The 71,358-nt window shown below is 36.6% G+C and overlaps 5 protein-coding genes and 1 non-coding gene across 7 annotated transcripts in view; 2 read left to right on the forward strand and 4 right to left on the reverse strand.

Moving 5' to 3' along the window:
- Positions 1-2,476: 2,476 nt before the first annotated feature.
- On the forward strand, positions 2,477-11,184 carry LOC110783696 (DDT domain-containing protein PTM). The gene is made up of 10 exons (XM_021988039.2): positions 2,477-2,641; positions 2,787-3,946; positions 4,117-4,815; positions 5,353-6,562; positions 7,212-7,494; positions 7,605-7,729; positions 8,091-8,557; positions 8,653-8,681; positions 9,430-9,948; positions 10,032-11,184. The coding sequence occupies exons 2-10, from the start codon at positions 2,901-2,903 to the stop codon at positions 10,940-10,942; spliced, it is 5,289 nt and encodes a 1,762-aa protein (XP_021843731.2). The 5' UTR covers positions 2,477-2,641; positions 2,787-2,900; the 3' UTR covers positions 10,943-11,184.
- Positions 11,185-28,034: 16,850 nt separating this feature from the next.
- LOC110783697 (AP-2 complex subunit alpha-1-like) lies at positions 28,035-44,361 on the reverse strand. The gene is made up of 27 exons (XM_021988040.2): positions 43,882-44,361; positions 40,023-40,154; positions 39,496-39,621; positions 38,042-38,104; positions 37,865-37,962; positions 37,466-37,673; positions 36,914-36,985; positions 36,752-36,844; positions 36,276-36,377; positions 36,038-36,135; positions 35,066-35,147; positions 34,829-34,917; positions 33,845-33,950; positions 33,683-33,748; positions 32,358-32,464; positions 32,164-32,268; positions 31,960-32,080; positions 31,670-31,852; positions 31,305-31,547; positions 30,735-30,815; positions 30,401-30,565; positions 30,183-30,269; positions 29,962-30,087; positions 29,263-29,343; positions 29,096-29,167; positions 28,787-28,866; positions 28,035-28,714 (listed from the first exon to the last, which is right to left on the reverse strand). The coding sequence occupies exons 1-27, from the start codon at positions 44,011-44,013 to the stop codon at positions 28,570-28,572; spliced, it is 3,063 nt and encodes a 1,020-aa protein (XP_021843732.1). The 5' UTR covers positions 44,014-44,361; the 3' UTR covers positions 28,035-28,569.
- An 8,895-nt stretch (positions 44,362-53,256) lies between these two features.
- Positions 53,257-57,725, reverse strand: LOC110783698 (protein RETICULATA, chloroplastic). The gene is made up of 7 exons (XM_021988041.2): positions 56,832-57,725; positions 56,589-56,687; positions 55,706-55,926; positions 55,395-55,464; positions 54,840-54,919; positions 54,513-54,577; positions 53,257-53,934 (listed from the first exon to the last, which is right to left on the reverse strand). Exons 1-7 carry the CDS (start codon positions 57,354-57,356, stop codon positions 53,741-53,743), a joined length of 1,254 nt encoding a protein of 417 aa, XP_021843733.1. The 5' UTR covers positions 57,357-57,725; the 3' UTR covers positions 53,257-53,740.
- A 708-nt stretch (positions 57,726-58,433) lies between these two features.
- Positions 58,434-63,637, reverse strand: LOC110783699 (BTB/POZ domain-containing protein At3g44820). Of its 2 annotated transcripts, XM_056843158.1 has the most exons (5): positions 63,068-63,634; positions 62,864-62,968; positions 62,329-62,398; positions 59,768-60,976; positions 58,434-59,637 (listed from the first exon to the last, which is right to left on the reverse strand). In XM_056843158.1, exons 2-5 carry the CDS (start codon positions 62,911-62,913, stop codon positions 59,101-59,103), a joined length of 1,866 nt encoding a protein of 621 aa, XP_056699136.1. In that variant the 5' UTR covers positions 62,914-62,968; positions 63,068-63,634; the 3' UTR covers positions 58,434-59,100. The 2 variants fall into 2 exon arrangements, with proteins under 2 accessions (XP_056699136.1, XP_056699135.1); XM_056843157.1 differs by having other exon boundaries at positions 62,329-62,384; positions 62,864-63,637.
- Positions 63,638-66,481: 2,844 nt separating this feature from the next.
- TRNAR-UCU (transfer RNA arginine (anticodon UCU)) lies at positions 66,482-66,554 on the forward strand. Its single transcript has one exon. It is a non-coding gene; the product is annotated as a tRNA-Arg (tRNA).
- An 876-nt stretch (positions 66,555-67,430) lies between these two features.
- LOC110783700 (UDP-D-apiose/UDP-D-xylose synthase 2) overlaps positions 67,431-71,358 on the reverse strand; it is a 4,919-nt gene continuing 991 nt past the window's right edge. The window contains exons 3-9 of the mRNA XM_021988043.2: positions 71,188-71,295; positions 69,097-69,211; positions 68,863-68,996; positions 68,670-68,771; positions 68,484-68,576; positions 68,231-68,366; positions 67,431-68,043 (exon numbers count right to left, since the gene is read on the reverse strand). Coding sequence (XP_021843735.1) covers positions 67,931-68,043; positions 68,231-68,366; positions 68,484-68,576; positions 68,670-68,771; positions 68,863-68,996; positions 69,097-69,211; positions 71,188-71,295 — 801 coding nt within the window. The 3' untranslated portion in view covers positions 67,431-67,930. The remainder of the gene's footprint in view (positions 68,044-68,230; positions 68,367-68,483; positions 68,577-68,669; positions 68,772-68,862; positions 68,997-69,096; positions 69,212-71,187; positions 71,296-71,358) is intronic.

The following is a 71,358-nucleotide window of genomic DNA, read 5'->3' on the forward strand; positions in this document are numbered from 1 at the left end:
GTTTTCAATTAAAGAAGTTAGTTAGATAGGGTTCACATGGACCAAAAATTGGAGAAAACTGTTAAAAGGTGGTGAATTTAAAACATTTAATTTCATTAAATTATGGTGGTAAATATGAAATTACATTTTATAAGGTGATAAATACAAAAACCTGAAACTTAAAAGGTGATAAATATCAAAATATCCTAGTTTTTATTAATTAATTCTTAAAATGATTTAAGTTTAATTATGGATAATTATGATGTCAATAGTCGATTAATTGCCCGAAAAAAAAAGAATTAAAGTAGTAATTGAGAACTTTTTGTAATACCTCGAATTTTTAAACTTTGATTTATTAAAAATAAAAATATTCATTAACCTAATTTCATTTTTAAATATTTACCAACGATTAAATTTCGTAATTTTAAACATTTTGACGATATATTTTAAACAATATTATCACGAATTTATTTATATTAGTGACATTTCATAAGTAATTATTTTAAAAATTTGTTTTAATTAAGCATTTATATTTGTATCAATTCATAAATATAGCAATAAAAATTCAAAATTTGCCTAACTAGGTAAAATGACCAAAATGCCCCTAAGAGCAAAATTGTCATCTTCCCCCCATTTCCTTGTTCCCCATGTATGAGTAGACAATTAACAAGAATACTTTCACTCCTCTCTTCCCTTAAATCAGTCCATGTTCATTGTCTTGGTCTCCAAGTTTTTCACCCTTCTTCTTCACTCTACTTCCATGGTGACTTCATTGATGATGTCAATGGAGCTTTCATGGCACTATAAATAGAACAATAATCTGCTTCAATTCTTCGCACAACCAGACTCAATTTCAATTGAATTTCAATAACAACCAATTTCAAATCAGATTTTACCATTAAAAACCATTAATCATGCCTCCCTTGTTTCTATTTCGAGCCACCACCACTGACAATGACTACCACCCTCGAAACCACCATCACCATCACCACAACCACCCAACACCACCACAACCACCCAACACCACCGCATACCCCCCCACCGTCTCTCCTCCTCCTCCCTCACACTCCCCTCCTTTTCTCCCTTTCCTTCGCGCAAGCCGCAACTACGAGGCCAACACCGCCCAGCCGCGCCTCCCTACCCCAATCACCAGCCACCACTCAAGCCGTCATTGAGCCGCCGCACCCTCCTCCCAGAATCGACTAGAAAACACTCCCCTCAAACTCCCCTGTTTTCGCCCATGTTCACACTCCCCTTCCCTTCCCTCGATTGACGCGACGCCGCGCAACCACCATCACCGTCGCATTACCGGCGCGATTTCGCGTCTCTATGCCGCCCAAGCCCAGGCCCCGACCACCGCCTTCCTCTCTCCTCTCTTTCTTCCTTTTCGCGTCTCCCTGTCCCGTGCTCCAGTTTTGCTGGAAGCAAGTTCCAGTATTGGAACTTTGTTTCTTTATTGTTCAAAGCAAGCCCAACTTTTCTTTTTGACCCAACATCTCAAGTGAGTTTTTGTTATCTTGTCCATTTACTTACTAATCTTAATGTTTTATGAAAATAAATGGTTACTTAAACATTGCAATAAAATAGATTTTTAATGATGATTTAAAATACATATTTTGACAGAAGTTTGGAATGAATAATATTTCATTAATTATGAAATTATAAAAAATATATATATTGTTTTGAAATTATTGATTTTAAAGTATGTATCGTTTTGAATGATAATTCAATAATTTAATATTTTGAAAGAAATCGGATTCAGAGCTCAGGAGGAACGAATCAAGGAAAAGACTTAGCAAATCGCGGAATTGAGGTAACGTCTATTGCTGGTGCCCGCAATTCCCTTCTAAAAGTGATTATGAAATTATGGCATTATGATTGTATTTATGCATTAAATGTTTTGACTTGATTCATGAATTCCGGGAATGAAATATGATTTGATTGAATTATTTCTTATAATATAATGTTTATGAGATTTAATGAAAGAAATGATGTTTTATTTGATCTTATGATGTAAAAGAATTATGTTACTTCAACTGAAGTAAAAAGGCTAAGAAAGTAAAATTAAACGAAACATGATAAATGAAAGTGAAAGACCTGGTCCGTTTGGCAGTATACGTTCACATGTTACGATTCTCGGTCATGCATGTACCTATGGGGCACCCGCCCATTGAGCCAACGCTCTCATATTTTATGGACATCGACCAATCTTGAAAGACGTTCCACCATTTTATACTTGCCAACGACATAAATAGATAGTGATTGATAAATTTTCCAATGAAATATTGCAACAATGGAACAAACAAAAAGAAACTATGAAAAAAAGAACAAAAAAAGAACGAGGTGATAATCGTAAAATCCAGCTAAATCGAACCAGCAGATATTCCTGGCGTGAGCCGAAACCAGTAAATTCAGTCAGCCCGGGTCGAGTTAACAAAAATGAGTCCCCGAGTCAACCAGGAGGAAAGCAAAAAGTGTAGAGAGTCCAAATTCAAAGTCTCATCTTCAAAAAAAATAAAAATTAGGGCTCCTCAAAAATTTCCAGAGTCCTTCTCACTTCACACTTTCTCTTTCTAAAATCCCTCACTTTCTCTCTCTTCCCCGTGTTCCCAATCAATCCTTCAATGGCGGTTATCGAAATCTAGTCAACAACAACAACGAGGTATGCTTCCTTCTTTTTCTCTCTCCTTAAACCACGTTTTCTTCGTTATGCCACAACTGTTTTTCGTTTTTTTGCTTAATTCCCCCCTTTCTTGGTCTAATTTGGGCGTTATTTTGATTGAATTGAATCGTTTTTCGTATTTCAGGATCTGTTGGATCCGTATTAGAATTGGATTAAAAAGGATTTAATTTTGCGGGTTTTTATCCGAAACCCTAGGTTGTGTTAGGAATTGGTTCCTTTTAGGATTGACATTGTTGAAATGGAATCTTCGGGTGGTAAATCGAGGGGTCGGCCGAGAAAGAGGAGAAGGGGAGATGAGCAAAATGGGGAAAATGTTGATGGTGAAGGGGAGGTGCAGGATATGGTGAGAGATGATAATAACGATGATGATAATGAGGGTGAGGATGTGAAGAATGCTGGGAATTCTCGTAAACGAGGCCGTCCTCCGAAGAGAAGAGCTGTTGAGATAAGGGGAGATTCTGTGGTGGGACGTTATGTTTTGAAGGATTTTGAGGGTAGTGGTGTTTTCTTAGGGAAGATTGTTTCATATGATTCTGGATTGTATAGGGTTAATTATGAGGATGGGGATTGTGAGGATTTGGATAGCGATGAGTTGCGTGAGTACTTGATAGGAGAGGAGCGCCAGAAGTTTGTGGGGGATTTGTTGAGAAGGAAGCAGAAATTGGATGAGAACGTGGCTGATTTGTTGGAAAAGAAGCAGAAATCGGATGAGAATGTTTCCCCAAAAACTGTTGTGAAGTCGAAAAGTGAACGAAAAAAGAGAAATGTCAGGAAGGTAGTTGATGAAGTGGAGAAGGGCAATGTGGCAGAGCCGATTGATATTATGGACAAACAGGATTGTGGAAATATGCTCAATGACACAGAGAAAGTTGAGGTGCCGATATCAAGTGGGCGTTTTGACGAGGAAGTTGATGGGAGTGAAGTTGATGATGATGATGTTTCTGATTCTTCTAGTGATTCGTGTGAATATGGCCAGGGTTGGGAAACCAGGTCAGAGATTGAGATCCCTGCTATTCCCCCTCCCGAACTGCCTCAATCTTCCGGGTCAATTGGTGTGCCTGAGGAACATGTGCCACATCTTTTCTCAGTTTATGGGTTTCTTCGCTCGTTTAGTATTCGCCTGTTTTTGAGCCCCTTCACATTGGATGATCTCGTTGGTTGTCTCAATTGCACTGTTCAAAATACATTATTGGATGCAATTCATGTTGGTCTATTGCGGGCCTTGAGATGGCATCTTGAGGCACAAGCTACTGATGGATCAGAGCTTGCATCAAAATGCCTGAGGTAATGTATCTTGATCCTCATGTTGATCTATCATCCAGTTAACTTTACTATGCCCTGTTTTTATTTCCAAAACCAACAAGGTTACAGTATTTCATGGAAGTCTGTTTTGATAAATAATTTACATGCCCTAGTGCATTTTCTCACCTCTTTATATTAAATTCTTTCTGCAGGTGCATTGACTGGGGTTTGCTTGATATCTTGACTTGGCCAGTCTACTTGGTTCACTATCTGATGGTAATGGGACATTTGAATCGAAAAGAGTGGAAAAGGTTTTACATTGATGTCTTGCAGAAAGATTATTGTACCTTGTCTATCGGGACGAAGTTGATGGTTCTACAGATTTTGTGCGATGATGCTCTAGATGCTGCAGAAACAAGGTCAGAGATTGACAATCGGGAAGAATCTGAATTTGGAGTTGATTCCGATGGGATGTCTTCATTCTCTCTTGAGAATGGTCCTAGGAAGGTGTATCCTAGATCTGCCAAAACTTCTATTGCCAAAGAAAGGGAAAATCTGATTCTGGAGGCAAAAAATAATACTCCATTTGGATCAGATTCTTTGACCGTGAAGGGTAAGAATCAGGATACCAAGTCAGATAACATTGATGAGGATGAAAATGGGGATGAGTGCCGGCTTTGTGGAATGGACGGGGTGTTGCTTTGCTGTGATGGCTGCCCATCAGCTTACCACTCAAGATGTATAGGCGTGAACAAATTATCTATACCTACGGGAGACTGGTTTTGTCCTGAATGTAAAATCAGCAAACTTGGTCCACCTATTACTATGAAAACTTCATTGAGAGGAGCTGAAGTTTTTGGTGTTGATCCATATGCACAGCTGTTTTTGGGTACTTGCAATCACTTGTTGGTGTAGGTTTTTAGCTCTCTATAGCTCTTCATATCTCTATCCAATTTCCTTATTTTTTTTAAAAAAATCTTAACAATACTGAGGTTTTAATGGGTACTGATATAAAGTGAAAGCTGATGTGATTGAAACAATTACGAAGAATAGATAGATTTGAGTATGACTTGATTTGAGATGTGAGCTGTATAAATTTTTTAAAAATAAATATAACCAGTAGTAGCAACATATGATAGAGAAGATGCTAGCTAGTCTATATATTTGAAATATTTAAACTTTGTTTTTATTATGGAAATGAGAAAAATTCTAATTGATCAATGCTATCTTATCTGAATAAGGAAAGAGGAAGTTTCTGGATTTGCGGCGTTGTCCAATGAAGTTATTTTTATTGTAGCTGAACATATTAGGCATAATATATTCCCTTGCCTTCTTTTGGTTGCATCTTCAATATTTGCATACCCCCCCCCCCCCCCCCCACACACACACACCCCTCTTCACCACCAACACACAAAATGTTTCCTCTAATTGAAAAGTTCCTGTTGCAGGTTGAAGGTGTCCTTAAAGACATCGCCTTTTGTCAGATATTACAACTGTAATGATATTCCACAAGTTGTAACAGCCCTTTGTTCATCTGAGTACCATGCAGTTTCTTACTCGGGTATCTGTCAGGCAATATTGAAGTATTGGGAACTTCCGCAGGTTTTGTTACCCCCTCCTATAAGTTGTCAAACAGCTATGGTTTTGGAAAAGAAAGACGATGACTCCGTGTTGCTTTCTGCTGAGACTGGAAATCAGGTTCTTAACAAGGTTGAACCTGAAAACTATGCCAGTGGTGTAGGGGAAAGCTCTTTAAATTACGTGTCTGGACCAGGCAATGAAAAGAGTTCCTCTACACATGGTTATGATGATGTTTTGATAGGTGCTCCTGTACAAAATGATATAGCTGTACCAAGAATGAATGGAATGAATGAATCTTCAACTATGTCCAACAAACTTTCGAAGAATGCTGGTCTTTCTGGCTCATCACCGCAAGGGCTGGCTGATGGATCAAGTGTGATGGGAATTTCTTCATGCACCTCTGGGTACAAAAGCAGTAGTGCAGGGCAGAGGAACAGTGTCTGTTTGCCTGGAAATGTTTATCTGCCGGGAAAATATCGTAATGAAGCTGGAGTCAGAGCAGTTCAACAATGGAAGGATAATGGCAATTGCTTATACATTGGAACTTCGTTTAAGACTCATGGATACATAAATCATTATGTGCATGGAAACTTTGCAGCAACTGCTGCTGCTAATTTTGCGGGGCTTTCATCTGATGAGAATCGATTATCTGAGGTTCATGCCTCTGACCCCAGGAAAGTAATGTCTGCTAAAGTTACGCTGCAGGCAAAGGCTTTTTCATCTGCAACGTCTCGGTTTTTCTGGCCTAGTACTGAAAAGAAACTAGTAGAAATTCCAAGAGAGCGCTGTAGTTGGTGTCTTCACTGCAAAGCTCCTGTCAGTAGCAGGAAGGCTTGCTTACTAAATCAAGCTGCACTGAGTGCTACACGAGCAGCAATGAAGTTTTGCTCTGGTCTTAAGTTGGTGAAAAATGTAGAGGGTGGCCTTTATGGTATAACAGCATATACATTGTACTTGGAAGAAAGTATGCGTGGGTTAATTGTTGGGCCATTTCACAGTGCAAGTTATCAAAAACAATGGCGCAAGAAAGTAGAGCAGGCTTCTACTTGCAGGGAGATGAAGTCTCTTTTGCTTGAAGTAAGTTTGTCTTTTTCATTTGCATCATTTACTGTCTTTATCTTCCAATTTATTCAGAGCCCCATCTTTATTTTTAATTTAGTGAATCGAATCATGTTTATCATTTCTTCAATCTACACCTTTTTCCTCCCGTCAAACCCATTACCATATGTAGGCAATGAACGATCCACTTTTGCTAACTTGGATTCACTTTCCAAAGACTCCATGGCGTGGCATACCATGGTTTTAGGGATGAAGGAACAAAAATACATTAATGGTTGATCTTTTATATACAAGAATTCTATGAGAAGCTGCCAAAGTGTCAAAACTGGATTCGAATTAAGTGACAGATATAAATAAATCCAATACAGTATGTTTAGGCATCCATGATTCTCCATTTTTTTTATAGCTTTTAGCCTTTTACACATATTACAACCATTTGGGCATTTGGTGTTTTTTTCCTTAGACAGATTACTACCATTTAGTGTTTTCAGTTTCGAAGATTACAACCATTTGATATTTTTTGCTTCTGTGCTTGAATATTTCCCTAGATGTTGTCTTGTTTATTGTGTTTGAATATTTCCCTATACGCTGAGTACTCTGAGTATTCTTTTGTCCACATGTATCTACCATTATTCACAAGGCCTTATGCTCAATTTTTTAATTACAGCTTGAGGAAAACCTTTGCATCAATGCACTCTCATCAGAATGGACTAAGCTGGTAGATAGTTTGATGGACGAATTATCTGTTCCTCAGAGTGCATGTACAGCTGTGTCAAATCAGAAACGGGGCCCAGTGAAACGTAAGAAACATCTTGCTACAGCTGAAAGAATAGTGGAAGACTCTAATAACAGTTTGAATGATTTAAACTGGAGGAGTGGAAAGCTATCAAAGCTTGTATTCCAGAGAGCAACACTACCCTGTCCAGTCCTTAGGAAAGCAGCTCGTCAAGGTAATATTTTACCTTCCGTATAACATATGCTCATGAAATGCTCTTGGGGTTTTGTGATTTAAGGTTCAGACACACTTCTAATGTTATTTACATCTGTTGCCACTCTTTAGGCGGTTCAAAGAGGATTCCTGGAATATATTATGCTGAAGGTTCTGATGTTCCCAAGAGAAGCAGACAGTTTATATGGAGAGCAGCTGTTCAGATGTCTATGAATGCTTCGGGGCTTGCACTCCAGGTCACACATCAATAATGCTTTTTGAATATTATTCTTTGCCCTAAAAGTACTCACTCCATCTGAAAGTATTCAAACCCCTCCATTGTAAGGATGTAGCTTTATTTACCAAAATAACCCTTTGCTACCTGTGCTCCTCCACTCTCCTTCTTTGATTCATTTGTTCCAAATGGGGGGGGGGGTAAATCATGGGAAATCCAAGCATAAGACCCTTGTTATAGGGGGAATGTGATAATTTTTCCAAACATCCCCAACATAGCATGTATGCCTGGTACTTCCGGACAGAGAGGTTTATTGTCAGGTTATTTACAATTAATTTTATTTGTAGTTCCATAAGTTCAAACCAAATTACATTTATCTGCAGGTGAGATATTTGGATCATCATATTAGGTGGAGTGATCTTCTTCGTCCTGAGCAAAATCTTCAGGATGGGAGAGGTCCAGAGACAGAAGCTTTTACTTTTAGAAATGCTCGGATATGTGACAAGAAGGTTGTGGAAAGTAAGATTTTGTACGGAGTAGCTTTTGGACATCAAAAACATCTTTCTTCTCGCCTTATGAAGAGCATTATAGAGAAAGAAGAAACCGAAGACGGAAAGGAAAAATGTTGGTTTTCTGAAACACGCATCCCTTTGTATTTGATTAAAGAGTACGAGGAAAAAGCAGAGAGAACTTGTCTGCCACCATCTAAGAAACCTGATCGTTATTCCAAACATCAGAAGAGGCAATTGAAAGCTTATCGTAAGAGAGCAACATATGTCTATCTTACACGTAGGAGAGATCACTTGGAAGTGTGTTTCTGTGCAGCTTGTCAAAAAGATGTTTTACTTGGGTAACCTTCTCGCTTCTCTTACTTTTTTCCTTTTCGTTTAAAGGTTGTTTTTGACAGGTTCAAGAATGCTGATAGGTTATCTGTTGTGGTTTCAGGGTTTCTGTTATGTGCAGTGCTTGTGAAGGTATGCTTTGTGCTCATGGTTATCTCAAATGTGTCATTTTCCTTTGTTCCTTTGTATGGATTCAGCTTTGCAGGCAGCGTGTACTATATATTTTAAATGCATTGCCTTTTTAAGTATCACACCTTGGCATCTTCTTGTTGGTTTGTACTCTTATATTCCAAAATAAAATGAATGGCAATAGGCTGTGGATCTTTGATTTCCCCCCCTCCTAAATCCATGCCCCAACCACCATGCCACAAACATTTAATTACTTCATGATAAACAACGTTCGAGGAAGTCCGTGCATGAAAAGAACGCACGGACAAAAACAAGAATATTGCATCTTCCTCCATAAAGCATTTATTTGAACAAGTTCATGCAAAGATAAAATACATGTTTTCAATTACTAAAACATTATATAACACACTTTGATGTCTTTGAACTGCTAGTAAATGAGAAAACAGAAACCTGAGTTACAGTAATACTGGTCGAAATAGAAAATCATGTTGAAAAGTGCAAGGGCCGACCGTCCAAATGCTTCTATAAATTATTTTGTATCAGGAAGGTCTTATTTATCTTCAAATCTATTTGGTTTGGGTTTTAGTGCAGTGGTTTGTTTTCTCTTGCTTTTGCCACTTCCTTTTGATGGTATTCACTTCGCATAGATGTTAGTTAGAAAAGTTGAGCTCAGAGACAGCTAATCGGCTGTTGAACTAGAGATCAAACAGTTCTATTTTGAAATGCTTACAACTTTGTTATCTTTGTTCAGGTTTTTGTCACAAGGGATGTACCATAAGCTCAACTGTTTTAACAAATGATGATGATGTTTTCGTAACCACTTGCACGCAGTGCTCACATGGAAAACCTCTTACCGTAAACAACAACACTGTTGAGTCGCCAACAAGTCCTTTGGTGGTGCAGGGGCAGGAGTATCAGAACTCCGCCACAGCTGCTAAAAGTACAACGTTGAAATCTAATGGTCAACATCAGAACTCCATGACAATCTCCAAAAGTTCTAAGGTAAAAAGCAATGGCAAAGCATCGTCTGTTGGAACAGAGTGCCAGTCTGACAAGAAGCCTGCTTCATCTAATTCTGGAAAACGACAGTTGCATTGGGGTCTCATCTGGAAGAAAAAGGCTGCTGATGGCGATGGATCTGACTTTCGTTCAAAAAATATCCTCTTCAGGGGCACTTCAAATGGTGTGAATTCATTAAGCATAAAGTGTCAATTGTGCCAGAAGCCATATTCTCCGCATTTGATGTACATTCGTTGTGAATCATGCCTAAGTAAGCCCGTGAAGGGTATCTTTCCTCATCAGTTCCTTATTTAATGTAAAATGTTTATAATATATAATTTGCTGCATTTGCAGATTGGCACCATGCTGATGCTGTTGAACTCGACGAGTCAAGACTTCCCCTTCTGTTGGGATATAAATGCTGTCGTTGTCGCAGAATTAAGACACCAGTGTGCCCATATGCAGACAAGATAATGAAGCTGCGCATTAAAGGTCCGAAGGACGAGACAATGCCAGCGGATTCTGTTTCTGAAGCCATTTCGGAGCAAGCTGAATCATTACCTTCAACTCCAATGTCTCTGATGGAGGATGATGTCTTCATTCCGGTGGATGATCCGCTTCTTTTGTCTGTTTCAAAAGTAGAACAAATACAGGAGCCAGAAGCAGAAGTTCAGTTTGATTGGAGTACCCCTTTTGGGCCAGGCCCTCAAAAGCTTCCTGTTAGAAGGCATATAAAGAATGAGAGAGATGATGACGGGCTTATTTGGAACGATTATTCTGCTGTACAGTTACCTACATCGGATGACACAAAAAACATTGCCAATTTTCACTCGGAGTGGGATGTTCCAAATGGTGGTCTAGAAGATGGAATAGGATTGGACTATGATAACTTTAACTATGAGAACGAGAACACAGATTATGAACCGCAGACCTACTTCTCTTTTACAGAGTTGCTAGAGGCTGATGATGGTAATCAGTTTGAAGGAGTTGATGTGTCCGGAGATGCCTGGGAGGATTTGACTTGTGAATATTCTCAGAGTGGATTCCCAGAGCATTATGAAATGGCTTCCATTATTGATCACGTGCCAGCCACATCTATGGAACCTGCAATAGATGTTAGTTGTAATATTTGCTCTCAATCATCACCTGTTCCTGATCTTGCTTGCCAAATTTGTGGTTTACAGATTCACAGCCAATGCTCTCCTATTGAAGAGGTATCTCAGGGTGACAGTTGGAGGTGTGGCAACTGCAGGGGATGGTGTTAAATACAGTCTCCCAGAGATGCAGTTTTTTGATCCAGTTGTGTCTTTTCGGGGCACCAGAAAGCCAGACAGATAATAGATTTTCCCATGGAAGTATGTATGCAGTTGAAAATCTGTTCGATGCCTGGGTTTTGGGGGTTGATATGAATGCTTGTGCTCTGATTGATCACACACGGCACTGAAAACATGTCTTACTGGTTATAACTCAGCACCCGATTGATGAATATGGTCAAAGGGTATTAATACATAGATGTTTTCACTGCGTTACTTCAATGGGGGGGAAACATGGGCCTCTCTGGATTAAGCTGGGGTGGGGGTGGTAGGGGGGGGGGGGGGGGGGGGGGGGGGGGGGGGGAGAGAGAGAGAGAGAGAGAGTAGCACAAATGGTAAACTTTGATTTTTGGCTGTCCTGGATTTAGGTGTTTGGTGATGCCTAATGATAATGTTATACTCAAAAAAAAGATAAGCTTGTTTTTGGTGCGCTTATCTTGGTCGAGTTGCTTGTGTAAAGATGGAAAATCACAAGTATTTTTTTGGTAATGATATATCTTTTGATACCATTTTGGATTAAACATTGTTTGTGTGTTCCTGGTGGATGATCTTGCATAAGGTGGAGTATTACATTTATCGAGTCAATGTGCATATTCTTGGAATCCTGGACCTGGTTGGTTCATTGTGTTTTCTATATTCTTGTAATCTTGTTTGAGCAATGAGGATGACCCAATTCACTAGACTCTTGATTGGATTTGGAGTGTAGTCTTCCCTTGTTAATTGAAATTTATGAGACGGGCCTTCGACTACAACAATACAACATGGTCGAGTTAATTGAAATTACTTTTGTCTTCGGTTTAAGTGGTCCAGTGTGTTAAGTAAAACTGGACAATTACTTTATAGTTATACTACGAGTGTGCAGTTTTTGGATAAGACAATTTTGCTTTTCAAAATATGTTGTTTCTAGTATTTAATGTTTTTAAAAAAATTATTCCCGCATGTAGGAATGTCGAGCGTTTTTCGTAGATAATGCTTAAAGATATCATAATTCCCTAAATATGTTCTTTTTTTAATACAATATAATTTTCAATCTAATGTCCATGTTAGCAATAAATTCGATCTAATATTTTTTTATAAGTACAAAATCGTCAATTCAAACGGTTAACTAAGGTAAATCGCTAATTGAGTTGGCGGTTTAAAAACCGCTAACTCCATTCATGTCCCTTGCCGCTTGCGGGCTTGTAGCCACCTAATCTCGTGGTCATGTCTTCTACTCCCACTCTGGCACTTCCGTACAACCTCCCACCAGAAGCGGTGGTCGCAGACTCGCAGTATTAAGTGTTAGCACAATAAAATAATAATGTTGCTATAAAATATAGATAGAAAAAACTTATCTGTAAAACGCGAATAATCGGATGGATATATAATGAACAATTGCTACGCCGTGGGACACCACTGTCCTAAAAGACGATTCCGCACTACCTCCTGGTGCAGTAGAACAAAAGCGGTCGCCCTCCAGGATTAACACAACTCCGAATTTGTGTGCACTCACAAATCCGAATGGAGTCAGAATATTTGCCCAAAAACCGGAAGATAGTTTTAGAGAGGAAGCTTCAAGATATTGTGTTTTTCCAGTTTTGTGTATATGTATTTTTGTGTATGTATTCTGTCCCTTATGGATGAAAAAGAAACTTGATTAATATAATCATGAACTCTATGAATTCCAACGGTAAAAAACGGTTAAATAAATTAATTGAGAACAATGTGGTACCAAAAGGAATAGGTAGGCCCATAACCACCCGCGTATACCAAGGCCCGAGCTCAACCCGATCAACCTACACGCTCGAGTGAGTATGTTCACCATGACTCCCTACTACTTTCTTAAACAAGAAGTATTACTCATACCCCAACATATAAATAAATGAGTTGTTTGATATTCTACCAATGAGGGACATTTCTCACTTTATGTTTTCACTCTTTTCTTTTATTTTCTCAACAAGAATTTCCAACAATAAGTATGTAGATGGCTAATTTTGTTTTTTTTTCAATTTGTATAAATGAAATTGCTAACTAAATTATATCTATACGAAGTATATTATTTTTATTTGTTTGCCGATGTTAAAAATCCAGATTCTTATGAATTGTTTTCTGGGTTTTGCTAAAATTATGAGTAAAAGCTTGTAATTATGTTGGTTTTGTAAATATTTGTTAAAAGCTTAGTTGTTTTTTTTGGGGGGTTTGCTTGAATTTGATCAAGAACTCGTAATTATTGTTAAATTTGATCAAGAACTTGAAATTGTTATGGATTTTGCTTCTCCGCCATTTTCGTTGTTCTTATTGATTGGTTGGTGATGGTAATGGTAGATTGGTACTGTACTACTGTTGCAGACTTGCAGGGTTTCTCCCACCTGCAGTTGCATGAGTATTTCCTTTTATTATTTTGCCCGTTGCTTTCTTTCCCATAGAAGCGTGCTTTGCCTTTGTTTTCAGATTTTTTTTAATTTAAAAAAAAAAAAAGTTTCATAGAGAAACCGCCAATTCAATTGGAGGTTTTGATGTAATGCATTAAACCGCTAATTGAGTTAGCGGTTTTAGAAGAACCGGATGTTTTTTTCCTTTTTTTTTTTTTTTTTAAAAAAAAAAAACCCAATAACTTGGACGGTAGATTGAGAATTATATTGAAAACTAGTATACTCCGTAGTATTTAGTATCCGTGAAATTGCACGGTTTGAGAAGTTCAAATATTAATTTTGTATTAATTTGAAATCTAAATGATCTAAAAGTTCCTAACAAAAGTCATAATATACATATCATAAAAATTTAACAATATAAGGTCAAATTTTAAAAGTTAAAGCTCTAATAATTAAAATTCATCGCAATGTCCATCATACCTCATGCTCCATATCATAATTTATGCCACCGCTTAAATTTCAAGATTAATAATTAATTTATTACTATTCCATTCACAATATCATATACTCACACTATACTCATTCGTGAGTTTTTTTTTCGGGTTTATTCTATTTGACAAAATAAAGCCTCGTATATTATATAATTGATATAAGTGGAAAATTTAAAAAAAATTAAGGAATGTAGCGAGTTACTTTTTATTTTGGTTACATTGCGTTGCATGCAATATACTCGTTTTAGTGAATAAAACAACAATTTAGGAATGGAGCGAGTTATATATAACGTCTGTACATTTCTCTTACTTCATAGTTTACTCTTTTGTATATAATGAAGATTAAGTCGAGAAGACGATCAATGCTTTCATAAATGTCATAATAAAACACTAACTCTATAAAATAAGGGTCGTATCTAGGTTATAAAGCAATTTTTTCAATGGTTCCAGGCTTCCAACCTTCCAAGTTCCGAGAATTAATATAGAGGAATCATCAAATATTTTCGTTCATGAACCATGCTATATCTTTTTAATGTGTAGAGTAATACAATTTTATCCTATGTTTTGCTCATTTTGCATGTTTACATTCTTTAACATAATATTTTACTTTGTTTGCTTCACGTTTTAGTGATTTTTCCTTATGATGATTCATGCTAGTCGACCATAAATCTTCATTTGGGACTTGTTGTTGTTGTTGAAATGAATTATAGATATATCATTTTAATCCCCACTCGCCTAGCCAGGTACACATAACCCCCCCCCCCCCCCCCCCCCCCCCCCCGGTATAATTAAGGGCTCACCTTACTCACTTCACTACCCATATTATTAGCTAGCTGCTCGGTCAAGTAATCTATACTAATATATTAAAAGGCGTTTTGAAGAATGTATACGTGTCACGTAGATCTCTCCTTATTACGCCATGTCACCACTTATTAGCATCATGACACGTTATTACAACAAAAAACATCTAACAAGGATCGAACACCAAACCTCTTTGTTAAGAGTTACACTTCTTACCATCTTAACCAACTACAACTTATCTATTATCTTTCCATATAAACCTATATATTCGTTTTACAATAAAAAATACGTTGAATAAAAGTGAATTCCAAAAAATGAATGATTACATAATTCATAAATGTACAATTATTACTTTGAAGAAAAGGATCCGACTTTGTTTAGATTTTTGGATGTGGGGTTTAATCGGGAGGTTGTTGATCGGCCACTAATCTTATGTCACCACCGTGAAGGAAATAATGCCCTTGGTCCAAGTATGCATTCTATGTTAAGTCTAATAAGTGCGGTTCAGTATTAATTAACAAGTTAATAATTCAGTGAGATCAAGTGAGCTGAATGCCTAGCTAGAGGCCGCTTCAGTTCAAGTGGAATTAATGATATTAATCCACAGCTTACTCTTGACTGAACCCGTAGGGTCACACAAATAGTACGTAAACGGATCAAGTATTTAATGGCATTAAATACTCTATCTATGGATATTCGGAATCGACGGATCTTAGTTTCAGTGGGAGCTGAGATCGTCACAAGCAAGAAATGAATACTCCGGAAACGATGATATTGTCGGAAACGGAAATATGGATCGTATCGGAAATATAAATATTATCCAAATCGTAGATGTTGCCGGAAACGGAAACATGGTACGTATCGGAAAATATTATCGGAAATGGAAATATTGCCGGAATCGGAAATATTGCCGGAAACGGAAATATTGTCAGAATCGGAAATATTATCGGAACCGGAAAATAATTCCGGAAACGGAAATATTAAATATTTGTTCGAAACGGAAATTAATTCCGGAATCGGAAATATTAAGTATTGTTCGTATCGGAAATGAATTCCGGAACCGGAAATTTAATCGGAAGCGTATCGTACGAATAAGCATCGGACGAGGCCTGCCGGACGAGGGCCCAGCACGAAGCCAGGCCATCGCCCAGCAAGCCAAGCGCGCCACACGAACAGCCAAAAGGCCACGCCAGGCCCAGCGCAAGGCCAGGCCCAGCTGGCCATGGCAGCGCGCGCAGCAATGGGCTGCGAGTTGTGTTGCTGCTCGCGTGGGCTTGCGGCTCGCGTGGGCCGAGCGGCCGTGTGGGCTGTGCGCGGGCATGGCCTGCACGCTCGTGGGTCATGCTCGTGTAGAGTTTGTGTTCACATACGAAACCTAAATTGTATAGGATTTGTTTGATGATTAAATTCCTAATCCTAAAAGGATAAAATTAATTAGTTAGAGTCCTACTAGGATTCTAGTTTAACTAATTAGTATCCTAATAGGATTCCAGTTCCTTTTCCATACCTCTATAAATAAGGGCCTAGGGTCATTATTTGCAAGCACGATTGAAGTATTCAAAGGGTAAGTTTTTGAAAGAAAAATCAGCCATACACTTGCAAACACATAGCCGAAAATCCTAAGCACCTTAAGGGTGATTCTAGTTGGTCTAACTTGAGGCGGATCCGGACGTACTGTGGACTATCTACGGAGGGACGACATTTGGAGTCCTAAAGACTTGTTCTTGTTCGGTTCGGGCGCAGCTAGGGAAGGCACGCTACAACATGTATGCATCTATTCTATGCTAAATGATTATGTGTAAATAATATGCTTTCCTGGCTTTATGGTTTTTCCGCATGATTTATGAATTGTCATATGTATCATAACCTAACAGTGGTATCACGAGCCTCTTATTATTTTCATAATCTAAATTGCATAAACATGGTTAAATATTACAAATTTGCAAGAATTAAAAGGGGTGATTAATTTTCGTAATTGTTAATTAATTGCAAATTGCGTTTATTTAATTATACGTACGCAGTTTTTCGGCAGTTTCTTCGTTACTCATCCAAATCGAGTAATTTTTGTGTCAATTTCGCATGTAAAAGGCATTCTAAAATTTTGACAATTTTTTTTTTCGGCCGAACCCAGAATTCTCAAATTCGAAGCCTAACTATGACTTTTCGGAGCTTTTAGTGTTTCGAATGCAAAATTTCGTAAATTTAAGATGTTAAATCAAATATTTGCGATTCTTGTTGATAAATCTTGAATTTTTGATTGACCTACTGTATATGTTTAACAAGTTTGAATGCCTAGCCTTGTTAATTATGCAATCTAATTTGTTGAAAATTGGAATAATTTAGAATTAATTTGATTTTCATAATTAGTTATAATTTAATTAGATACCTATGATTAAAAACCACCATAAAAATTGTAAATTTATGTTAAATTTTAAATTTTTATGACCTAGATTTGAATCCATGTTAATCGGAAATCAATTAAATAATAAATTTTCGATTTTTCGCCCTAAAATTATGAAATTAATATTATTTATTAATTTGTCATTAATTTTGAATATAAATTTTTAATTTTTATGCGATTCGCTCATATAACTTGCACGCACAAAGCAATGGACGCTACGTGTTACCCTTAAGGGGTGTTGTATAGTGCGGGCATGCGACGACGAGCAAGGGAGCTCGTCGCCCATGCGGTACGAATGCAGCGTGCAAGGGCATGGTGCACGAGCACAAGGCAGCAGCCCTGCCTTGTGTCGTGGGCTGTGAGCAATGGGCGCATGGGCAAGGGAGAGAGCAAGGCACGAGCAGTCGCGTGTGGGCAGCAAGCGTGCTGCGCCACAGCGCGCACTGCCTCGCGCAAGCGCACGGAGCCTCGCGCGCAGCAAGCGCATGTGTGCGTGCGACGAGCGCTGCGCCCAGCGATGGCGTGCAGCGTGCTTGTTGCGACGTGCGACGAGTGCTGCGCCCAGCGATGGTCAGCAGCATGCTTGTTGCGACGAGCGTTGGCGCGCGCCTTGCGATGGGGAGCAGCAGCGATGCGACGCAGCGCATGGGCTGCGCGCACATGGCCAGCGATGGCTGTGTGCGTGTGGCCCATGGGCGTGCGTTGCGTGGTATTGTTGCGTTGCGATTAGATCGTTTTAAAAATTTTAATTTTGAAATTTTCAGTTTACGTAATTTTAATTAATTTTAAAATTAATAATTTAAATTAATTTCTTGGATTTTAATTTTGAATATTGTAATTATAATAAAATTTATTTATTCTAATTATTTTACTAAAATTAAAATCATGAATTAATTTAAATACAACTGAAATTAAATTAAATTTATGGATTCAATTATAAATTTATATGAGCTTTAAATTTTAATTAAATTTGTATGTTTCCGGTTAGACTAGAAATACATTTTTATGTTTAAAATTAGTAAAGCATATGAATTTATTGGTTTAAGTGGGAGCCCTTTTTAGTCATAAACTCTTGATTAGGTCTACAAATCCTTAAGGTTAAAACAACTTGATTAGAATTAATAAGGACTGAATAATTTGTAGATTATTGGTGCCCTTGATTAATTGCTGCAAATGTTTATGTGATGCATAATGTGTTTTACTAACCAGCTATGTGGGCCATTCATGATAATGAATGGGTGAATGCTATATATTGTATATGTACTGTTTTGCAGGTTATGAAGTGACTAGTATGACCCAAATAGGATAGAAAATATGGTGTGCGTACCATTAATTTGAATGTAATTGGTCTAAAGTACCAAAGTTGTTTTTAATTCAAATATGGTCTGCGTACCATCAAATAGTTGTAATTAGTTTTAATTATAGCTTATCCTATTTGAAGAAAATGGTGCCTCCCACGGAGATTTTCAAGACGGACTTGGAAGTTGAAGCTTCAAGATGAAGTCGGGCCATACTAGATCACATTTATCTTATGCATGTTTTAAGTTATTTATTGCTTTTAAATATGTCTTAAAATGCATGAGATCAAAGCTTGATTATGTTGCATGATTAAGGATTTTAGTTCACTTAAAATCTAACCAACATAGTAAGAGCCTTAAGTTCCAAACTTAAAAATTGAGTTAAAAGGTGCCATGCCAAAATATACACTTGCTTGGATATCCTTTACATCAATCTAGTAATAGTTTTCGCTCAGCGAGGTGTTACTTAAGGTACACAAATAATTGTGAGTACATGTTAGTTTTGGTGAAACTCAACGATATAAGTAAGGAGTCCTTTTATGTCGTGGCAAAATCGATAGGTTTACCTAATAAGTTCTTAGACGTACCTATCAACCAAGAATAGTTTCTAGACTATTAGCAAAAGGCTTTTGCTTACCTAAGATGTTTTAGGATTAAGTCGACAAACTGTGCTTAATTCTTCAATGATTTTAGGATCTTGGAATCATTTTATTCACACGTGCCGGAACAATAAATTCGAATAAAATGCTAATAACTTGTTTGAATTGCATGATTGCTTTAATTTCAAGTTATTATTCATGATAAATGTTTAGACTTTGCATGCTTCAATGTATGTTTTAATTATTGTTTATAATTAAATATCTTGCACTGCAGTAAATCCTTTTAGAAAGGTAACAGTAAATTTCCTCGATTGGTAGTGAATTCAAGAACGATTCACGGAAATGAGAGAAAATGAGCGATTTAAAATGTACGTTTCTTTTAGCGACTTTTATGGTTGTTTTCGAGTATCAAAGTCGAATGGCAAACCGATTGGTGCTTGTGAATTCAAAATACAATGTAGTTTATAGATCATAAAGCATTGAGTTTAAACACTCAGCTTTACCAATGGTTAACAACCTAATATCTTTGTCCATTTAATTCTCGAATGAGTCTAGTCCCTAGACATTCGAATAAGATTGATGCTTAGAGAACTTTAGAAGCTTCTGGTAAGATCATCTAGTTGAAACAGAATATTCAACATAAATAAAATGGTAAGAACTTTGTTGGAATGACATCGGACATGTCTAACAAAGTATAAAAGTCAACACTATAGAATTCAATTCTTAAGACTATAAGAAAGGGTACAAGAAATAGGAAAACAAGGAACAAATGAAAGGAATTTACGATTCCGTTTCTACCTATAAGTTTATGTTTAAAGAGAAGTGACCTAGCAATCAAACTTCCTTGGTATCATATACCGCTTGAGGTTCTTACTTCGGTAATAACTCAAACAATGGAAGCTAGGCTACACTAATGACCTACAAGTGGGAAATGAAGCATGGCAATGCTACATTAGTTGTAGGGTCATCTAGTTTGTTTTAAGTCCTTTCAAGGCTGGAACTTAATGGCTATTTTGTTCCATAATCAGCATACCTAAATTTCTGCTTCAAACACAGAAAGACTCACATTCAGAAGAACAAAAACAATGCTTGTTTGTTTGTTTATTTGAATAAAATGGTCATTTACGGGTTGAGTCAATATGCTTGATTAAAACAAACAACTCTTTAAAGAACTTTACTAGGTTCAAATCAACCCCTTGATTTGAGTTCCACTAATCTTTGGCATTGTTGCTTAGACCATATCAATAAGTTAACATTCAAAAGCTCTATTTTGATGGACTTTTGAAAGTTCATTGATTTCTAAATCAATTTAAGACAACTAGTCTTACTTGTTGAAAGTAACAAAAGATATGAACTATTGTTAGAACGCCTAGACAATAGAGTTCAAAGCTAAAGAAAGATGTTATGACTTTATTATTTCACATGGATTTGAGTGAATATAGGTTTATTTACTCAAATGTGATATAAGTTGAATCTGTTTGGTTGGTTCAAAGATTCAGAAGTATAAAATCCACTTGGCAAGAAATCATAAAGATCTAGGTTAGATCATGTTGATGATTACTTGAGACCAAATATGATCATCAATGATTGTGTGTTGTAATTTCACAATCTAGCTCCATAAGATATGGCATATCTACGTTGAATTGATCGAAGTCAATTAGTACTTGATTCGATCAATGATGGATCATAAAGACTTTTCCTATAATTTCTAAAACAAAATGCTCAACTACCACCAAACTAAACCAAATTCGTCAAAGCTATTGAAAAGTGATTTCAAAATATCTTTTCATAATATATCTAAAGAGTTCCTAAACTCAGTGGGAGCTTAGTGTTTGTTATTCAACAAACTAAGGCCCAAGTATAGATATATGTTTCATTGTGATTTATTCAAATGAGACACAAGGGTATTGTTTCTACCATGAATTTTTGAGAACATAATGTTTGTTTGCTCGAAATAATGTCCTTTTGGAGATTCGTTTCCAAAATGACAAGTGGGAGAAAATAGACCTCGAAAGACTTCGAGGCGAACAACAAACATAAACGGACATTCCGGAGGCACTTTGAAGTGCTTCAGAAAATCCGAACTTATTCTTTAAGGACTTTAGAAGTGGCTTTAAAGAATAGACTCTCTTAGAAACTTTACAAATGCTTCAAGGAGAACAGAATATTCAAAGGACTTTCAAGTGGCTGTTGATATTCTATTGTTTGATCGATGTTCTATACCCAAGTAGGCATAGAGTTCAAGTCACTGAAACTATGAGATTCTTCTATTAGATAGTGAAGAAACATGGAGTTCAGGTCACTGAAGCTATGCGATTCTTCTATTAGATAGTGAAGAAACCTACAACTTGCAGTCAAACTATTATCATGTAGATTAATGAGTTTGTGACCTGTAAGAAAGCTATGACGAAACCCAGATTCCCTAAAATGGTTAGAGGCCATATATAGACTCAAATGTTTTAAATGGTTAGAGGCCATAAAACATACTCAATGTTTTGATGACAAAATTGAAATTTTGTTGATTTGCAAGAATAGTTTCACACCTATTGGTTGCAAGTTTATTTTAAGGATAAAAACCATCAAACATGAAATTGTGTTAACACACAAAGCTAGATTAGTTGCTAAAGGTTACAAGCAAATTCATGGCATGGATTGTGTTGAAACCTCATGCATAATCGTAATGCTCAAGTCTATAATTCAAGCAATGATTGCATATTGGTACATATGACAATTGGATGACAAAACGTATTCCTCAATCAAATGTTGGAAGAAAACTATGTACATGGCATGTCATAGGATTTGTGGATCCAAATAAATGCTTGAAAAGGAATGCTAACTTATGAAATCTAAGTACAGATTTAAGCAAGCAATTGGGAATTGGAACTGTATTTTTAGTGAAGCTAATAAGCATTTTAGTTTCATAAAATGTACATGACTCTTATAGATATATAAGAAGTTTAGTGGGAGTACGTAAAACTTAATTGGTCCTATATGTATCATACACATATCTCTCTATTGTGAAATAACATTCAAATGCTAATGACTTAGATTTGAGATTATTCATTAATGATGGACCATGGCGAAACTTAGTACATACTGGGTATTAAGATCTATTTACAAAGATCTTATGATATTGTTTTGGATTAAGTAATGACATTTACTAAATCAAACACGAAAGACTCCATTGGAGATATTCGACCCATATGAATAAATCTAAGTAAAGAATGTTTGAACTATGTATAAGCATTTACTAAGTTAAAACACCAAAGGATCTAAGTGAGATTCTTAACCTATATTATATGTCAAAGAATTTAGCTGGATTCAGTATCTACTGAAATTGAATGAGCTAAAGTTACATGAATAGAATTCAATTGAGAATTATTCTGCAAAAGAATTTATCATGTATGATATAATATGAGGATCGCCAAAAATGTATCGTATGACTTTAGGCATGACGAACATATACCAATCTCTATTGATCTAAGTGAACATCAACTAGATTGAGATCAAGAACACTTATGGTACTTGAAAAGGTACATAGGAATAGTTCTTGATTCAAGGAAATAAAGATATTCTAAATATTGATGCTTCACGCATAAACACTGGCAAAGGATCAAGCAAGATCCCTTTGGAGTTAACCATTGGCAAGGACGAGCTATAGAGCATCGTGTTTTGAAAATGGCAACATGGATTGGGGACCATGAGTTGTTGCGTGGGAAATTAAATATTGAATTCTATGTTCTAAGATACAGCTGGAAAGTCTTCCACATATCTGTGAACTGCTTGGATAAGTAAATCCAAACAAAGCATCACTAGCAACCTAAACAGTTGAAGTAAAAGTACTTATTGCCTAAGAAGCAATAAAACAGAGTTGTTTATATTAATGAGTTCTTCATTGAACTTGGGTGGATCACATGTCTGCTAACTTGATGGTTCTTCATTGCAAAATGCGTAGAACCACTATCGAAGTAAGAAAGACTAGATCACATAATAAACAAACTCAAAAGATCTTATCATCATATCTCGAAGAACATTCGATGAAAAGGATATTAAGATTGGCAAAGCATGATAACTAAACCTATGCAACAAGTGAGAAACAACACTCACATTGTGGCACTGGAAATCAAGCATAGCTTTGAATTTCATGAACTGTTTTAAAGATGGGTTTGAGGCCCATGGTTGTAAAACACTGAGGTTGAAACATTTATCATATATGAAAAGTATTTTCATATTCCATTTAATCTTGGTTTAGTATTAAATGATGAGTCCCTTGAATTTGACGAAATATTCAAGATAGACTGTCAGGACCAGTCCTGTGACTAAGAAATGTCTATCAAGTGAACTTGAATGTCAAAGGTTGAGAATGGTCCCTGGTCGGAGTTTTCTATAAAATAGGACGCATAGAAAACGTTAGACGACTAGAATGCAAGATGACTAGTAGTTCTGTTTCTTGAACTATGTGGACATGGCAATGTCATAATCATTTGCATAGATACTTACTTTGGGAAGACTAGTATCGGACAGACCTATGAAACTTTACTGTAAGAGATGAAAATCTGTCATAAGTAAATTTGATTAAAATTATTAGACACTAAATCCTCAATACATGAGTGATTTGAGATTACTTGTTTGAGAACTGGTTGCTTTGACGTTGACCAACCGTCGCACCGTAAAAGGAGGCTATAAAGGCAACGCTCAGGTAATCACCTATCAAACGAAGTCTAATCTCAAGATCGCAAGATTGGGATTGTCCTCCCATAAATCGGGATGAGATGCTTAAAAGTTGTACAAGGCCACTCGGAGAGCTAGAAACTGTGAAATGCATGGCCGTGCTCGGATGAATCATAGGCTATTGTTATCTGTTTATTTGATCAGTTGAACTCTGAAACCGAGAAACACCTTTGGACATAATAAGGATGACAACTCTTACCTTATGTTCAAGAGCAAGCATCGAGCGACAAAGGAATTAGGAAATGCACACTTGTCCCTAAGGACAAGTGGGATACTGAAGGAAATAATGCCCTTGGTCCAAGTATGCATTCTATGTTAAGTCTAATAAGTGCGGTTCGGTATTAATTAACAAGTTAATAATTCAGTGAGATCAAGTGAGCTGAATGCCTAGCTAGAGGCCGCTTCAGTTCAAGTGAAATTAATGATATTAATCCACAGCTTACTCTTGACTGAACCCGTAGGGTCACACAAATAGTACGTAAACGGATCAAGTATTTAATGGCATTAAAACTCTATCTATGGATATTCGGAATCGACGGATCTTGGTTTCAGTGGGAGCTGAGATCGTCACAAGCAAGAAATGAATATTCCGGAAACGATGATATTGCCGGAAACGGAAATATGGATCGTATCGGAAATATAAATATTATCCAAATCGTAGATGTTGCCGGAAACGGAAACATGGTACGTATCGGAAAATATTATCGGAAATGGAAATATTGCCGGAATCGGAAATATTGTCGGAAACGGAAATATTGTCAGAATCGGAAATATTATCGGAATCGGAAAATAATTCCGGAAACGGAAATATTAAATATTTGTTCGAAACGGAAATTAATTCCGGAATCGGAAATATTAAATATTGTTCGTATCGGAAATGAATTCCGGAACCGGGAATTTAATCGGAAGCGTATCGTACGAATAAGCATCGGACGAGGCATGCCGGACGAGGGCCCAACACGAAGCCAGGCCATCGCCCAGCAAGCCAAGCGCGCCACACGAACAGCCAAGGCCACGCCAGGCCCAGCGCAAGGCCAGGCCCAGCTGGCCATGGCAGCGCGCGCAGCAATGGGCTGCGAGCTGTGCTGCTGCTCGCGTGGGCTTGCGACTCGCGTGGGCCGAGCGGCCGTGTGGGCTGTGCGCGGGCATGGCCTGCACGCTCGTGGGTCATGCTCGTGTAGAGTTTGTGTTCACATACGAAACCTAAATTGTATAGGATTTGTTTGATGATTAAATTCCTAATCCTAAAAGGATAAAATTAATTAGTTAGAGTCCTACTAGGATTCTAGTTTAACTAATTAGTATCCTAATAGGATTCCAGTTCCTTTTCCATACCTCTATAAATAAGGGCCTAGGGTCATTATTTGCAGGCACGATTGAAGTATTCAAAGGGTAAGTTTTTGAAAGAAAAATCAGCCATACACTTGCAAACACATAGCCGAAAATCCTAAGCACCTTAAGGGCGATTCTAGTTGGTCTAATTTGAGGCGGATCCGGACGTACTGTGGACTATCTACGGAGGGACGACATTTGGAGTCCTAAAAACTTGTTCTTGTTCGGTTCGGGCGCAGCTAGGGAAGGCACGCTACAACATGTATGCATCTATTCTATGCTAAATGATTATGTGTAAATAATATGCTTTCCTGGCTTTATGGTTTTTCCGCATGATTTATGAATTGTCATATGTATCATAACCTAACACACCGTAATTTGATGATGACACCATCTCTACGTGCACATATTTTATAAAAAAAACCCCGAATAAAAGTCAAAACCCGGGACAACTCCCGGGTTACATACTAGTTATCTTAATACAAAGCTTAATTACCTACCAACTTTAATTTTTAAAGTTTGTAAAAAGTAAAAATAAATTATACTCCGTATATATTTGCATGTATGAAGCTAGAGTCTTATTAGGTCTATAAGTACCCTCAGATGTCACAACACTCTAATGTTATGAAATATCTATTTTTAATACAATGAAAAATTGACACATTTAAATGTTAATATTATCAACCTCAATTTAACTAATTTCTTTTAAAAGATTTCAAATTAATTAATTAACTCCAAAATTCCGAGTTACCTTAAAGAGCTTGTTTCCTGAACGGTTCTCAATTATAAATTTATAATTATTTCTTACCTAATTAATCATGCTATAGCCATACGAAGTAGTTTACACGTTTATATAATAACTAAAATTTTGATACAATAATTTTTAAAATATTAGGCAATATTATTGTTGGAGAGACTACATAACTATGTTAAATTACTAAATGCCCAATCTTGCATTGACAACATTTAATTTAATAATTAATAGACAATTTAAAAAATAAATATTACTACATCACTTATTTTTATAACGCACTAACTACTACTGCTACTATTACGTACTGTTGCTGCCGCCGCCCGCTACTACCACCACTACTACTATCAATGCTGCTGCTGCTGCTACTGCTATTGCCGCCGCCGCCACTACTACTACTGCCGCTACTACTACTGCCGCAATAAGTAATTAATTAAATATAGAACCATTTGTCGTTTGACCATCTGTAATACATATATGTAAGACAATATGTAATCATGTAGGATCTTAATAGATTCGTATCGATATATATACTTTCTAAATATCATTATTTTTATAATTTTTACTTATGCATAATTCGAGAGATTAAAAGTCAAAGTTGTGTGTTGAAAAACGTTAAGTCAACATAGTGCAGTATTAATTTTGTTTGCATTTCCGATGTCTGTTCGCAGGTATTGCAACTCCGTTTAAGTTTTAATAAATTTCTTTCAATTTATAAGCGAAGTACAAAATATCAAGTTCTATATAAATCAAGTAAGTTACTCGTAATTCTAGTTTACTAATTATTGGTTAACTAATAGTTATACATAAAACAAAATATATTTCAGTTAATTAAATAAAGAAGTTAATCTCCGAAATTCATGTAATGACCAGAGACATCGTACGGGTCAACAATTAGTTTTTGTTTGAAACTGGTTGCACGGTCAGCATTGGACAACACATTGGGCAATTCCTTCTCTCCTTCTTCTCCTTTGGGCACTTAACTTTGCTTTCTTTGACCCTTTTGGCTTGGGCGATTTTGGTGGAGTCATGCATGCTTATTTTTCTCTTGTCAACAAAACAAAAGGCTCTCGAGGCCTTGAGTGATGATGACTGATGAGGTGGGGACTTGGCCTCTCGAAAGTAATCTTGTCATTCATAATTTGTCATTCTTTCTCTTTGAACATTTAATGACTGTAAGCAACTATCAACCGTCTTCCGCGCTTCAACGTCGTCGAAAACGGCCACACGCCACCTCTCCGCGCTTCAACGTCGCCGAAAACGGCCACACGCCAGCTCTTCCGCGGAGAGGAGAGGAGAGAGAGGCAGAGTGTTAGGAGAGAGATAGGCAGAGGGTTAGGAGAGAGAGGGAAGAGTTTAGGAGGGAGGCAGAGAAATGAATTACGGTTTGGAATATGAAAAGAAAATGAGTATATATTGCTGACGTCAGCGTGAGTACGTGACATTTTGAGTGCCATTAATGCGGTCTCACAGAAAAGACCGCCTTATACAAAAGTTTGTAATAAAATTAACGACCTTAAGCAACTAACAAGACTATAAAATTAATGACTGTAAGCAACTAACAAGACTATAAAATTGTGCCCATTAAACCTTAAACATTTAAACGTTACCCAAGAACCAAACCCAAAACAGTAGAATAATCCAGAAGACTAGTTACTCGTATAAACTTATAATACAAGCATGAAGGATTAGTAATTTACTCAAGTAGTAGGCGAGTTAGTGTAGTGCTTTTATGTTTCTGCTTGTTTTTGTCTTGACAGTTTACTCAAGTAGTTTGTATTCTTTGTTTCTTTCACCAACAAAAAATAATGAAGCATTAGTAATAACACAACAAAACCGTGAAGATGCACATTTTTCATGTTACGTTTTGGCAAGCTTGCGTTACTTTCTAAAACTCCGGGCTTCGCCGCTCTATCCGCGCATTGTTTTTGCAAAAGGTCTTGCGCGCACAAGGTGTACAATAAATTTATTGTACACCAAAATATTTTTTATGAAGTTTTTTGTAACTTTAACCTATTTTTCTGTAACTTTTATATTATAAAATTAAAAAGTTGATAGATAACATTTTAAAGGGTTAAATGATTAATTTATACATTATTAGTGATTTTGAAGAAATAAATTTTATTCAAATGAAAATTTTTATCATTAAAAAATAGATAACTTTTACATATATAAATGTAACTTTTAAGCATTTTGAGTCAACTTTTACTCCGGTGTACAATATTTATTGTACACCCATTATAAATAAGAATTTGTGTTGTCCTTGTCCAGGAGCTATTAATCTAACAATTGCAAAAATAGATACTCCGTAATATTATACCAACAATATTGCTAAATGTTAATTACTTAACTGTGCTGGTTACAACTTTATGCTTGCCGACATTAAAGAAATATATTTCACTCTAATTCTTACTATTTCAACTTACAACACCCTTTCTGACCCAAAAAATCGAGGGGCAAATAGAAAACTGCATGACGCTCTTTTACAAGCTAATTACTACAAATATTACAAGAACCAACCCCAATAATGCACCCTAAAATGGGAAAAAAAAAAAGAAAAAAAAAACTAAGAAGAAAGAAAACTCATCAAAGCACCTTGAAATTATGAAGAAAGAATCCTATCCTGAGCGCCCCTCTTCCCTTTTTTTTTTTTTTTTATGTATCCAATGATGTAGCTGACCACAAATTAGTTATTTCTCAATTCCGCCAGCCCAGGGGCATGATAGTGTTTAATATCACTTGTTTGCTCAATTAGATGAACCAAGGCTTGGCTGTAAATCAATTGTACATTATGTATATTACCAACACATCAACTGCATCCTTTTCACAGCAAGCCGGCAAGAATAGCTCCAGGATCTGTCAATGCTGCTACCGGGCTAGTAGGCTGTGCAGGTGCTGCTGCTGCTGCTGCTGCTCCTCCGGATGGTGCTGGGATGGCAACTAGCTGTTCCTTGACAAATTCTTTAAGCCTGTCAAAATAGCGCCAGTTAGTATCTGCCAGTTTAAGCTACATGTTAATAATCTCATGCCACAAAACATACTCGAAAGTCAGTGTGGGATCTCCAGTAGCAACTGTCATTCGCAGCTGAGTTCTGTCTGCAGGATCAGTTTCTATTCTCATCTGTATATCATTTACAAAGAGTTATTTGAGCTTCCAGAGCCAATTTCTTTAGTTGCCAAAAGCAGTAAACTCCAGTATTACAAATAAGCTAGCCTATACAACACATTTTTAGCAAACATATATACAGGAGGGGTAGAGGATGCAAATGTTTGTAACTAGCCTAGAAAAAGAGGTTTAAAGATCTGAAATAGAATCAAAGAATCATATAACAAGTATTTCGGAATCATACCAAGCACAACATGGCCCTTGTACTTTCTGAATAATATGTTGCGCTAGCCACCAAATTATTAGGATTTGGATCCTGGAAGACAAAGACAAAAATAAATATAATAACTCTCCATGATGAATAACTCTCCAGGAAAGAAAGAGGTCAGCTAAAAGAGTTTTGGAACTTACAAGTCCAGGACAAACCATCAAGTGATAGCTATTGAACAGATTTATCATCTCTATTAACGGCATAGGTCGAACACCTCTCACCTGCAAATATATTCACCACAGCGGTGTCAACATTAAATGCGAGAACATCTCGGCAACAAAAGGGAGAAGAGTATTAAAAAGAAGAATATCTAAATACCCCAACAAGTTACAACAGAAATTATTTCAGTGCATCAAAAATCATAGGCATTTGTGGGGGGAAGAGAGGGAGGGGAATGCAACAATGTCTACAATCTCATGAATCTTTCGCATATCAAGCACAAGGATAGTGGTGGATGTATCATAACATCCCAATAAGTTTCTATATTACACCCTCCACCCCTCTAAGTTTGCCCCAAAGGAAATCTTTTACTATATTACAACATTAACAGTAATTCTCGGTTAGCACTTCTACATAAATAATTTTGCACAGAATCTTCCCTTATTTATAGAACAGATGTCAGTGCAAAACATAGTTTTGAAGCACTCGTCAAGTCGAAGTCCAGGTATAATACTTTCTAAAAACCTCTTCCTAGAAACTCAACCTCATTACATAAAAATGCAAGTGTAGGTGCATAAACATTCTATAATACCTTACCCATTTAATTGAAGTTGACATCTACAGATAAAGAAATCCCAGATGAAAAAATAAAAATAAAAAAATTATGTTTGAAAGCACACCACTTCCTGGAGCTTCAATGGTGGTCCTGAAAGGGATCGCCATTGAGGGAAAAATTCTTCCGCAGAGACAGGTATTGGCTGCAGGAACTTGTTCAAGACAGCAGGAAGACGAAGCTTTACATTAACCTGTGGTTCAGATGGTGTGAATATTACAGTTTTTTATACAAACTACACATACTTCGAAACATATTGTACAGATATCAGTTATGTAGAATAATCACCATGGAGGTTGCAAACTTGTATGAGAAGTCAAGAACAGAAACATCCCTACTTGGACGGAGATTCACGATTTCAAGTGGGCATTGCACCTAGACAACATAGCAGCACAAAACACACACTTGTTTCTTATTATCACGAACTAAGTGTGGAATAATTATTGTGATAATAAAGACAAGTGAGGATAAATTCCTAAAGCAGGGAAAGAAATTCAAACTCTCACCTGAGCCCGCGGAGGAATAATCTCAGGCACTAGTGAAAGTTCCGTCTTCAGATGGGCAGGAGGCAAGATTACAGCTTGAACTGAATCAAGTGTAGCAGTGTTCTTGTTTCCCAGAAAAAGGACCATGCGACCATGATGGGCGCGCCAATCTGCTTTAGTTCCAATCTGTAGAAAAGAATGCGGGTCAGCAATATCTTGGGTCCTAAATGCCTAATTTATGAATTGTCTTTTCTTTCTATTTTTTAAACTTATATTTACATTACTATACAACATCAATAGTAGAGAGAGGAATGCTATGCGGGTACTAAATGGAACTTGAGAACACATTTCCAACCTGAATGTAAGGATCCTCGTATAGTACGCCACTATCCTTGAGGCACAAGTTCAAAAATCTTTCAGCAATACTTCCTATTGGCTGCATGAAGACATATTGGATCAGCAAATCAACTACTAAGGCTATAAAGTTACAGCAAGTATGTCATGTTGCTCGCTAATTTCCAACACTGCAGGCTAGAGAAATAAATCAAATGAAGTGTCAAAGTAACATTGCATAACCACATAAACATTTCATGATGCTGGGCAGATTATGGTTAGAACTTAGAAGTCTCATCCCTAATGGCCCTATACTACTCCTGTCCCAGGCCAAACATCGAGGAGGCTCCGAAGACTACTCTTAACTAACCTTTCCATACCAAAAGGAAAATAAGTGGAAGAAAAACAAGCAAGGAACATTTTGATAAATTGGAAATAGATTAAGAAAAAATATTGCTGATCTTCCTTGTGCTGACTTATTACGTAGCCGACAGTCTTATATGATGAAGAATGGTGCTAGCTGTCAACTAAGATAACGGTAATTCTTTTTTCACAATTCAGGTAATCTAAGCAGCATGCAGAGACTCAATACCTGCACAGTATTCGTTTGCTCATCTACTGGTGTAAGTGCCAAAGCGCCGACTTCAGTTGGAGGAGCTTCAGCTCCTGGTACCATTTCTGGCGCTGACTGCATGGACACACCTGGAGGGCCCTCAATAGCAAGAGGACCCAAAAGATCCCCAAGAAGATCAGGAGATGGAGAAGGCTGTTGGATATCCACCTCACTCAAAGTCCCATTTGATTCAGGTAATGCTCTTTGTGTACCTTGATGATCCTATTAGATTAATTAAATGTTTAACTGTGTTAATCAAATATAGCTAAACAGCTTAACATAAAGAAGTATTTGGAGACTAAAAAGAAAAGAACAAAGGAAGTTTTCACAGAAAATCATCTAACCGAATCAATGCTCATGCTAGGCACTTTGACAAGGGTAAGCGGCACAACTGGAGGGGATTCATTGACTGGCTGTAGATCAGCAACAACGAGAGCATTTGATGTTTGCTGCTGTGCCCGTAATTTGATGGCACTTTGCTCAGCCGCATCAACGTCAACATCTTCAGCTTTTCTTATTAGAGCAGACTATATGTACACAGATCAACATCAGCTTTTCTTATTGAACATTTACCCTAATAAAACATACTATGTGGTCATGTGGAGCCCCCCAAAAAAAAAAACCAAGCATGTACCTGTCGCTCAGGGAACTTTGGCATTTCGGACAGTATATCTACCAAAGAAGCTCCTTTCTTACTCAAAGTGAGATACTCTACAGCACGTTGCTGTATTTCTGCATCAATGCAACTCTCATATCTGAAATACAAAAGAAAAGTCACAAACTCCAAGATTTCCAGGAGAAATGAAGTACGCTGGAGTGTAATTATTGAACCACTCACTTGCGGAACACTGCCCAGATCAAATTCTGCAACTCTGCATCTTGAGGTTGAGCGTGCATCAAAATTTTTGCATATGTTGAAAGCAGTATAGGAATAGTGGAAGTTCTGAAAATACATTATCCTTTAGAATTCTGATACAAGGGGCACAGTGATGATAAAAAAAAGACATTCATGAAATGAGGTAGTTTTCTTACGATACAGTAGGAAGCTTTTCATGGATAAGGCTAAAAAGTTCCTTGGGACTGCAACCAGGCCTGCTGGCCAAAAGGTGGCCAAACTCTCCAAGTATATAAGCACTAACCTGATGCAAGAAGCCATAAGATATGTAAGAACAATAAGCTCCCTATGTATGCTCTGTTACAAGGAGTTGTTTGTGCTTTGAAAATGAAGGGGGTGGGTGAAAAAGCAGAAAGAGGAATAGAAAAGGAAATGTCATTTACTCCCTCCAGCCCTTGTTGTCATTCAAACTTCCGTTATACAAAGGTCCCAAAAATGCTCTTGTGGAGTTATGGCATTATGGGCACAAGTCTCAATTGATTCTCCTTAAGAATGTCAATTGCCCCACTATCCTGTTTTATAATTCAACAATCACATGCTATGATCTACCTACATCATACATTTGTACCAAACCCTATTGTGAAAAAAGGGACACAGGGAGTCTATCACCCAATAAGAATTTTTTTATACAGCAATCAAATGAAACTTGAAATCCAGCTAGGGATAGCTGATTTTAAAGATTTACTTTATCATTGAATGGATAGTAGATACATTCTGTGGAAAAAAAAACTGCACATTTAGACTTAATTCCTTTCACGTTGTAAAAATAAGTTTCAGGAGAAGAAAGTTCAGATAATGGCTACCCAATTTAAATAAGTTCAGAAAAGTTCTAATAAAGTCTGGTTAAGTTCCTTTAAGTATAGATAAACGAATTTCAGGTGAAAAGAACAAAGCCGTAGGAAAAACAAATGAAAGGGAAGTAACAGGTAAAGCCCAGAAATAAAATGTGTTCAGAGTAAGATCGTCTAGCATCAAAAATAAAATAAAAATAGCAGCGCATCCATAAATATGTTAATGATACTGAATACTTGCAAGGATCACAGTCATTAGTCAGGGGAGAAAAGGAGCTGTCTATGAAGATAAGTAAGCTTTAAATTAGAAAGGCGTATAAGAAGAGGCTACTCAAAGCCTTTCCCTGAAATGTGTATTAATCTTATACAGCAAGAACACATAGCTAGTTCAGAATCTTCAGAAGTCCAAAGCAAGTAAACAATCCAAAAAGACCCTAGTTCTACAAGAATATCAGAAGCTGAAGTCCGAATGAATGTGTAGAGCTATTTATAACTAGAATACTCCATCAGTTGAGAACTGAGAAAAATTGACTAGTAAGTTCCCCCACAATGCATTCTTTTCCAAACATGCTATCTATGTAACAAATATTCAAGGAACAAAAACCTTTTTTCCCGCTTCCCCTTTTCTTCTGTCTTTCTTTATGGAAGAAGTTGGCAGTCAGAAAACACACCTTAACCATTGTCTCGTGTATAGCAGGCTTGTCAAGATACTCCCGGGCCTTCACTGCTGCATAAGACTGAAAAATAAAACATCAACGAAAATAACCCCACTTCCACCAAAAATGATACCCAACCAAAAGCTGATAGCAAATGAAATGAAGTGCTATGCTCACTTGCAAGTCTTCATTGTTTGTAACAAATTGCACCACACGGAACCATATGTCATCACTAACAAAATCACCTGCTTTATCAATCAACTGAAGAATCACATCCACATACCTGCATGAATTTCAAAAGAAAAAAGAGGCTTTAAATTCAACGGTGTAGCCAGCCAGTCCTAAGGAATTGAAGAGAAACTCGGTTGGATGTGTATTGAATTATTAAAGAGGAAAACAGATAATATTAACCTATAGACACCACATAATGAACCTTGTATTCATAATACCTAAAATTGAGTTGAGTTTAGTCAGGGTATTAACCTATATACACCACATAATGAACCTTGTATACGTGCAATAAGAATGACAGACTGTTCAGCTTTGTCCCTGTTGTAGTTTTGTGGTTATATCGATGAAAAAAAATATGAGAAGGTTTCTTGAGTAAATTATCCAGCTCCAATCAGTAGGGTCTGTCAATGAATTTTTTTGCTTTAGATAGTAAAGGGTTAAAAGAAGTTTTATTGCCTGTCGAAATCAAAGGAAACATATTCTCACAGGAAAACTGAAAAAGAAAACAAAAGAAGCACTAAAACTAAAAGTTTATCGAGTTCTGCATGACATCTTCCAGAAACAATCCTTTGCTAAGTTGCTGAGACTTAACATAAGCCCAAGGAGGAATATAAAATTCTGATTTATGATAAACATATAGAGAAAAGGTACCTTCTGATAACTCATCGTGAGCAAGGAATAAGTTAAAAACTAATAACCAATGTAAACTAAGCTGTAAAAACAGCTACAAAATCTCTGAGCACAACCAGTGTACGACAACTCGACAAGACACACCCAGTGTTGCTCAAAATTTTTATCTGTTGGATGTCTATCTACAACCTCATTTTAGCTAAACTGCATCTTCGTCTTTAAGAAACCAATTCCCCCAATATCCATGCCATAAAATGCTTCGTAGCATATAAACAATGAAAGAACAAAGAGAGGCCTAACCATGACAAGTCAGGTGCAAACTTCTCTGCAAGTATGGCAGCTTTCAGAGCCAATTCTTCCCGCATTGCAAATTCCGCGGTACTGAGATACTGAAAAATATGAGATGTAAGAAGCTATAAAATAATGTTTGAGCATGTATTTTTGAACAAACTGGGCTTCAAGTTTAATGCTTGTTTACTAAATCAATATAACTCAGCCAACAAGAACATATATAAGGTATCAAAAAAAAATTCAAACCTGTAATAATTCCTCAACAATGTCCTTTGCATTTGAAACATCACACATTCCATAGAGCAAATCGAGAGCACGCCTCCGAATGCTGTCAGGATAAATAAAAATCTAATTAAGTGGCTTGTTTCAGTATAAAAAAATGGGAAACTTGTTCTCGTGATGGTATTTAACACTTCTTTTTCTTAAATAAGTTAACCCCTCTCACCCTCCCCCCCCAATCCCCGGTCCAAAGAGAAAAGTGAAGGTGAAGAAAGGAAAAACATATCTAAGAATCACAATAATGTACCATGGGTCAATCGCAATCATAGGCTTCACACCGGCATCATCATTATCATTATCATTACCCCATTGCCTCAAAGAGGCTCCCGCAAGAAGCGGGGTAAGGGAGGGTCGGACGTACGCAACCTTACCTCTGCAATTGCAGAGAGGTTGTTTCCAATTGACCCAAAAGCGATAACGGGACGACCATCTTCTACTTTACGGAAAGGAAGCGAAGAGGTTTTAAGAGCCATTTTGATTTAGTCCATTACATCCCACAGCCAAAAGAACAAATGAATCTTTGGCTCCATCGGAAATGGACATGCTTCACACCGACATCTTAACAAAAATTAAGTGCATAATAAATATTATCAAGGAACGCTTGATGATTTATAGAGAATCAGATATCAGAGTTTATACATTGGTCGGAGTTCTTTTTTTTCTAAATAATACTTGTTCATTGGCTACCAATATACTCCATACATGTTTTGCAGAATGCATAGCTTAGCAAAGTAAATCATTCAAACATCACTAAGTAAGATTGATGTCCTCCATCTGATATCATAAAGAAAATGATGCACTTAAATATGAGAGTAGTGAAAGCAGATGGTAACATTTAAAAGAAAGCAAACAAACAGCCACCCAATATTGCATACTTAAAAAAGACAAGGTAGTAAAGGGAGGACATGAGGTGGCTAAAAAAAGTCATTGAAGCTCAACCTGATATCAGGATCCTTCAGTGAGGTGATGATCTGAGCTTGATGCCTTTTTATAATGTCCTGAACGTCTGTAACCATCAACATTCGGGTCATATTTTCCTACAGCACAGCAGTTCCAAGAATATTGAAGTTATTATACAAGCACAATGAGCTCACTTGGAGCTTGAATGTAGCAACCCATATGAATTGGTTTCAGACAAAAAAGAAAAGAATGACATACTACAAGTCCCATGACTTACCAAACCAAGGTATCGTATATTTGGCTCACGAACAGCAATAAACTTCCCAAGTAGAGCAACACATTGCGACATCATTTCTTTTTCAGCATCGAGATGCATAACCTGTGATAGAGAAAAGTGTACAGTCAAACAGTGAAAAAAGAAGAATAAAAAATCCTCCAAATAAGCCAGCACTTTAATTTGTTACAAGCATAGATTCAAATTCGCAAAACATATTTTCTTCTTCACCTAGTAATTTAATTATAAAGTTGAAGCTTAACAGACATCAAAAGTTCATGTCGTGGAGTAAGCCATGCACTGATGCACATCCTCTTTGGCTGTCAATAGCAAACCTAATTTTTGTTGAGCATAAGTGCACAGAGGGCTTCTTAGTAATGGATTCAACTAAACGACAAACAAAGGTAATCTGAATGCGCTTTTCCGCAGCTTTGACTATAAACTACGAAGTATGAAGTATATAGTAAAAAGATGCTTACGAGAGCAAGGGCTTCAAAGAGAACAGCATGTGAAGCGTTGTTCTTGTTTACGTTTTTAACAACATCTGTACCCATTAATATCCGTTGCAAAACCTACAAAAGGAAGTATGTATCAGATCTATTATAAGGAGAAGAAATGGGCTCTCGGCAGTAGAAACTCACCTCAAACAATGATCTACGGGTGTTTGGATCCTCTATAGTAGGAAAATACTGAAGGGCTCTCATAGCCTTAACCTGCACCAAATTAACAGAACAAATTAGTTTATTCCACATAAAGAAAAACACTTCAATGGGGCCGAAAGAGACTGCCTCAGAAAATCCAAAAGAGAACCTCCCTCTAACCCACAAAATAATGGGGCTTAAGGAAAAGGGGCTCCCTTACTCCTGCAGAAAACCTAAAAAGGATCCCCCCCCCCCTCCCCCGACCTGCACCACCACAAAATCAAACACAAATAAACATTTAAAAGGCTGTTCTTGGTAAAATGTTACGATAGATCCAGTATTAAACAATCAGAGTAGGGGGCTCCTAGAGACCTTTAATGGAAGAGGTTGAAGAATAAGAAACAAGGCTGAAGGCCAGATAAATCAAGAGGGAAACAAAAGGGAAAGACGGGGAAGCAAGGGCGCAAAATAGAGGCCAGAGGAAGTGAGAAAACAACTCTTGTCTAACAAAGAAACCTTGTTTGTGTAGATCAAATGAATTAGAAGACAAACCTGAACCCAGGGAGATGGGATGCCGTAGTATGTGTACTCCTGTGGAACATCCTGGTTTCTAGCAAGTCTTTCCAAAATTTTGACACATTTGGGAACACAGCTCCAGTATGCATCGTGGTTGTTGGATACTAAAGCAACCAGCAGGCTAACAGCAGATGTTAGAACACCCAAATCCCGTTCATCTAAAAGTTGAGCCATTCGGTCTGACCTGATTATAAGAGAACAGAACCATCAATACAGGGAAAAAAATCTTAATTGAAACACCTTTCAATCTCCTTGCATCCCCAAATTCCTATTGGTAAGTTTTGGTAGCAAATTCTATATATTGCTATTCAAATCAATAAAGATGGAACAAAGGACAGAGAGATTGAGAAAGGGGTACCCAGGGAGGGGACATACCATCCATCTACGTTTACAACATCTGGATTTTTTCTATACAAGCGAAGAAGGCATAGAGCAGCTTTCTTTCTCACCAGGGGCCTGCAACTGCTTGACATCTTAAGAAAAAGCAACAGTCAAAACAATAATTCGGAACACCACCAACCTGAAAATGTAGAAATTTCAAATGCATTTTACCAGTAGCTTCTGCACATCAGGTGCTAACGATTCTGCAAATTCCCTCCCACCAATATTTCCAACCTGACAAACACCAGATATAAACACTGATGAAGCAAAAAAAAGGGACAACTCAGAGATTCAGCTATCTAATTTAACTTTATGTATTTCCTGGGATATCCAACCCCCTTTATAACCCAAATTCTGGATCCAATCCAGATTACAGATTTGAAAAAACTGGATATCCACATCAGAATTTCGTAATCACTGGCATGGACAAGTTCTATTATGAAGCTTACTACTTCCTCCATCCTAGAGCTAAGTTCGCATTCCCGCTCACCGTCCCAAAGATATTGTCCATGTTAACATTTTACAAACATTAAGGACTACAAATAATGTGTGTATCAACCAATAGTATACTCCCTCCTTCCCTAAATACTCGCCCCGTTTTGACCGGCACAGAGTTTTAGGCAATTTAATTGACTTATTAATAGTGGGGTATTTTTTAAATATAGTTAGTGGGAAATGTGCCAAATAAAGGGATGGTGGTAGAGGTGGGTTGAATTGTTTAATGATTTTTTAAGGAAGTAGGAATATATGTGGGTCCATGATAAGTGAGAGAAATGATATAATATTAGCAAAAGTATACCATTTATAGAAACGGGGCGAGTATTAAGGGACGACTTTATAAGGAAAGCGGGGCGAGTATTAAGGGACGTAGGAAGTATTAGCATATAGGGAGAATCTAGGAAATTGATTGGGAGGAAATACACATTTAGCAACCAAAGAAGATAACAAAATGGGACAAAACCAAATAGAAATGTGGGAGTGTGAAATATCTTTGGGATAGAGAGAGTACTTATTTTGGTAGGTTTCTCCCTTCTACTTTTTTTTTTCAAAAGTTACAACCCACACTCATGCAATTTTTTCTCCCTCCTTGATCTCCATACCTTCCTCTGATGTTAACTTACCTTTGGAAGTGACTGGTAATGTACTTGGAAAATTAATGTGGAACTACCAAAAACTCAGAGGAAGTACCATTTCATCACTAAGTAGGGCTATGAGAATAAGAATGATGCCTCCATTAAAGGGTGTGTTTCATGCCAAAATAATTCTAATGCCTCCATTCTAATTCTAATTTTGCATTACAATTTATAAAGCAAAATAATCTTGACATGCTACTTCCAATCTAATCTAACAATTTACTATTTATCAAACACCATTAATAGTAGATGGACATACCAAATACGAGTAGTAATTTGTTTGTCACTACTCGTATTAAACAATTACTTTAGGGCTTGAAACATGATCAGGGTGCAGATAAAGGCCCCCTAATTGCGTAGAAGATTAGAAGTGAAACACATTCACGAAAAGCATCTCTACAACATAATCCAAAATGGGACCCCAAACAAAACCAACTAATTGTAAAAATACGGTGGAAAAAAAACACTAAAAACGCAAGGTAAGCAACATACCAAAGTCAAGGCAAGACACTGGAAAGTTTCATTGCGCCCAATGATATCATTGCGTACGGTATTTATAGCTAGCCGCAAAAAATCATGATTCTCGTTGAGTAACGATGATGTCACTATATAACCAACCTGCAGAAAGAAAATAATACACTAAGACAGCAATCAAGAACCTAAGCGGTCATCGTTCAACAGTTTTGCATGGGAAGCATACATATAATGCGGGTAGCTTGAAAGTAAAATATAATGGGCATCAAAGAGCGAAGCTATACCCTACAAGGCTACAACTCTACAAGATCCTAAACAAGCTAATACTACACACTATAAATAATAACAACCAATTGAACGTGCTCCCTCCTTAATTCAAATCCTCTGATTATTATTCTGCCACTTCTAATAAAATGAAAAACTTTAGTTTCATAAATCCACACTGAATGGATACACTATATATACTGAACCTAGCGCATTTCCCTGTGCTGCACGAAGGAAGTAAACAGTACTCAAGAAGGAAAAGCAAGAGATGACAAGATTACCTGCTTTTCTGGATACTTCGGTGCAGATATCAGAGACACTGCTTCCATATGACCAAAATCAACATCATAACCAAGCATGTATATGTAAAGCATTTTCCAAACATATTTCTTCTTCTCATATGGAGATAAACCCTGTCAAAATAACAAATTATGAGATCAAAGAGCTACCTCACTAGAAAAAAAAGGGGGATAACTCAAATTTAGAAATGTCACGCTGGAGGCTAGAAGTTCAAATGAAGTATAAGTTAGTATTTGAAGTTCTGTTGGCACAAGAAGAGCAAAATAACAGTGCGGTTGATGAAACATTAACCCGCATTATCAAAGCAAGAAGGATAAAGTAGAGAACCCTCCTTCCCTCTCTGTCTCTCTCCCTCCAAACACCAAAAAAGCGGACATGGTAAACAGGGAAATAATAATCACTTTGACCCAAAATGTGCCGCCTAATTTGCAAAACACTTAACACACAGTTGATATGATGTGCTTGCCTTCTAATGATTGGAAGCAGCCAGAATTCAGGGGTGGAGCTACATTGTACATTACGGGATCAAGTGAACCCAATTGGCAATTGGTAATGACACAGATTTTAATTTGGATTTCATAATATTATATACTCCCTATGTTTTTTTTCTATGATGTAACCAGTTTCTTCTACTATAGCAAAACATTATACCATCTTACATTCTTACCCTCCTTACCACAGAAGATTTACACCTTTTCACACACTATCTCTTACTTTATTCATCTTTTTCCTTCATCCACCTACCTTTTTACCATATTTCTCTTACTTCGTCCACCTTTTTCTCACACCCACTCACCTCTCCTAGACACAAGAGTCTACATTACATGAGTACAACAAAAGAAAACGGGGGAACGCACTTTATATAATACCAGTTTCAAACTATGTTACATGAACACGTATACGAGTATGGATCAGAGCGTCCCCGGCAATTTGGAGGCCCTATGCTAAACACAGATATTAGGCCCCTATAAATTTTTACGGATAATTATTTAATGTAAAACATAGAATTAATATATTAATATTGTTTTGTTTATACAAAATAAGTTAAAATAATAATATGGTTTATTGTTTTATGTGGATTGGTTTGAGAAAATAAAGGAGAAAAAGAAAAGGGAATGGGCAAGGATTCGAACCCTGGTTGTCAGCTACGCACATTGTCTCCCTTACCAACTAAGACAAGATTCATATATTGTTTAATAGAGCAACTAAAAGTATATTGTATTAATTTTCTGGGGGACTTCGCCAACAATATATCTTTTGGGCCCAAAAATTATGTGGCCCGGAGCTGTAGGTCCGATTGGACCGCCCAATGGCCGGGCCTGCGTCCGATGAATTGTTCTAAAAAATTAGGATACGGGGCCACACCTTAAATTTGGACTAGGATACACGGATACAACATTTTTAATTTTTATACAAATTTTTAAAAAAAAATTGATGATATAATACAAGCTAACCAAGAGTTCCAAGGTGCAATACAATTAGACAAAAAACTATTGGACTCATACACAAAAATCACTGAAAAAAGAGTAGGGGTTGAACATAACAAAAGGAAGAGGAGGGACGCTAATTTGCAATTGGTGGCCTATAGCCCTGTAGGAAGTCAAAACTATAGGGTATGAATGTGAAAAGAATATGTTCCTAATGTAGCATTCCATTTCTCCTCCGTGACTTCACCCCCAAATCTCAACTTATTTTAACAAATGGTTGGCTCACAACCTCTAACTGGGGAGAACAGGAATATGAGAAATAAAGGAAATGAAGACATTATTTAGTCAACCAATTACAAAGCCTCAAGAATCCCCCCCCCCCCCCAACCACCACACACACACACACACAAAAAAAAAAAAACTATGGTGTTACAAGTACATTGTTTGAAGATAGGACAAAAAGGGAGAATGTCATGAAAACGTATCATTTTCCTTTTTATCTCTACCTATTACACTGGGTGGCCACCCAAAGACAGATGATCCTCTTAAGAACTAGAATCCTGTAATGATACTAGAGTACTGTCCATCAAATCTCCAAAGTCCACTTCAAAAGGGGGGAAGAACAAGAAATGCTAAGAAAGTCCATACGCCTATTTCTCTCATCAGTAGAAAAAAGATCGACTAAAGTCACTAAAGTACTAGATAACTCGGCCACTCCAGTACCTTCAGTATCACAAAAATGAAAAATCTTCCAACATTCCACAGTTCACATTCTCCCATTTAGAACTTAACCAGAAGAAATCAAAACGACCCATTAAACTTCTACAATTCTGTGTTTTGACAAATGCTGTCAGCAGGAGGGAGGAGATATATAGCCCTAATGTCCTAAGCTAGAACATACCCGACGAAGATGAATCTAGTGACTAAAAACTTACTTTTCGATATCACTAAACAGCTCCTTAACACCTCTCATAAAGTTGATGTGGATTAGCGGAACATGTGTCCTAACTAGTTTGTGATTAAGAAAATATTTAAAAACGAAAAACAATTAAGAAAGCACACCAAGTATGAAAGGAGACGATGAAATTTACGATGGGAACCCAAGTGCCGGGAGAAAATCCACTGATCCACTATGAAGAATATGATGATGATGATGATGAACAACAAAGATGGGAAGCTTTCAACAAGCCGTGAAAGCTTCCCCCTCAAACTCTCCCTCACAACGCTAAGTGTATGAGCTTACATGAGGCTACATCTTTGCTCCCTTTCTCATCTAAGCATTCAAGCATACTAGATTTTTCTAATACAAGGCATACATGAGAATATATATTGCTAGGGGAACAAGACAATCTAACAAGCATAAACTAGGCCATGTCGTCGAAAATAGCAAAAGCAAGAGAGCAGGGGCAGCCTCCGAGCAGCTGCGGGCACAGCCCAAGGCCCTGCTGGAGCAGCTGGCAGCAGCCAAAACTCCCACATTCCTGCTCGTTTTTCTGCGAGCACACCTCTCCTCTTCCTTGGGCGCAGCTTTAACACCTTATGCCTCCATTTGCCTTGCCCTTGAACCCATCTCCACACAACTACAAACCCAACAAATGTATCCCCTACACTTAAGTTCAATTTTCATGTCTCCAACCAAGTATTTGAAATATTGGGACATGTACTCTACCTCTGTTTGAAACTAATTGTCTTATTATATCAACACCTCTTAATTAATTATTGACCATAATTCACTAAGATATGCATTAAAAAGTTGTATCCTTCCCAAAGTCTCCCCACCACTCCATTTAACTGGGGGATGTTTGGAAATCTAACCATATTATATTTCTATCTTTAGCAATCGGAAATGTGACAATATTTTTTGGGACATTCCCAAAAAGTATGAGCAACTATTATTCCTAAATGCGGTAATATGTAATATACTCCGCAAATGTTACTCGGATTCACAGATTTCTTCATCCAAATATTAAACCAAGATGCTATAAGAGTTCAATTTTCAGGATCCAATCGTCACCTTTACCACTAATCACCTTGCTGGTCTCAATTTCGACTACCTGACTCGTGTACAGAAATATAATGGCATCAATGCTGTACATTTTAGTTTCCCCAAACATTTCCATTGTTCGGACATAAACACATTCAAACATCACTAGAAATAATCGAGGGCGGTAAGAAAAAGGACAAGTAACCAAGATCGACCAACAGTGCTAACTTCACTGCCGCCTCTACTACAATTGAAAACTCAGTGTAATACAACAAAAAATTCTGCAACCAAAATTCCCTTAAATTGAGCTCAAATTAACAGTACTCGGCACCAAATTGAACAACATTACATATTACAATGACTAACTTAACTCAATTCAATAAAAAAAATTGCCAAAACAGTAGTAATATTGCCAAACAAAACCCTAACCTTGTCATTTTTGAATTTGGTACGAATATTGCCAAGCTCCTTATCGATCCTAAGACGCTCTTGCTCTTTGTTCTGGCAATTTCGAACGTCGCTGATGAATACAGACAAACCTCTCATTCCTGAAAGCGCCATGGCTGCTCAGATCCAAGGAGGAGATAGAATCACAATGGAAGAAACCTAATCTGAGAATCGTCGCCGCCTTTTCTCCCCCCTCGGAAGTTACCGGAGTGGAGTGTGGTGGAGGAGAGAGAAAATGGATGATCTTGGGAGATGGAAATGCAATGGAGACGGAAGAAAATGAAGGTTTAAAGAGGAAGATGACAATGGAGGACTGTGATCTAGAGAGAGAGGAAGAAGGGAGGGAGAGGAGAGAGAAAATTTGGAAAAAAAAAAAAGGAAAAATGGGCCGTCGGACAGAGATGACAAGAGAAGAGTAGGAGGAGACTTTTTTCTTTTCTTAAAAAGATAAACTTGCTCCAAGAGACCCAATTGGCAATCATTTCGTTAATTCATTTTTAACCATGTCCAAATTATCAACTTTTCTAAATTATTTCTATTTTTTTTCAATTATCAACTTTTTCTTAGTCATTCGTTCAAATAATTATTTTGATGACAACTCTTCTCCCATATTTTGAGCATGTAAATATGGTAAAATATCGTCTGACAAATTACTCATATATTGTCACACGGTTCACACCAATATAGTATCATCAATCTCCTACACATTTGTCATGCGATTTATTTTATGCACTATGTGACAGTTAAGTTAGTGTAAAACGTCGGATAGGAAACTAACTTTTTTCACATTCGGGTTCTAAGTACAAGAAAATATCCCTAAATACATATATATGAGTATCACTTTAACCTATTTTCAAAGCTTGTGTTTTGAGAATCGGAGTTTGAATGGGGTAGTGAATCTAGTTGTTTTTACTAGTTAGCGAGCTTGACTTGCGAATATCATGATTCTTGTAGGTAGTCCCAACTCGGGAGGATTGTCAATAATTGTTTCACTTTTACTCTGTACATGTAATAAGCAAATTATGTATTTATTTCAACATTGGCATGATACAATAAATTTGGAACATGCTTATGGACCCGAACCTGGGTGATCTATCCATGACCATGATGAAACTTGGGTGAAACTAAGTGGAGGTCTGAACCGACTGATGTTGAAGAATCAACGGATGAGTTGTGGTTAGGGGTGAAATGACACTCGAACCTAGAGCTAGCTGGTTCTCCCCGAATGCGTTGAGGCGCAGCATACTATAGCAATTAACAAATATAATTACTGTTTAGAATTATGTGAAAATGCGCGCACATTGTGGTAGGGATGTCAATGGGGCGGGGCGGATGCGGATGTAGGTCCCTCCATCCCCATCCCCACCTAAAATTTTCATCCCCATCCCCGCCCCATCACCCATGGCGGGTACAAAATTCATCCCCATCCCCGCCCCAACGGGTGTAAGCTAAAATTCATCCCCGCCCCGCCACCCAACTGGGTATCCATCCCCGTCTTATCCCCGCTTCATACCCGCGCTAATACCCGCCTAATTTTTCTTATTTAGCAAACATTTGCCATATATACGGAGTAATTAAAGTTAACTATAGAAAAAAATACCTTATGACTAAAGTAACCTATATAATCGAAAAAAATACTCGTCATAACAAAAAAAAATCCAAACAAAAAACATAAAAATCTCACCTAAATTTATATTATCACCTAAAGATGCGAATAAATCCAAACTCACCCCATCACCCATGGCGGGTATAAAGCGGGGCGAGTGGGGATGGGGCGGAGCGGGCGGGGATGGGGCGGGTTCAACACAAAATCCACACCCGCACCATCACCCATGGCGGGTACAAATTTTATACCCATCCCCGCCCCATCACCCGCCAAATCTACCTCCATCTCCGCCTACTTGGGGCGGATGCGGGGCGGGTCTCCCACGAATTCCGCCCCACTGACATCCCTACATTGTGGTCACTCCTCCCCCTGTATCTTGCTAGTTAGAACATTTCAAAAGGGTTCACTAAGATCAGTGGTTAAAGGTTGGTAGGGTTAGAGAGAGAAAATGCACATTGCGGTTTTGTGAGTCGTTTCACTTTTTTTTTTATTTTGGTAAAGTGTAATACATCCAATTAAGTTAAAAATTGTAGAGGTTAATCCTCCCATTAATTGGGAGCGGCTCAAAGCTCGATTTATAAAGTCAATATAGTATTAGTATCAATTCATCTAAAGAGGTTGATTTAAGGTTGAAACTTTATTTATAACTTCTACCTAAAATTTTTGGCATTTGATTGCAACTGGTGATGAATGAAAAACCCCATTACGATCAAACATTAGGGATATTGGACTACCTTGTGAAAGTTCATACATTGTGTTGTCTCATCTCTATTTTATAAGGGAACTCTTGAGGTCATTACAGTAAATGTCTTTTTGGTGGCTCCCTATTGAATAGACTAGAATACCCCTATTATTCTAATCTTTATACTATAATGGAGCTTTCCTTCTACCATTTTGTAAAAATAAATGTTGTCTAATTAATGCATGTTTTAAAATATTTGCATTTGAACATTAATACATATTATATCCCAAAATAAATAGGTTTTTTTTGTGTGCGAATGAGCCACAAGGGCGGGAATGAGAATCGATCCCAGGATCACCTGGAATCGAGATGAAAGCTCTAACCAACTGAGCTATCCATCACTCTCAAAATAAATAGAATTTGAAATTGAACAACCCCCATTTCAAATGCCAATCATAATCCTCTATTTTTGGTAATACGGTGTTAAAATAGGTTATTGCATGTTTTATAGTTTTTCATTTTTTTTCCTTCACGAAAGATATTTAATTGAAAAGATTCACCTCGAATGCTGATCGTAAACCTTAAACTGTAGTAGATAATATCAATATTTTCTTTGAGTTGATTGAATTGTCATAACCTTAGAATAAACCACCTTATAATTATTTGAAACTGCCTTGATTTAATTACTTACATTAGTTTGATGGTGCTAGAGTAATATTATGCCCCATTTACAAGTATGTCTTTTGAAATCACATTCATCTCAAATCAACCATCGAGTAAGAATCTAGGTAATTGTTGTGATGAATTAATCTCATTCGCCTAACAACAACAACAACAACAAAAAACCCTATCTTATCAGTAAATCATTTTTGATAAAATATTGGGAGGGGTGTAAACCATGGGTTAAAAAAGAGAAGGTAGTCATTTTATGTTAATAGACAATGATTTTTAAATGTTAGCTTACATGAATTTCAAAACTCACGTACGCATCGCGTGCATAATAGATTAGTCTCTATCATATACAAGTGAAGAGGAGAGGGGCATTTCGGTAATCCCACTTTTGGCGTCCTCCATTTAAAAGACTAAAATACCCCCACAATTTCACAATTTAATTCAATTATAAATCTGATTATTTAGGGACTGCAGTACCAAATTAGGAAACCCAAAGAAATAAAAAGCCTAAAACTTCCTTATGGGCCATAACGTTGGAAGATCAATATATGACGGTTAAGGAAAGTCACACACAATCAAATCATGGTCAATCATAACTGTGATTCCATTGATTGGCAAAGTCAAAGAAAATTGATTTGCCTTGATTCCATTGATTGGCAAAGTGAACAAAAATTGATTTTCCTTATAAGCTTCTGTATATATTTTGTGATCTTTATTCTTAGCCTTATTTGTATAGATTGTAATCAATTAGTAGTTGTAATCACGCTATGTATCAGTATTTAAATACCTCTCCTTTCAATGAAATACTTAAGTTTCTCTAAATGGTATCAAGAGCTATTGATCTCTATTTTTTTCCCTTCTTCTATCTCTTGCCATCATTAATCAATCTGTTGTTCGAGCATATTTAAATAATATATGTTAACTTTGTTTGAGTCAAGTGATCAAATTAATTAAAGCTAGCTTCTCTATTTTATATGTTTAAGATTTTGATTTTTTTTGTCATGTAAAGGCATGAGTTACACAGCTACACTATTTAGATTGCAAGATTGACGTATTGTATGCCCCGACTGTTTTAAAATATGAACTTTGCGAATGATTTTTTAGTGCCTAATATTTGCTGCGATTAGTTGTAATAACACAACTACAAGTTTTTATATAATTTCGAACGATTCGCGTGCATATAAGACTAGCCCAAAGTATCTCGAGGAGAAAAACAAAAACAAAAGTTAACATAGTACTAATTTTATTTATAACAAGCGTATGATAAGGATTTTTCCAAAATAAGAAAAGGATTTTTTAGGAAAATAAAATGAGTATATATTTAAAATATTTTTTTTTCTAAAAAGAATATTAAAAATACGGAAATTTCATGAAATGCCCTCGAGTTTTGCCATAATTCACCAAACGCCCATCAAGTTTCAATAATTCATAAAATACCCCTCACAATTCGTACAAATACTCAACATACCCTTTCTAATAACGGGCCGTTAGTCCGCCGTTAGCCAAGTTTCCAATTCACCCAATTGCCCCTATTCTGAAACTTATTTCACCAAATGCCCCTATTATGAAACTTATTTCACCAAATGCTCCAAATTTAAATATAGCTATTTTGAATTTCCGACGGCTAGTTTTTGTGTTTGAAAACAGGTTCTTGGTCATGGTTGGCTATAAAACCCCTTTGCTGAATGGTTCTTGTATTTTAGATGTTATTTTACTTTACTTTGCTAATTTCATAAGATTTGTGTCATGAGTTTTCTTTCAAAATCATCTTCCACACCCAATGAGTCCACATATATTAGGGTACCTAACAAATTTTGTTATTGTGGTAGGAATGGAGGTTGAAGTGGTGTTCCACAAGCTCTTCTGGATAGCTGCTAATGCTTTTTGGGGTAGTTTTTTGAACATTTGTTTTGATCTTGCACATATTCATTGAGTAGAAAATAACATTAAATGTAGTTGGTGCAAAGATGTTTTGTAAGTGAAGCTAAAAACAGAAATGCTTCCCAGTTTGGTATTTTGTGCAGATTATTCAACATCAATTATTTATGAAATGTGAATTTGTTTCTCATTACTTGTGTTTACTTCATGATTACAAACAGTAAAATTACAAACATCAATATCCCCATTTGTATTACAACTTTGACTACTTTTTGTTGTTGTTTTAGCTTCTTCTTCATTTACTTCAATTCTTCTTGCATCTTACTGTTTCGCCTGTTTTCAATACTTTCTCCTTCGTCTAAGCTTCCCCCGCATTTTCCTTCGTGTTGTTGCCCCTTGTTTTCTTGCTCAACTACTCCCTTGCACCATCTCAGATTGTTTCAAGGATCACACTTGTAGTACAACCTTTGTGGATTGAGTGTTGTATCAGAGCTTCGAATGACAAATTTCCTACCACAATAACAAAATTTGGTAGGTACTCTAATATATGTGGACTCGATCATTGGGTATGGATGATGATTTTGAAAGAAAACTCATGACAAAAATCTTATGAAATTAGCAAAGCAAATCAAAATAACATCTAACTTACAAGAACCATTCAGCAAATGGGCTTTTATAGTCAACCGTGACCAACAGCTACATTTCAAACACAAAAACTAGTCGCTGAAACATCAAAATAGCTATATTTAAGTTTGGGGCATTTGGTGAAATAAGTTTCACAATAGGGGCATTTGGTGAAATAAGTTTCAGAATAGGGGCATTTGGGTGAATTGGAAACTTGGCTAACGGCAGACTAACGGTCCGTTATTAGTAAGGGTATGTTGGGTATTTGTACGAATTGTGAGGGGTATTTTATGAATTATTGAAACTTGATGGGCGTTTGGTGAATTATGGCAAAACTTGGGGGCATTTCATGAAATATCCGTTAAAAATAACATACTCCGTCACAAATTCTGGTATACTCTATGGTTCAAATATCGCCAAATTTAATTTATTTACCAGTTTGTCGGATGATTCATTTAAATTTACCAAATTGTCGTAGAAAAACCTTTGTTTATACCACATTTTCATCAACCATCACTTCTTTTTACCAATTTGGTCAATTGGTCCCATGGACATGGTTGTCCAAAATATTTTTTGGAAGAGAAAGAAGAAGCTAAACTTCCAGCTAAGTTTTTACAATTCTACCAAATATTTAAAATCTTCCAGCTAGGAAACCAATACACTACAAAGATTACAACAAAATCCATCATTAATAATTCTTTTATAAATAAAATATTTGAAGTTAGAAAAACAAACGCACACTAGTTAGCCTAGTCAATGGAGATTTGATTTTTTCAAGCGCCAAATTTGACCCGTATGGCTTTTTAATTGCAACAACAGTCTGGCTTCTAGAACCTACCTGATTCACCTAATAACTGGAGGGTGAAATTTTGTGACGTATCGTCTTAGTGCAAAGGATAAACGGGTTGTGGAATTTTGAACACCAACTCTAATCCATCCATTTAATTAAACTTGTCGTATCGTATCGTGTTGATTCATTTAATTAAATGAGTTAGGATATTTGGCACTAGTCTTTTTATTTATTTATTTATTTATTTATTTATTATTATTATTCATGTTCAAAACGTGCCGTGTTCGGTTCTTGTTCTTGTTCTGCTTAATAGAGTTTGATTCGCTCTAATTGTGTTCAAAGTATTACATTACTAGATTAGGTCCCATGCACGCACGGTTATTTGAAAATTATTAATTGACCATCTTTTTTAACTGAAATATGTATCCCTTAAATCTATTGCGTAATTAATAAATCTCGAACATACTCATTTTATCATATAATATACAATTTTCGTTCTATTACGTATTATATATTTTATATACTGTATTTAATATGATGATTTGATCAAATTAAATATTTGATATGCTTAATATGAACAAAATATTGAGTAAGAATGTTTTTTATTATTGATATGACTATCTGACTAAATATTACCCTATCAAAAAAAAAAAAAACTAAATATTACCAAAATTGTCTAATAATGTCATATTTAACAATCCTATAATTTTTTCTATTTGTAAACATTTATACAAAAGGAGAGAAAAAATAGAAGAAAGTAAAATTTTTTTTAGGAAAGGGTTTTTGGCGGGGAAAAAGCGCACCAGGAATTGACACGTGTCATTCCTAGTGTCTCTTTTAGTATATAGTAATATATAGATTATTTCTTATTTAGGCAGATTGAGTTAAATTCGTTTCGTGTAGATAATTTCAACACTAGCCTGTCATGTTTAATCACGTTGAGTTGTTTAATTAAGAGGTAGAGCTGATCGTGGGCGGGACAGCCCGCTAAGCCCGGTCCGCCGACAAGGATTTTAGAAAAAATAAAAATTTGGGCGGCCAACTCGTTAATGTTAACGGGGGACATGGGCAAGATAATATTTGCTGCGGGCAAGCCCGCCCTGCCCGTTTATTAAAAAAAGTAAATTCATTTTATAACTTTTTGAGTTTTTATTAAGTACTAGAAAAACATTGGATTGTTCATTTTCATTGTTAACTCATTTATTTAACAATATAACTTGATTATTTCTCATATGCTTACAAGAATATCCCACGGTGGTGATTTTTCACTTTGTTTTATAAGATGAAATTTGAAAATTTAGAGATAATATAAGCAAAACAAAATTTAAACCACAAATATAAAAAAAGTTAACTATATTTAGTAAAAAAAAAAAGTTAAAAATATTTTAAGGTCCGTTAGCCCGCGGGCAAGCCCGATCCGTTTAAAGACGGGCAGGGACAAGAAGTCAAGCCCGTCATAAAGGGCTTGGTTTTTCTATTATAGGCCCGTTGCTACCCGTTCAAGCTCGCAATGATCACCTCTATTAATTAAGCGGGTCATAAATCCTTGACATTGACTCGCTTTTTCGTGTTTGATTTGTGTGGTGTTGTCATATCATGATAGTTTTTGCCAACTCTAAGTATAGCAAGATTAGCGCTAGTATAAGCTAAGACTTCCACATCATCTTTTTATTAATTTTTATTTATTTTTAATTTCTCAGATTCTTGTTGAGATCCTTTCAGACGTACTTAATTTTTCCACTTCACCCCTTGTACTCATTCAAGACTCCTCAAACTTAAGAAAATAATAAAATAAAAAAGAAAAAATAATAATATTTAAGATTGAATTTACTGTTTAAACGTCTTAAGTAGAGTCTTGGAATCCCAAGGCTCGTGCTCAGACTTTTGTCATACTCTTCCACTTAAATGGGAGTTCTTAGGTTAATACTCAAAAAGACTATTGCTCAGACTATTGCTCAGACTAGCGCTAATCTTGCTCTAAGAGCAAGATTAGCGCTAGTATAAGCTAAGACTTCCACATCATCTTTTTATTAATCAGATTCTTGTCGAGACCCTCTCAGATTTACTTAATTTTTCCACTTCACCCCTCGTACTCATTCAAGACTCCTAAAAAAAAAAAAAAAAAGAAAAAAAAATAATAAGATTCAATTTGCAATTTAAACGTCTTAAGTAGAGTCTTGGAATTCCAAGACTCTTGCTCAGACTTTTGTCATACTCTTCCACTTAAATGGGAGATCTTAGGTTAATAATCAATAAGACTATTGCTCAGACTATCGCTCAGACCTGCGCTAATCTTGCTCTAAGGTGTTGGAGTAACCAAAACCCATACCTAGCGTTCATTCAAGAACCCATACCTAGCGTTCATTCAAGAAGGAAAAAAAAAAAGCAAATCAAATTCTAAAGTGTACCTCAAACCCACAAAGTATAGGTTTAGAAACAACGAGGGTAACCAATTGACTGTTGGTTTAGTGGTGATTGAGGCTGAACTTGGTAGGGAGGACCCGTGTTCGATCCCCCGCAACAATAATTGGGAGGGGATTAGAACCTATCCACTCAGAACTCGCCCCGAATCCGGAATAGCCCTAAAGGTGAACCGGGTGGTACAAAAAAAAAAAAAAAAAACAAAAAGGGTAGATGAGTAATAGTTAAAAATGGAAATAGAACCCTAAGAAGTTGATAGTTGATACATTTCAAAAGTACGAACTCAATATCCCTAATAGGCCTTAAATCTAATTTGCCATTTTCCATTTTCCGTCACTAGTCTAATTGCAGCATTTCTCTTACATTCTGGTTTGGCCAGGGTTGAGGGTTCTAGGCTCACGTTATTAAAAAGGTAACGTTCAACCATGCATGCCAATTGCCAAAGACGTCACTAGAGACCATTTTCTGGTATTTTCTGGTGCAGAACATGGATTGCAAGCTATATCTTCTGCCTTCCAAACTGAAAGATGATGAAGGTCTGCGTACGTACAGGAAACCCACAGGTGATGAAAGCCGACCTTAATTATCCTTTTTATTATTACTAACTGTTTCTTAATTATCATAGACATACGTCCATCCATTTTTCGCAATCTACTACTCTAGTACTAACTAAAACTAACCAACTTACAAGCGCAACTCTATTTTTTTTTAATTTATTTTGCTGCCAAAAAGAAAAAAGGAACTTCATACGTAAGTATGTCATGCATTTGCTAGTACCTAATCAATTCAGTACCTGAAAATGCAAATAGAACCCTAGAACATGATGAGATAGCCCAAACTTTAAACATCTAGTGTAGGCCTGAATCTAAATAAGCAAGTAGAAAGTCAATCGCTCAAAAATAGCGCTCATGTCGCCTGTTTCTTAGGATAGGGACAAAGCATATTCTTATGGGGAGAAAAAACTCTTTGATGACAGAATGAGCATCTCTCCATTTGGATCCTGGCATTGCAAAGGAAATACGGCTTGGCTAGTGGGTATTACAAGCTCTTGTACAATAATAATCAGCATTAGTGTACATGTGAAGAGGAATTGATGCCCATGTTTCAAGTTGTGTCGTCAAATACGGAAAGGAAACTGCTGATATGATTAGAGGGGGTTACTAACTTACTATTGCACACCACTCCACCTAGCCCAATCAACAAACTGCATACCACCGTAGACATTGTTGGCAAATCGCACACCCACTGTGAAAGCCAGAGCAACTGGTGGAATATTTTTTCCCAATGGTGATGCCTCCACTGCCCGTTCCAGTCCATTAATTATTTGATAACGAGTATTGGATGAAATGGCAAGGAATGCACCTGTTGTAAATAGTACAAACATCCATTAAAACCCCGAAATTTTCCAAACATAAGGCAAACGAATGATACAGATTAGGACATTCAGGTCTTTGAACAAATGAACTAAGGAAACATAAGGCAAAAGAATGATACAGATTAGGACATTCAGGTCTTTGAACAAAAGAACTAAGGAGAATGGAAGATTAGAATATATAAAGCAGAAGATATCTGCTTCAAGTGAATCATGTTTTAGATAAGATAGGGTTCAGATCATTTTTAGACGCTTCATATATTCATTCCATTGATTAAATGTATATACAAAACTATAAGAGCATAACAGTCATAAAGCTAAAACATTTATGATCCGGCCTCCGTAAGAGATGGAAAAAGGAATCAGATATTTCAACTACAAGCTAAAAAAATCAAAAAGTAATAACCAAAATAACTTTATGAAGATTGAAGAGAAAGAAAGTTCACTGATCAGTAATCAAAGAATGGATCTATTTCAGAATAAAGTAATTCAGATAATGAAAGTAAGTCCTCCAGCTGCACAGTAGAACAATAAATAAAGTTTGGTAGCCAAGTAGGATCATACATACCCCAGAGTACTGCACTTTTTATTAGAGGCGGGACGGGTATATCTTCATCTGACTTCTTTATGCTCCTATAATACAAAATAAACAGAAGGATGTCATACAATATCTCTCACCCAAAAAAAGTGTAGTATATTATTACTAAGAACAACATTGTGCATTAAAGTACTAAATAGTAAATACTTTTAAAGGAAACAAGCAACTTAATAAAAGTTCGTTATTGTTCGAAATCCTATTCCAACTCTATCATACTGTGAAACCTCACTCTTGAGCATCTTTCATATCAGAGTAAATATACCAGTTGAAAGATTCCAGAAGTTGTTACAAGCTCACCGTTTAGCAGTCATGATCAGATTTGCAATTCCTTGGCCAACAATTCCACATCCAAATCCAACTCCACCTTGCAGTACTCCCTGCAAAGAAAATTCAATAATTTACACTTGTTGAAAAGACTAGTGTTACTACAACAAAAGCTGAAAGGACAATGCTGAAAAGACTATTGTTGTTACTACTATCACTTTTTTTCCCTTTCGAAGAACAGACAACCTCTATCAATATGACCCAAAAAATATGGTATTTCTGGTCACAAAAAGGAATTACAAGAACAGCACAATAACTTCTCAGCAAAACCTCATGATAAGTCCTGCAAGAGCACAGCTCAGAAGTACATGACAATTGCAGCTCTAGCACTATTTCAGACATGCAGGGTGAATAATTAAGTTTCCTTGTAAAATTTTGCCAGGGCTTCTGGAATGAACTTGTTTAATTTCTGGCCAGCAAACTGATACTTGGCTTTTATTATAAAAGTCACAATTCATGCAATTCATGAGAATCATCCAGGTAAACAGAAAGCTGTAATTAGCTTTCTAACATAAGTAGTCTCAATACCGTGTAAAGATATGATGCCATTCGCTGCTTCGCGGAAAATCGACATCCTGGTCTTTCAGCTTCAAAGACACTGCAAAGCCAAGATGAATTAAATCAATTAGTTCTCGTAAGCATCAACTCTACAATATAATATACTGTTCCATCCAAATCGATACAGCAGAAAAAAGCAAAGGAGTATAGGACTAGCAGACTCACTTTCAATGTTAACTTTTTTCACATTAGTAAATTATGCAGAAATCTCATTAGAATAATTAGACCCCTAGAATAAGTGCAGTGCCTTATATACTAGGATCTCAGGAAGCTCAACTAACCTACTGGGAAGTTCACTACAAGCACGACTGATGCCTCCCAGGAAACCAGTAGATGCAGATCGTCTCCCAATACGAACATATGGTGCTAACATGCCAACTAACGCCACATTAACAACCACACCAACAAGAAGATCAGCAAGGTAAAGTTCAAATTCCGCCCAAAAATCCTTTCCCCTTTTCTGAACTTCCGCAAATGTCGCACAACAGGAATCAATTACAATCTGCATGGTTTCAACAACACATGGCATAAATGCAAGTCATAACCTTAATCACACTTCATCCGGCATAATAACATATAATAAGCCTTGTTAACAATCAGTATTAGGTAATCACTATCATTACAAACCAACCTGGTCTGAGTATGCTTTTAACACGTCCAAATACCAAGTTGTTTTTTCCCAGTCAAGTGACCAATTAACTAAAATTTCTTATTCCATATCATTCATCAAAAAATGTCAATGCAATATTGTTTCACAATGTAAAATTCTAATTCAACATTTTTTTTTTTTTGAAATGCTACCCACCTTTAGTCAGTGGGTTCAACAAATCAGCAAAATCAACATTACTTGTCTATTTTTGTACTCCAATACAATAATTAATAAGTTCATAAAGATGTGTGATACTTTCATTTCTGAAGAAGAGGTTTTAGTATTTACACACTGCATCATCTTGAGATGATGCTCCTATCAACATTTCCACACACCAAAAACTATTGACCCACAGATTTGTATAAATTTCACAACTACAAGTCAACAACTCAAATAAAAGCATATCACGATCCACATTTCCATAATTTTTCCAGTAACCTCAGCATGCTCATCAATATCATTCCAACACCTTCTTTCTCTAGCAACTACGAGTAATTGGTAGAATTCCAGCTTACCTCAGTTCCAATTTTGAATAAGAATGCAGGGTCAGCCAACATTCGATTACGAAGCATAGCACAATGTCTCATCAAAAACCCTAGTGGCCCAGCTGATCCCTACAATTAATCTCCAATTCATTAGAAAGTAAAATAATTTAACTATAATCCTTAAAAAATCGACAATAAAACCAATTAATAACAGCATTACAAACTATTAGCTATAATTAGCAAGTACGGATTGAGTAATTGCGAACAACTCACCTGCAACTCCAAATATCGCATCAAAATCAATTCTCTAATCCCTGTAGTTTTAGCAGCTTCAAGAATATCAGAGGGAAGAGTTGCCCCATATTTCTCAGTCTCTCTCATCACCTCCTCAAATGTCAATATCGCGCCGAACTCCTTCTCTTCCTCATCGTCTCCATTTCCGTTTCCTTCCCCACCACCGCCGCCACCATTCCCACCATTATCTGGCGGAACCTTCCCATTCCCGTCGTCAGAACCTCCATTATCGATTCTCGGAGTAGTATCATCCTCCAAAACCTGAATTTCACCATCCGGAATCGTCACCGTAGTTTCCGACTTATACGATTTGACAAAGAACCCAACATTCTCTCTCCTCCAACGGCCCGAATTCACGACTCGGAGAGATGCTCTGGTTTGAGAATATGCAGAAACCCTACATTCGAGAGTGAAATCAGTACTCCATTTTCGGCTGAAATTGATCTCGTTCAATGCATTGTTGTGTAGATATGGAAGATTGAAGCTCAACGAAGCAACTGGCATGGCGACTCTGAAAATCTGCGTGAGAATATATCAATATTCTCGCGAATCAGTGTAGGGTTTGGGGGTACAATGTGATCGGAAATTGGGAAGGAACAACAAATTGCTTAGAAAATTGGGGGAAATCGAAATTTTCAGAGAGAGAAGAAAATGGGGTGCATGAACTGTGAAAGTGGAAAGAGCGAGGGAGTTTGATTTCGGCGGCGAAGAGTTTAGAGGGACAAATCAAGACATTTGGTATTCTGGTGTAATGACTATTGAGCATCAAAAAACCATGTGGTAAATAGAATAATTTTATGGAAACCTACTTATTTTAGGTCGATTTTTGGGAAATGACTGACAATTTTGTAAGGAAATATCGAAAAATTATATTGCATACCTTATTTAACATGAACTGCATACAATTTATAATTTAACAAACGTTGATAATATTCCTCAAAAATAAAAAATAAAAATGTTGATAATACACGATTTACAAATCATACTCGGATATGTTGTCCAATTATTGTTGGTATAGAGAAAACATCACGTAAAATGTTACTTCATAAAAAATTTAGCAAAATTAAAAATGGATAGCGAAAATGAGAGGAGATCGCTTTCCACTTCAAGTGATTGAATAATCAATGTAAAAACAATAAGATGGAATTGGAAATGATTTAATGTGGGTTAATTCTTTAGTACAATTTGAGGGTGTTGAATGCCTTTTGTTTTGGCAAATTCAATTTCCTAATATAATGCAGTAAGGACAATCTTTATCCAGGTTGTAAGAGATTTTAAAGGGTCGATAAAAATTATTTGTGGTCTAATTTTAGGAGATGGAGATGACATATTAAATTATAATATGGAGAATTATGATTTCGTGCTTAGGCAGGGAGCTAGGGACTATTAATTGGAGATCGCTAACAAACTACTCCATTCGTCCCTAAAAATTATCTTATATTCCTTTTTGAATGTCCCTATTTGTTTGCACCATATCTTATTTAGTAAGTTTTCCAACTTGATTTCTCTCCTCAATGACTCACGTTACTAAATCATGTCCACTTTTTTAGAGCCAAAATTTAATAATATGTACCTATAAGCTTTTCATAACATGTAGCTTTCATATATTTAATTGTCTTATAAACATGCAATGTACATATAATTTGTACTATACCAATTGAGGTTGGCATGAGTGGTCCTTAACCAAGGTCTCAGGTTCGAGCCTTGGGAATGGAAAGAATCTCAACTGGGAGGGATGCTGCCCATCGAGGTACCCATGCAAACTCCCACGGGAGATTACCTCGGTGGGAACTCCTCGTAGTAGGAAAAAAAAAAAAAAAAACATATAAGTTGTACTATACAAAAACTGACGGGCAAAGGCGTTGGTTCTAATATAACTTCATTCCTGCTGGAAATGGAATTAAGTGGAATTGAAGGCTTAACCATGCCAATAATTCCGCACAAATCCAGACCCAGAAGCCAATCACCCAAACAAAAACCTCATTTTTAGTCCAGTCGATCCTCTTCAGAAGAAAGCACAAACACAAACGCTTCAGTATTCCCACAATGCATCTTTTGCACAAGAGCTGTAATTTGATTCAAACAGGCAAAATTTCCTTTGTTTCCCACACTTGAGTGATCACCAGTATAATATCCCATTCCCCAGAAAACAACCGTCTTTCTCTTTCATGAAAAGAAAACCAGGATGTAGTCGTTTTTTCCACCTGATCACTTGTCAACCTGTAATGGCTTATGGCTCTTATAGTTTTCACTGGAACAAAGAGAAACTTTTACGATGGCGGGAATATTTAGGTTGGTCAAGTGATGCCCTTGGACTGGGTTCAGCAATATCTGTTTGAGCATTAGAAGATCGAGTGCAGCCAATTCTCCAAGCAACTAAGCGAGGAGAGCTATGTGATTTGCTCACTTTTCTCATCTCCTGCTTTATTTTACTGAATTCCTCTTCCAGCTCCTCAACCCTGGATCTCATCCTCTCCATGTCTCCTTTTAGACCATCATTTTCGCGCACAACTGACACCCATCCATCTCTCTGGATTATCTGTCCCGCCAATGCATTTTGTGCGGTATCAGGATTAGTTGGGCGATTTTCAGGGTCCCCAACATGGAGACAACCAGCAATAGCAGTTCTTAGATGCATCTGCTCAAAGAAAAGAACCTGAAGAACAACTCTAAGGGGGAGTCTTTCATTTTGGGATGCATGAGCGCATGCATCAATGGAGAGTCTTTGGTAGTCAATCATGTTGCAGACTCGTTCTTTCTCTTTGTCTGATAGGTAAGGATGATCCTGCAGTAGTAAGTATTCAACATTAACTAATGGATTATCATAGCGATTGTCAAAGCAAGACGATGCAGAACAGGAAAATATACCAAGTAAAACTTTCCAAGACCATTCAAACCTCAATCAAGAGACAAACCTTGAAATATATGTCAACAGCTCTGTATAGGCCATCATGGAAAGGTCTACAGTCTTCTGGAAGAGCCTCTACAAGGGCACGTATCTTATCTGGTTTCAAGTTCACATCAGAAGCAACCTCTGCAATATACCCATCCACCAATTTTGCCACTTGCCTTAATGGTTCAGATGACGGTGTTGCTCCTATTTCTGGTGAACAAGGAGAAAATACCGGAACTCTTTGCTCCGATGACACGAAATGCTGGATAATCCTCTGAACACAATCTGTGTCATACAAGGTTTCAGAGTCTGAGTAAGTAGGAATCAGAAGACCATCTAGTGTTGCCAGTTCAAGTTGCATTCCAACTCTTTTCTCCAAATAGTCCTTGCATTCTTCACTAACATCCAAAATCAAAGCGGTACGAAGAATTCCCAACAAGAAGCGACAATAAGATTTACTCTTTTTTTCAGGGAGCAACTTTGCAATAGTTTCCAACAGAGCCTTTTGATCAACAGTTACAGGAGTCAAACTAAAACTTGCAACTGATCGGGTTCTACCACCATGTCCACCCTGCCATCGTCCAAGTCCTGGTAGGAATTTCTTAGTATAGTACATTATAGCACCAGCGATACTTTCAGGTCTTATGCCTCTCGCTTGCATTGTTTTAATAAGTTTTTCAAACAGATCAATGCACAGATACGATATATCTTCGTACCACCAATCCGATTCTGCACTCCTTATTCTTGCACCAGTATTAATTCCGTTCCACAGTATGCTCCCACCAGGGCTTTGTAGGCTACCATACATCATCATAGGCCATCCAAACAAGCTTGGATCTGTACAAACCATTGTGGATACGGCATTCAAGCATTTGTTAATTAGCTGAAGCTTCTCTGCCAATGGTATGATGGGTTCAGCATTCTGAAGGCCAACAATACAGTCCTTCCAGTTACGAAGTATGTTCTTGTGGAAAAAGCTATCACACCTAGATAACAAGTTATCCGAGCCATATTGATCTGTCATCTCTAGATAGTCAGCAGCACAATAAATCATCATAATGTTCCTTGGAGTCAAATCAATACGAAGTCCATAGCAGAATTTAGCAGCTATGAGAAAAGTGTCAGGACCCCCAGGGAATCCTTCCAGGAATATGGTGGAAGATTGCTTGTGTTTATCTTCAGAATCTTCTAGTTCTTTATCCAATTTTCCACATCTTGATACAAGAGGAAACTGAGAAAAATACAAATTAAAGATCCTAAGGTACAATATGAGCAACAAATTCACCTTCTTGACAGCCACGAAAAAAATAAAACCATAAAGCAGTAGAAGACGATGTCCCTAAACCCATGATAAATTTAATAGCATCCGAAACTCTTGAATTCTTGGTCTGTCTCTTAAGCCCTGAACCCTAAGTTATTCCCTTAACCCAAGATAGCTAGTTCTAATATTCTAGACATATGACCACTACTTCAGTTCAAGGTCACAGATCAAATTCCTGTTTGTAGGCAGCAGAGAGGTCATGGGGATAGGTAAAGTATTAACAATTTTACTTAATAGTATAACTCGGGAGACTTGTACAAGGACAGATACATCATCTATACTAATAAAATTTGAATTTATTAAATCAAATAACATGGTACTAACATTGGTACTTAATATATGTAAAATTCTATACTGGCCCTTTTTAGGAAATCCACCAAGCCAAGAAGTTTAGGTGTACGAAAATTAGTAAAATTCTAGGTTGGTAACCTCTATACTACATATTTCCACAGTGACTTTTCCCATTGTGGATACCGGAGGTTCATTAATGGTATTTTCAACAAGAAAGTGAAACTAAGCTCTTCGGGACAAGAATTGTACAAAATTACACACGACAAACAAGAAGAATAAGGTTGCTTAGGGGCATTCTTTGTTATTCATGGAACCTTGAAACAAAGTAATATAACTTGAACAGTTGAAGGAAATCAACCAACACAGTAATTACTACTTACTAGTCAAGGAATGAGTCCATCTTGTTATGCTAAGGAAACAGGGAAGTTCAGAACAACAATAAACCCTCTCGCTAGTTCCACATAATGAATTCCGGTGATTTACTGGTATACCATAGTGAAGCTACTCACATCAAGAATTGCTACTGAGTTACATATGTGGAATTTAATCAAACAATTTATGTGCCTTACAGTAATAATTTGTTATTTCTCCCCCACCCAAATCTATTGGCTTAGTCATAAAGTGAATAACTTCAAAAGAAAGCAAGCTCATTAAAGCATATCAAGCAGCAAGGCAATATGATTAGTAGTAGGTCGCAAGCCGAAGACTTAGAGAGAACTTAAAGCAACCTTCACAATAAGAAAGCTGCACATAAACTTCTGAATTGCAACAGGCCCATAGTATTACATTTCCTATTACCTAAAATGATCCAAATCAATTATCTCTTTAAATGTGCACATAGCATCTGTCAAATGTTAAGAACCTTTTTTACACACATTCATATGCAGTTACACAAAACATAGAAGAATCAGCACTCTAGCACAAATTCATCCATGCTGAAATTTGGGCAGAATGATAAGAGGGGAGCCTACCTTGTGCAATTGAAAATTTACTCCTTCCACAATAACTGTAATGTCGCTTGGCAAACCTGCATTGCAGAACCTGTCAAAATCATCAAAATACATTACAAAAGCACACACATTAAACTAGAATCATTTCTGGATACCTAATATGTCCAATAATTAGGCCAAAAACCAACCCATTCAATCCTGAATACATCATTTTCTTACAAAACATCCTTAGAAATTCAGAAGAAGAACACAAGTATATATTTCGATTAAAACCACACTATACTTTCTTAACAACACACACTTCTTACATTCCATTATTTAAATCGATGGTAACATAACCACCTATTTGGTAGTCGGTAATAAATCAAAGACCTCTCTCGCTAAACAGAGAAGTGTTCAGTTTCGATTCCTCCCTGTTTCTAGACTTCCAAAACCTCATTATTGTAACCTCAAAAACTAACCACAAACTTAAACCCAGCAAATTTTTAGGGACAAAAAACAACAACCCAGAAACAAAATGAACTAAAAACAAATTGCAGGAGAAGAGAGAAAGTACCAATCACTGCCTTCACGTTGAAATTCAGCAATTCTTCCAGCAGGAGCCATGAAAAATACCCCAGAGAAGAAGGGGGGGGAAAAAAATCAAACCTTGTTTCTCTCTCTAACAGCAAAACAAACCAAAAACGACCCACATTTGAAAAATCAAAAACTACCAAAACCATAAAATCATACCAACAAATTTGGAAATAATTTTGATTACCAAAACAGTGTTGCTATTTATTAATACTTCCTTTTATGTCTGAGCTGAGCCGCCACCAAACACCGCACTAATACTGAGTCAACTCGGGGTCCCTCAACCAACAGAAGCTAAGTATATTTTTTGAAAAAGTAAAAAACCCAGAAAAAAATAAGGAAGAAGAAGAAGAAGAGAATAGTGTAGTGTAGTGGGGAGGAGGTTGATTTCTACTTTACAGCAATGTAACGACCAAAAAAAGGAGTGATTGTTGAAGACAACAAGCAAGCAAGCAAGAATGGGAAAATTAATTGAAAATTCAATCCCAATTATTTTATTGAAGAAAACCGATCAATAAGTTTTGTTTAACGATTAATTTGATGTTTTTTGAGGGTTTAAGAGAAACAAAATTGATTAAATAAGTACGAATTTTGAGGGGAAATCAAAAAGAATTTAGGACAAGAGGAGAGAGAATGTAATGGTCAAGTTTTGTGTTTAGAAAGGAAGTGTAGGGAGATGGTGATGCTGAAGTAATGCGCAAGCTCAAACGACCAACTTCAACATGTCACGCTCCCTTTTACTCCGTAATAACAATAAAGAATAAACTACTCCAACATTCTCCGTATTTGAAAATTGATGATACTTTGCTTGTACGCTCATACAGATCGACAAAGGTGATCCGATTTGAATTTTTATGCTGCTCTACTTAAACTCTAACAAAATTTGAATGGGTTGAAACTTATTTGATTTGAAATTGATCGGGTTTATAGTTTAATGTGGTTAAAAATGATTTGTTTTTCTTAATATGATACTTCCTCCCTATTTTAAAAAGATACTCCGTATATACTTTTCTTACACGGCGGTATATTAAAAAGATATACACTTTTCTTTTTTGACATGTTTTGGTCCTCACTTTCAATTATATTAATTGTGGTAACTCACATCATCTTTTTATTATAATAAATAATTCATCCACTACCCCACTTTCATCTTATTTTAATAAATTCAACCCACTCTTCTAAAACTACGTGTCGGTCAAAGTGTATCTCTTTTTAAAATACGGAGGGGGAGTAGATGATTATGTATTCAAATTCACCCAAAAGTTTATTACTCTTATCCGAAGAAGGAAGGCCGAAACCCGCTTCTCAATTTAGGCCAATTGGTTTATGCAATACTATGTACAAGATCATCTCAAAGACCTTGGTTCTTAAGTTAATGTATATCGTGGCGGAAATCGTTCGGGAGTTTCAGAATGCTTTTGTCCCGGGAAGAATTCTTGTTGATAACTGCTTGCTTGCTCATGAATAAATGGGTTTTGTGAAGAAGAGATAGAAAGGTAAAGAGTTCGCGAGAATTCTTAAAATTGATCTAAACAAGGCATAAGATAGAATAAAGTGGGAGTTTGTAGAGGAAGTCCTACGCGCTTACAAATTCCCGAATGCTTGGATTGGGTGGATAATGCAATGTATCACCTCTGTCTCATACTCAAGCCTAGTCAATGGTGAGCCAACAGAAAAGGTCAAACCACAGTGTGGGTATAAACAAGGTGACCCCTTGTCTCCTTACCTCTTCATTTTATGCTTGGAGGTACTCTCTAAAAACCTTATTCATCTGCAAGAGAGTGGCGTGGTCAAGAGGCTGAAAATTGACATAAGATTCCAACGTATTAACCACTTGTTCTTCGCTGAAAATTGACATAAAATAGTAAAGGAAAGTAATAAAGAAATGAAGGAGAGAGAAGATATTTTTAACAAAGTAATAAAAAATCATAAAAGTGGGGTTGGGTGGGTGAATAGGGAAATGTGAATGAATTAAATAAGGGATGGTGGAGAAATTTATGGTAAAAAGTTATGTCCAAAAATAGAAACGGGAAGAACATATAGGAACGCTCGAAATAGAAACGGGAAAAACATTTAGGAATGAAGGGAGTACAAGTTTACAGCTCCTCCCTCTCTCCTCTACTAATGCAATTCTACCCAAACATGAAGTACTCTGAAATTATATAAGAATGATAGAAGTATTTCGTATGAAAAACATGTAAGATCTATTTTTCTTCAAGTTATTAAGGAAAACATGTAGATCTTTTTTCTTCTTCAAGTTATTCAAGGAAAACAACTAGATCTTCTCTTCAATTAAAAGATACAACTAGACTATTACTCAACACTCCATTTATTACGAATAGTTTGTAGGCATGGTGATTATGTTTTGTCTCAATTTTATTACGAATTCTAGTTCAAGGGATGTAAACATATAAGCATATTAGACATTGCATTAATATTTATCCGATTTACAAGCAGCGTGTAGAAATAATTAATGAAAACAAAGTAACTATGATACTTTTCATTTCTTTTTAGTAGTATTTGAGATTGTTGGAGGTTTACTCGGATGCTTTCGGATCTTGTCGGAGGTCCGTTGGATCGGGTCGGATTCGGACCTCCTACAAGAGTAGTCGGATCGGACTCGGGTTTAGGAGTTTCGGAGTCGGACTCGGATTCGGAGCCAAATCTGGGGTCCGATTAGTAAATGGATCGGATTCGAATCTTACTACATCCGACCCGAATCCGATCCATTGCCATTCCTAACTCCATATATATATATTTTTTTAATAGGTAAGAAGAAGGGACCCTAACTGAACCAACACCTAGCACAGGTTAACCAGCCCAGCTCCGCAAGGTCATCGCTTGAATCACTCCCAAACATTTCACAGTTGATGGGGCTCGAACTTGTGACCTTCAAGTCACAAGGTGAGTTCCCCACCAACTCCACCAACTTATGTTATTCCTAACTCCATATTGTGTTGTGTGTATACGCCTCTATTTACAATACAAACTAGATATCCTAAGCTTCGTAGGTTTCTTAAGTCCTATGACTTCTATCTTATATCATATAGCGAAGATAACACAACTCTACACATAAGATATTCTATCATCCACGATAACTCTCAATAAAGATTAACTACACAATCTTATAAGTTATAAGGTGATAGTTTCTCTCATTTTTCTCCATGTTCATGCTAACATGGGTTTCACCAGAAATTGAATATCGTCTACCACACTATCCTCCGTAATTGTTTATTAATACACCCAAAAATATTTAACAACTCCATTCACGTAATCTATACTAATATATATGTCACATAAAAAGTTGATATTTTACCATTTTAGCCAATCATGAAATTTGATCTTTATTGCACATTAATACATAAAAGTTGGAGCATCTAAACACTAATTTATTTTTTATTATATAAACCACATTATATGATGTTTAAAGTAGTAACTCGGGGCATCATTCAAATCAAACACTAATCAAAGTTATTAAACTACGGAGTATGTCGGATTGAATTGCAGAATATGTTTCGCGGCTTCTCAAAAAAAGAATTAAAACGGATTTCGGGAAAAGGTTTAAGATGAATATAACAAAAGGCCTAAACTTATCAAATAAGCGCCCGTGGCCTAATGGATAAGGCGTTTGACTTCTAATCAAACGATTGTGGGTTCGAGTCCCACCGGGCGTGGTATACTTTTAATTTTTGATTCCACTTAAAGTTTCTTCATTCATTTTTATTGACGCAGGACATATGTAAACTCTTATGGGCAATGGAAAAAATAAGCTTATCGACTCAAATCACATAAAAGTTTACTGCATCTGCAAAGGAAGAACTTTTACACGGATACACCCATTTGTTACAAGCTCAATTTTTGTCTACTTAATTTCTTCATTCCATTATAAGACAAGGAACTCGAAACAGCCCAAACACTTCCTAAGAAAAAGAAATAAGAGGGCTCCAAAGTGGCTAATTTGGGATTACAAAATCATTGTTCTATTTGACTTATTTTATTTGAATTTTTTTAGGACTATTTTATTTTATTTGAACTTATGTTATCTAAAATATTTTTTTTCTTTTTCCTAAATAACTTACTCCCTCAATTCTTTAATATTCGACCTGTTTTGACCGGACACGCTTGTCAATGCACAACTTTGACCACCAATTTCTTTAACTACATATTATAAAAACTTATAAAAATATTAATATTTTGAAAATATATATTAAGATTGAAGCCAACAATATATTATATATAACATTTATTTTCATTTATTAGAAATAAAATAGGGTCAAAATAAATTATATGAATAGTACAAAAAGTCAAAACAAGTCGAGTATTAAGGGACAGAGTGAGTATTAGACTATTAGTTGTACTAAATTGTCCCGAAAAAAGAAAACTTAGTTTGTCAAGAAATATCTATTTTGTCTGAACTTATTTGAGTTTAGTTTAATCTTATTGTTTGACTTGAACAAAACAAAGTTGCACAGATCAGAGCCTTAATACTGCTGCTGCATTTGTCTAGCAAAACAAAAATCTGAAACAAAATCTATCTACCATTCATCAAATTGAAAGGAACATCATACTTTATTTTATTTGAAAGGAACATAATACTTGACGTTATCCAAAGATACAGCATTGAACTTAACTTCTTTTTTTCTTTTCCCGAGCGATAAACAGATAAGCTAATTGTGCAGACAAACACGACCCTGCTCTTACAGACTAATAAGAATTCAGCAACTTCTCCACATATGATCAGCACTAATGCCAAGAGTCCATAACCCTATCAAGTACTTCGTACATTACAGCATGACTTATAGTGCACCTAATTAACAGTACCCTCCCAGATTACAACTTCCGAACTACGGAGTATAACAAAACACACAAACTACCCACATAGGAACAGCACATAAAAGGGGGGGAAATTAAGATATAGGTGAACAAACCATTTTAGACATATTTCAGAGTTCTAAAAGAATTTGAAGACAACTAAACAAAGTGTGACGCCGGTGAGTATGTGGACTTATACTCAGGCAAACACTGCTGCCATTCGTTTTCTCTTCTCTCTTCAGCTGGCAACTGGTTTCGATATGGCCTGCTTGATCGCCTCTGCATATGTTCTATGCTGGTACGTGAGGGTTGATTCCAGCAAGTCCCACAGAGATGTCTTGGGGTCCCACCCTGAAATATAAAGTAACAAATATGATTTGTGCAGAAAAGAGAAGGGTGGACACAAATTAGTCAGCTTTCTCGATATATTAGTGGTTATATAATTAGATTTCCCAAAATTCAGCTACTCTGAATTATGGAAGTTGGGACAATGTGAATTGTGAAACCTAATTTCAGATGGAGTAAAAAGGTATATTACCAAGCTGTTTGTTGATAATGGTCATGTCTGGAATTCTCTTGTCACTGTCATCGTATCCTTCACCATAAAACTCCTTGGAGCTAACATCCACAGTTGGTGATTCCAATTCTGATTCTCCACTCACCTTCGAGTAGACCTACAACAAAGAAATGGGACAAGTTCAACCACACGACAAACTAATGATGGAAATCACAGTATGAATCACATAAAAGATATGCATTAGATATTTAGAACCAAGGAAGCAATAGTTTACCTTGCTCATCATTTCTGCAAGTTGTCGAACAGTAACTTCATTGTTAGGGTTGCCAACATTGAAGATGTGACCATTTGCTCTGCCAGGATTTTCCTGAATTAATATAAATATTATAGTTCAGTAAACTGATGATTTCCAAAATTCAAGGAAAGAGGATAAGTTATCGAGGGTGTATAATCAACATACAATCATCAAGAGTACGGCCTCAATAGCGTCCTTGATATAAATGAAAGTTCTCTGGGATTCACCACCATCCACAAGCTTAAGTGGTTCGCGACGCAAAAGGTTCTGAAAGACAAACCAAGATAAGCCATTAACAAGTGAAAGAAAAGAAAAAATACAACATAGAATCTGAGCAATACGAATTTGACAGACATACGTTGCTGAAGCAAGCTAAAACCCTTGGAACACCTTCACTTGGACCATCAATCCCGGGAATGAAATCCATCCTGGGGCCAATCCAGTTGAAAGGTCTCACAATTGTGAACTCGAGGCCATTTTCAGCACCCTCCGCTGTAAACACACAAATAAAATAACAAAATAGAACTTAAGAGAAATACAATGCCAGGAAAATGTCCACCAGAAGGCAAAACTTGAGAGAAATAGTATCTACCGTAGACGAGCCTCTCAATCAATTGTTTTGCACAAGCATAAGACCACCTCTGTTTGTCAATGGGGCCAAAAATGCAGGGCGATTCATCTTCTTTGAGAACATAGTATGAAGGATCCTGCCACACCAACATACAGAGATGAATAAAGTAGGACAGAACACTTGAAAAAAAATGAATAGCTGCATTGGACCAAACTTGACTGCCCATATCCTCAAATACAACCATTACACTTCTATCGTTACACTTCTACAGATTGTCTCAGCATACGTTACACTTCTATCATTAGTCACTAACTTCCAGAAATATGTTTAGGCACCATCCTATTCACCAGTAGATAAAAACCTGTAGTACTCCATAGTATCTAACTTTTTGAAAAGCTATAAGTTCTTCTATATCCTAAAGATGCAGCAATTCATTAGACAGAGGACTACATATGAATCAAACTAAATTGTTAATTCCTACATCCACGAGACCACATTCAAAGGACTGTAAAAATACATAATTGCAGTCTGGATACAGGAAAACATTTTCAAAATAAAATAGATGGTTTGCTGCAGAATAAATGCAGGAAACAATTTATTTCGCGAAGAAAAATTAAGGAAAAGAAGTTGCATTCAAGAAGATTCAGACTTTGTTGATCCTTGAAACCTAATCTAAAGAAACTCAGGTAAATATATTCTAATAATGCAGTTAAATTGTCACACACCAACTAGAATTGAGAGATAGGGATTTCACATCAAAGTAAAAAGACTAACTGGATAACTAGGACAAGAATGAGGATGGGAGAAGTAAGGTTTAGGTAAGAGCAACCAAAGAAGTTGCTACAATGGAATAGTAGCAAAAAGAAATCAAGAGAATTGAGCTTCATTCTTTCGCTATCCCCTAAAAAGAATTCCCTGATTTAAACTTGCCTACACTTACCTAAAGCTTATTTTTGGGTGTAAAATGAATTTGTCAGCCTTGGCTAAAACTTATTGGCCCACAAATGACGAGCATAGGTAAGCTATGACATCGTTCACAAATCTGAATGCTAAAAAACATGAAACTTTTTCATGTTGGCAGCAGAAACTTTTGCACGACTTGACAAAAACTGAATTGTAATTTCCAAGGAAAGGGATATAATCGGGAAGGATAATAAGCTTTTGATGGTTTTTAAATTCGCTTGTGGCCATTAAGTTGACAATATATCCAGTTACATTATTAGTTTTTTTCAAATATAAGAATTGCAAACGCAAAATTTTCAATTGTAAAGATGTTTTAAGCCACAAAGTATCACAACATTTAAAACAATTCAAAATGTGGCGAAGTAACCAGAAAATGAGTTTATTCCCCTTACAGCATTGGTAAACAAATTACACTCCGTTCTTGCCTAAGTTAGCCATGCGAGTTTTACCTAAAAGAACTAATTTCAGATTAACATTAATTTATTAGGGCTATGAACTAACCACAACCTCATGACAAGAGCCCCTCGATTTAAACGTGACTAATACAACACCTAGTAAGGATTCTTTGGGCAAAGTCTACAGAGCTCCACAATGTATATCAGGATCATAAAAAAAAAATATTGACATACAAAAATCAAACTCTAATTGCAGTAAAAGATTTGATATCGAGACATTATTTCCGTTGTGTCAGCATTACTACTAACCACAACAAAGCATTCTCAATTCTCATTAGTCATTATTAATTAAAGGCATAATTGACCATGGCCAATTGGCCACCCCATGCAGACCAAGAGTGAGACTTATCCACAAACTACACTAATATTTTTCTTCAGCTAATGATCCAATCCTAGGTTATAGTATCTAAGCAAATTGCTGAATCCAGGATATCAATGGTCGTGCTGAGTGATGACTATTATTCTTAATTGCAAAAACAAATGATCAAATTTTATAAAATATCTGATCATATCTAAGAACTTCAGTATTGTAATATTTTTTTGACAGACTAGTCAACCCACTCAAAGTTAACAAACAAAAAGTCACAAGATCCATTAAAAAACAATAGAGGCACCTTTTAAAAAGCTAGTGTGAGGAGCACATGATAAAACAGGCAAGAAGAACACAGATCTGCATCAAAAAGCAAAAGTTTACCTGGCGCAAAGGGCTATCCTTGGGAAGGAAGCAACCAATTGTTTTTCCATACACTTCACAGGTAGAGAAGTGAATGAGACGCTTGCTATTCTCAGAGCAGTACTTGACCTACATTACAACATCAATACCACCACACATCAATGTCATGAAAAATCAAACTCATGTAGATTC

Source organism: Spinacia oleracea, chromosome 4, assembly GCF_020520425.1.
Source record: "Spinacia oleracea cultivar Varoflay chromosome 4, BTI_SOV_V1, whole genome shotgun sequence".
Classification (NCBI taxonomy): domain Eukaryota; kingdom Viridiplantae; phylum Streptophyta; class Magnoliopsida; order Caryophyllales; family Amaranthaceae; genus Spinacia; species Spinacia oleracea.

Bases quoted from the DNA above. Each gene is read 5' to 3' on its own strand.
- LOC110783696 (XM_021988039.2), top strand. From the start codon at position 2,901: ATGGAATCTTCGGGTGGTAAATCGAGGGGTCGGCCGAGAAAGAGGAGA. The intron at 7,495-7,604 runs GTAATATTTTAC...GCCACTCTTTAG, and splicing joins TAGGAAAGCAGCTCGTCAAG to GCGGTTCAAAGAGGATTCCT. The intron at 8,682-9,429 runs GTATGCTTTGTG...ATCTTTGTTCAG, and splicing joins TATGTGCAGTGCTTGTGAAG to GTTTTTGTCACAAGGGATGT.
- LOC110783697 (XM_021988040.2), bottom strand. From the start codon at position 44,013: ATGGCGCTTTCAGGAATGAGAGGTTTGTCTGTATTCATCAGCGACGTT. The intron at 36,378-36,751 runs GTAAGCATCTTT...TCTCTATCACAG, and splicing joins TCTTTGAAGCCCTTGCTCTC to GTTATGCATCTCGATGCTGA. The intron at 29,168-29,262 runs GTAAGTTCCAAA...TTTGTCTTCCAG, and splicing joins TGATGGTTTGTCCTGGACTT to GATCCAAATCCTAATAATTT.
- LOC110783698 (XM_021988041.2), bottom strand. From the start codon at position 57,356: ATGCCAGTTGCTTCGTTGAGCTTCAATCTTCCATATCTACACAACAAT. The intron at 55,927-56,588 runs GTAAGCTGGAAT...GAAACCATGCAG, and splicing joins TATTCAAAATTGGAACTGAG to ATTGTAATTGATTCCTGTTG. The intron at 53,935-54,512 runs GTATGTATGATC...TATTTACAACAG, and splicing joins AAAAAGTGCAGTACTCTGGG to GTGCATTCCTTGCCATTTCA.
- LOC110783699 (XM_056843157.1), bottom strand. From the start codon at position 63,029: ATGGTTTTGGTAGTTTTTGATTTTTCAAATGTGGGTCGTTTTTGGTTT. The intron at 62,385-62,863 runs GTACTTTCTCTC...TCTGCAATGCAG, and splicing joins CAACGTGAAGGCAGTGATTG to GTTTGCCAAGCGACATTACA. The intron at 60,977-62,328 runs GTAGGCTCCCCT...TATTTTTCTCAG, and splicing joins TAAATTTTCAATTGCACAAG to TTTCCTCTTGTATCAAGATG.